The sequence below is a fragment of the Atheta coriaria genome, unplaced genomic scaffold, assembly GCF_025399875.1.
Source record: "Atheta coriaria isolate IRGN ID8LTWV9N9 unplaced genomic scaffold, Caltech_Dcor_3.1 hic_scaffold_10_pilon, whole genome shotgun sequence".
Taxonomy (NCBI): Eukaryota; Metazoa; Arthropoda; class Insecta; order Coleoptera; family Staphylinidae; genus Dalotia; species Dalotia coriaria.
In genome coordinates this window covers 2,766,979-2,827,926 of record NW_027045452.1, presented here as the reverse complement: position 1 = coordinate 2,827,926, position 60,948 = coordinate 2,766,979, and the positions used below count along the sequence as shown (strand labels likewise).

The 60,948-nt window shown below is 39.6% G+C and overlaps 1 protein-coding gene and 2 long non-coding RNA genes across 3 annotated transcripts; 2 read left to right on the top strand and 1 right to left on the bottom strand.

Moving 5' to 3' along the window:
- The first annotated feature begins 257 nt into the window (after nt 1-257).
- Nucleotides 258-39,081, top strand: LOC135800768 (uncharacterized). Its single transcript, XM_065314086.1, has 6 exons — nt 258-677; nt 26,270-26,478; nt 26,540-26,685; nt 30,162-30,195; nt 34,811-35,084; nt 37,365-39,081. Exons 1-6 carry the CDS (start codon nt 551-553, stop codon nt 37,439-37,441), a joined length of 867 nt encoding a protein of 288 aa, XP_065170158.1. The 5' UTR covers nt 258-550; the 3' UTR covers nt 37,442-39,081.
- Nucleotides 39,082-43,472: 4,391 nt separating this feature from the next.
- On the bottom strand, nt 43,473-44,113 carry LOC135801537 (uncharacterized). Its single transcript, XR_010550382.1, has 2 exons — nt 44,005-44,113; nt 43,473-43,946 (listed from the first exon to the last, which is right to left on the bottom strand). It is a non-coding gene; the product is annotated as an uncharacterized lncRNA (long non-coding RNA).
- Nucleotides 44,114-50,146: 6,033 nt separating this feature from the next.
- LOC135801536 (uncharacterized) lies at nt 50,147-50,734 on the top strand. The gene is made up of 2 exons (XR_010550381.1): nt 50,147-50,255; nt 50,306-50,734. It is a non-coding gene; the product is annotated as an uncharacterized lncRNA (long non-coding RNA).
- The last annotated feature ends 10,214 nt before the right edge of the window (nt 50,735-60,948 follow it).

The following is a 60,948-nucleotide window of genomic DNA, read 5'->3' as shown; positions in this document are numbered from 1 at the left end:
TGCATAAAAAGCGAAAAGCGATAAATTGCGGTATCGTTAATGTGGTGTAGAGAAAACACCTAACACGAACATCAGCGGTGGAGACGGCGGCGGGGACCACCGTGTATGCCGGCGGCGGCAGCGGGTGATTTCAGCGAGATTTCGCTCCGGCGTCGGCGGCTGCGGCGGCGAGTGGGAGTGGCGTCGACCGGCGCGCCGTGTGCGTGCCCGCCGCCGACGACGGCGACGCGCAGCCTCGCGCGTGGAAAGGGATAGAACTACAGCAGTTTCCGCGCGCACTTCTCGCCAGCAGGACGCGGTGACGCTCTCCGGGACGCGCGATCACGCGCCGCGCAAAGTTTCAAAGTCTTCTTCGTGAAGTAATTCTCTTATTGGATTAAAAGAATCACAAACGCAACCACCAACCAGTGAAGATGTAATTACGTACTCGTGATAAAATACAATTGCAGGAATTGCAAGGTGCGCGAGTTGTGTTTTAAATGTGAACACCAACACAGTGGCGGATTTGCTAAACGATTTTTGAATCGAATCAAAACCTAAGACAACTTGTATGGTTGCCGGACGAAGGATGCCGCTGACCCGGATGTTAAACACGGCGTGCTGGAGCAGGAGCGACGGTGGCGGCAGATGCGGTGGTTTTCCGCTGTCGTTGACGCTTCTCCTGACCGTCGTCACTGGTTAGTCTATATTTCAATGTCGGTATATTCCCGCATCTACAAGTGTTTGACGTAAAACATCATTAGTAGGCGAAATGTTCAAATAAAAAAAGGGGGTGTGTTTTACCACTGAGCATTCCGCTCAATTAAGCATCAACCCGGCACCGAAGAAAGTCATAAAAACCGAAACCGAGGGCGACAAAAAATATTTAGTTAATTTCGTTTAATCGTCCGAACTTTGTCGGACACGAACACTTTTAATTTACAACATCCTTATTATACCAATGAACACGATTTAAACCGGCACGAGGCATGAAATAATAGTAAAACTTTAGATAAATTACGTTCTCCCAAAGATTATAAATTGTTTCAGTGTTAATTTCATATTGTGTCGATCATGAAGCTACACTCACTACAAACTGAGTTGCTGCCTTTATTGAATTAGGAAATTAATTGGGAACTTGTTAGGGGTCTCGCGCCTTCGCAAACGCCGCAACATTTAAATCTCTCCCTCGAATCCTAAACCTGAAGCCTGCGGAGCATTATATCCATCTCAATATCATAGCTAACGAGGAGAGCATAAGGCGAGAAACGCGCGCTAACCGCACGGGGGCGGCAAGATGAGCAAGGCAAGTGTAAGTGAGGGTGTCGGGATCATTTAGGCTAACACAAATGTGCCTTGATTTTTTTGAATCTTTAATCTAATAAAAAATCAAATTTATTGATGAATTTCGAATTAATGCGGGCCTGCTTTGAGAAGATACTTGTTACAAACTAATCTGCAATATTACACCGCAGAATCAAAGACTCGCGGAGCATAACTTATGCGGCTTACTTGTGAAGTTTCCATAATGCTCAGACAAGGGATTTAGTGCTTGGTAAACCATCAATCAATCCTTAATCACAAAAACATGCTCTAAACGTAATAATTTTGTATTTTATTGTGGCATCAAGCAATCAAAACTTTTTAAATTACAAAAAATACACACAAAATACTTGTTTGTCGAGTTTTGTATTCTACGACATATTTCTTGTATTGTCATATATAATATTTGTTATTGTCGACCTGCTGGTGTAGCCATTACGTACGCAAACGCATCCGAGGTCGAGATTAAACCGCGCGCTGTGCCTGCTGTCGAATTTGCATTTTTATTGCGAAAAGCTTGCCGGAAAAAGTCTTGCGAGGACCGACCTGAATTTCGCTCGCCGAAAAAATTAAAAGCCATCGCTCTGTCCCGGCGTCTCGCGCGCAACCTCTCATTTCGTTCGTCGGCAATTTCTCTCCCCGACAAACGAACGTACAGAGAGACACACAGAGAGATTGTGCGGAATACATGAATACGAAATTGACTTAAAATTCAAATTTTTGGGCCGCGTCGCGCCCGAAAAGTCGCCGGCATTATTATTACATTTATAATTCTCTAATTTCAACCACAAATACGCGCATACTGGGTTTACAAATGTACAAATCTGCACAATGTGGAAATACATAATTGTTATCATTACGTACTCATTTAACCACGTAGAAATTTACTTTTCTAAGCATTAAATACTCATTCGCAGTTTATAAATAGCAGTTTATCGACTAAATAATGCCTAAACCCAAAAACAATCGCAAATGTACACAAAAACATTTAATGATGTTGATGTCCTGATATGTACGCAAAGGGGAGCTCGATAATAACCATATTTACACACATCAGTGTATTTTTATATACATTTCTTTCATTCTCAAGAAGTTAATGTATGGTGTGCGTGCGTTGTCTTCGCCGCCCCCAAAATACTACTTCGTGCATTGCCCAATCTTCCCCACATTATTCGAACATTATTTCACGTGAAGTCGCAGACAGTCGCCGCCACCGTCACATGCGACAAGATATCCGCCGGTACGGCAATAAACCGGAAACTAACGGAAATATAATTTCCTAATCACTATGTTTTCGACGTCGGGGAAATTTCTTTCGGTTCACGTCAAGGGTGTGTGCGCGCGCTTTTTTTAATGCTCTTTTAGTTCAGTTCTTTATTACACCCGGAGACTTATGGGCACGAGCACGACAAGTCACAGTACGAAGCTTGGTAGGAGAATTTAATTACTTAATAGTGCAATAAAACTGACTCGTGTTTTCCTTCAAAATGCTTCATGCATATGCAACTCATGCATATAATTTACGTCTTAATACGCCTTAATACTCTAGAGTTGTTTTCGTTTCGAAGCTGGTACCTAAAAACCTCCTCATCGATGAGATGAGAGCCAAACAAAGTAAAAGTGGGCGTGGTTACTCACACTACTTATTCTGTTGATTTCATTCATTACAGCATTATAAGCTAATGAATAAATACATTATATATAATATAATCTGTTTTTAATTTTGAACAATTATGAAAAACGATTTTCTTGTACTCTAAGTTGATAGCGATCATAATGACACGGAATTCTTGTGAGTGCAATACATAACATGCAACACACGCCGCAATAAATCTTTCTATCGCGTCGCGGGTGCGCACTCACCGCACAATTGAAACAGGCAGCGAGGGCGGCAATGAAAGGGAACTCTTATTAATGAATGGAGCTCTAATGTAATGTTATAACAGGGTCATCACCACACGTCGCATGTTCAACACGTCGCATGTTGTGCGCGCAAAACCAAACACTAAACACTAGGGACGACGGACTTTCGCTTTATACATCGTGCAATTTACTCGTCGTTTACTAATTTGTGTTTAAGCGTTGTGCTGCTGTGCATACTAGGGGTTGACTCATGCTGGTATGCATACAGGGAGTGTATGTGCCTTTTGCTTGACTTTAATCTTGAACTTATCAAGTTATGCATTGTTTTTGTGGACACTTTGTGTGAACGCATTAAACGGATGAACTTGTTAATGCCCATCAAGTTGGTCATGCGACGCATGTCTAATAGATTTTATTTTTGGACATGCTACTCATAAGTATTTCTTATTCCTGGGTTATTAATTGTGTGATGGGTTGCTCACGAAGCATTATTATATTAGAGAACTTTGTAATGTTGATTAATTATTTTCAGGCTGCATTTTTCAAATTTAACTTTATTCCGAAAAACAACTTACATCAATTAGTAAAAGTTATAAATTGTGAAAACAATCGCGGTTTAAATTGTTTGTGATATTTTAATTGCATTAGTTCACTGATTTTTTACTGCTGAACTTGTATATTACTTTAATTCAACAAATTTAATTAGAAAAGTTTTAATCTTATCAGAAATAGTTAAAACTATTAACCAACATGTGTTAAAAAGATTTATTTGATATTTCTCTCTCTATTTTTATTATAAAACTCTGAAAAATACGGGAAATTATTAAATTCTCTTATGTAATGTAATTTTGACGTAAAAGTAATATAAAACAATAAAAACCGTGATGATCTCACCGTAAACTTAAAAACAGAATGATAGAACAGAAAATTATTAACTCAATTTGTTTCTGCGACTTTATTATGACGCATTTGACCTTTTCAACTCAAGATAATCAAATATTATTTGCAACTACATAAATTTGTTTATATTTTGCTTATTTTTATTATTTTCGTTTTTTGTGTATAATAATATCTAAATTATTCTTAGTGGTGATTTAACTAATAAATAAAAATATTCAACTTTTGATTTTTCCGTTTTCCGTTTTTACAAATTTATTCTGATCAAATTCAAACCTGTATCTGGAGATCTAGGTTAGACTTTTACGTCTGTGTGATAACATGTTTCCCATTGAGGCTGACGACGAAAAGAATGTGTAACAAAGCGTGCGGCAAGTAAAAGATGTGCGCGTGGAGCGCGGAAAGCACAAAAGTACTAAACAGCAAGAAGAAACTTATAAATGACGCCCGTCTCAACTATAATCTGCTATCGGACGACAATGGCGGCGCGCACGCTGTGATGACGACACCCTTTGAGCATTCGAATCTTATTTTCCGAGCGCGTCGCGAAGGAATGTAGAAAAAGCGTGGCAAACTTTAGACTTTTAGAGAATCGACGTAGACGACATGAAAGCTTACGAACTGCGAACGCGTGCGTCGTGTACAACTTTTCATATGTTGATCTTGAGCTTTTGGAATTTCAGCGCGGAGCCTGAAAATTTGTAAAACTTACAAGCCTGTTTGCGAAAGGTCTCTCTTGTTAAGAGTTTCGGGGTTAGAAATTCATACATCATTCTTTGACATACCACACATAGATACAATGAAAAAAAACAATCTTCAAAAGGGGTTGATAATACATTATTAACCTCAGTTTTTTATTCAGTACTTTTGTCTATGTTCATTTTCCTTCAGGCAAGTCAACTGTGGTGGTTGTTGGGTGGACTACCGTCTCTAGAGTCTACGAGTAGTCGAGAACTCTTTTCACGCACTCGACTCTTGTACAGGGTCCAGTCATAATTAAAACGTTAATTATGGTTTATTATATGTTCTCATGCGGTTCCAGCTGCTGTTGCGTTGGCAACCTAGTGTGTACCCTATGATGCTTGTGTCTGTATGACGATTGAATGAGATACGACAAAAAATGAATACTTGAAAATTTAATTATAGAAATGATATTAATTAGCAAGCAACGATTCGTATTTTCCTCGAAATGTATATATTTTTTCTCAATGCACGTAAACAAATTAATTTTACTCCTTGAATTTCTCCCAGGTAGCATTTAAAGAATGTACAAATTGCTTTTTGTGCAATTTCAGTTTTGTTTTATTTTTGTCGGTAAACCTGGTGTCTGGTGCTGGTCCCAGTAGAGATTTCCATACAAATGCATTCGCCAGCCATCCAAAGGCTTCCGCTCTACATCTTTTTGTAGTCTTAATATTCAGCGTTTCGTTTCAATTCCATACACTTTAGTGGTGCTCCTCCAGCATGCGCTTTTCGGTTCGGTCACATTCCCACCCGGAATCCGCACTTTTGCTGTGGTGGTATTTTGGAAAACTCTGAGATCCCTGCCGCTCGCTACCAACCGATGCTCGGGATACAAGGGGTTGGAATTCGCCGGGAATGCTCGCTTGCCGTGTGCCAGCTTGCATCGTGTGCGCACTCCGAAACTTTTCCTCCGACTGGCGATGGCGTATGGAAATGTCGAGGCGCGCGCGGGCCCCGTCGTCGCGCCTGGGGGTATTTTAATGGGAAGCATATTTTTCGTTCTCGTGCTGGGAATACCTCGTCTCCTGTTGAGCTCTCTACCGGCCGCGTGGGTTTGCCGATCGAGGATGTTATGCGGAGCGCGCACCGCTTTCGAGATGTCCTGCGGCGGCGTCGCAGCGACGAAAGCATCGACGACAAAGTTTCCACGCGCGGAGGCAGATAGCAAGACGAGGTTTGCCAAGCGGCAAGGACGAAAATATGCACGATGTATTATCTCACCATTGGGATTGCTACTGCAACTCATTTCTTCAGGGATGTGACTGAAGCAACTACATCAATGTTCATTTAAAACAAAACTTGGATTTTTTAAGCCTTTAGCTATTTATTTTGATTCCGGAGCCTTGATAAATCTAATAATGCGCAAATTTATCTCAAGTAAATAATTTCAAGTTGCCAAACTGCCAATCAATGCGTGTGTACTATAACTCGAACGATACAGACGTTTTTCTCGGCAAAACTTGGGCGCCAAAGTTTTCTCATCAAAACTATTTATTCGCGCGACACGAGGCGGCGATGGTGCAACGCTTCCCGATTCCTACGCGATTTGAATCTTTTCCGGGTTTCTTTGGCCATAGAAATGGCAATCTCGTTATCGAAGTTGTTGATTCAAGAAAATTGAATTTAAAAATTAGTTTTCAATTATCCGTCAAGCTTAGACTATGTATGTAACAGACAAAAGACTCATATGTCACATTTTTTATATAAAAAAATAAAAATTCACGTTATGCTTATTTTTTGCATTGTTTTCTCTGAGTAAATTGGTGTGATGTACACTTCCCAAAAAATTATACAAGTGTATGAATCGAATAGGCAGAGCAAAGGAATGCAGCCGGAAGTGATTCGCAGAAACGCAATTATGAATTAGTTTTTTGTATGGATACTTGGCGCTTTGCAAGCAGAAAGCGTAACTGGAGCGTGCTGTGCTGCATTTGCACTAATAATACTCCAAGAGTGTGCAGCAGTGCGAGAGCGTAAAGAAATTTAGGAGAGTTTAGCGCAAGCGCCGGGCACAAAACGAGAAAAAGGTGCAAGCAGAAGATGAAAACGGAACTATAAAGTAGAACGATAAAGGGAATTACATCAAGTATTTCAACAGCCTTGCAGGTTCAGAGATAGAAACTGTGCTGTAGCTATATTATTCCAACCAATAGACTTATAAATATAATGTATTAAACACTTGCAAATTTTAGTTACTCCTCTATGGTTCAATTAATAAAAGTTTTTCTTGCGTTTGTTTTCGTGTCATAGACATACCATAATAGATATTCGCAACTGTTTGCATTGCGGAAGGTAAAGGTTGGTGCATTGAAATTTATGTTTTGTCGAGTCCCACAGGACACCTCCGGGCTTCTCGTCTGTCTCAATGCAAAATGGAACGTTTGCCCGCGTCGGCGACGCCTCGGCGAAGTCTCCAGTTACGTAACTTATCGAATTATCCCGCACACTAAACCAGCGCTAGTGGATGTTCGCGTTGAGTGAAATAGGGGTACGTGGTCTGACGCCTGCAAACTGGATACACACAGCAATATGAGCGTATTAGGAGTTGTTGGACCATTTGGTTGTTGCTGAGGTCTGAACAGCACACTGGGTGAGTGAGAGAAATGAAGTTGTAGAGGCGGTGGGAGGATGCGACACGGTGACACGCGTCGTCGGTTATCAAGATAACCATATTTGCTGGGATATGCTAATTAGTATTAGGGGCAATTAAGTTAATCAACAGCCGAGCGGCGCAAGTGCCACCAGGCGTAATATACTGACTGTTTTGTTTATTAATTTATTTTAGAAATATTTATTTCAAATCTTAAACAGCAAGATATTAATATTGATCAATAACACAGATATTTTCAAACTTAAAACACAGAGTTTCTAGAATGTTGTTAATATTTCGGTAACACCTTATAAGTTAGTAGATAACTAGCAAGATAGGAGTAAATTCAGCACGAGGAAACGTGTTAGATCAATAAACACGTTTCGGTGTGAAATGGTCATGTCTATCACCATCTCCGCCTCCTATTAAACACTATCCGGTCCACAAATGTTCCGTGATCTCTAAACAAAGTCAATTTTTTTATAACTGCTTAATATAGTTTAATTTATAAGTTTAAGTTTAGTGGTAGAGTAGATTTTGATGACACCAAAATAAAATACCATCCTGAAAAAACCCTGAGTGGGTATCTCTTTGAATTCGTGGAGAAAAGGCGGCTCTCGGTTCGATTGCCACTATTGCCGCTCGCCGACCGATTGATAAATGTTTCATTTCCTCTCCAACAACATTCACCACCTCGAATTCTGCACCCACACCAAGCACACCATTCTGTATTGGTATATACTCTGTGTGTGCTTAGTGTTGTTTGGAAATGAAACGAAACGCACACCTTTCTTCCCATTCGATGAGAGCGGCGCGTGAATGTTATCGCATCCTTTTGTTGTCCACGTTACGGTTTACGAGCAATAGGAAACGTGCGCCGGTGCCTGTCGCTGTGCAAAAACACTATCGTTCTTTCCGCGCCGACCAGAAGCGTGCCAAAAGGTGTGAACCGTGCTGAAAGTGGATGCGCGCATTCGAGCGCGCCCGACGATGAGGTGCGACGAATGCGACAAACAATAAACGGACAATAAGCTGTTACATCCGTTTATTTTCATTTCCTATGCAGTTTTACGCCGATAGGAATACAATTTGACGCTTCCTTCAAGTACTTAAACATTTACTTTGCATTTAAATTCGCTTGGACAAGTGGTATATCTATAAAATACAATAAAAAATTGTATGGTTGGAAGCTGACCGGTCGTAAATTTAGAAAATAATTACTCAACCAGCGTGGAATTGCACATGTACCATTTGTAATGATTCCTCGGTGATATAGAGTGGGCAGAATGTAATTGGAATTCGTGGAACGCCACGGAAATACACGCGAGTGTAGGCGGCAACAATAAAATAGCCTTTAATTTTTTTCTCCATTCGGACATTTCTGCGGTTCTCTGGTCATTAAATCCACCACAACCCTGACCATTCACTGAAACATTGTAATTGCATATTTTTACTTTTGATCTTGTCAGAGACTAAGCTTAAAGCCATAATTAAAAATGGTAGCGATTAGCTGGTTACACCAGTGACATGAGCAATGTGAAACAGAGTAGCAAATGCGAGAACTGATAAAGCAACGATATTGGTAGAATCCGCACAGTGTGGCAACAAAAGCGCTATGAGGTCTACAAAGCTGCGGTCACAATTCGTGTTCACCCACAGAGAGACAAGAACCTTCCCGGTCTTATCTCGATGGCCCGCCGCGCCATTTCCATCATTGCGGGCCAACGACGCCTCAAAGTCCTCCTTCCACGTATGACCGTGCTTCGGTCTCATTGTTGTCTTTCATTGCGATGTTCGGTTGACCATTGTTCGTCCACATCGACAAGTTAACGAGTCCATCCCCAAAGCCCGCACCGATAGGCACGGGGCATAAGAGGCAGAGCAATCATGTTTTGTCTTCAACCCTTCTGTCCTAATTATGAGAGTTATGTCTTTTACTAGGTTATTATTGTTATTACCCTTTGCCCTTATGGGATTGCGGCACTTGATTTGCTCAAACATTGTGTGATAGCCAAATAGAAACAAAGCGCCTCAAAGGAATTGCGAGATATTTGAGTGATGTTATGTTATGATTGCCCTACAATTTATCAAGACCATAGAATTGGAATATATTGTAAATTTCAAATATTAGTAAAGAAAAACGCTTTTTGTTTACTCTTCAGTGCTTTGCATAACTCTCGTGTGGAAAGTGTAGGAATCTATAATGTGTATATTTTTGTTCAATTTATATTCACGATTGGTTGGACATTCTTCCGACTGGATCTTTTGCACGCGCGTGCCGGGGGACGATTTATAGCTTGCTGTCATTGCTCAAGTTTCCGCAACGATGCATCCTCGCCTGTTTTTCTCGCCCTCTGCTCGCACACTACGACGCCTCTTCATCTTTTCAATGCGCCCAGGCGTTTATTTTGTTTGTCGTTCCTGCCACTCCGCCGGTTGACACTTCTTGCCCTTATTTTCGCACCGTCGGATATTTAAACGTCGCGCAGGACTGACTACCGCGGGATGGAAATCTTAAATCAATTCCGCACCTGTTCCGCGCAAAATTGATGCCTTCACATTGGCTTCGATGCTGCCGCCAGGCAAAATATGTCTGCGTTTTTCGCCAAGGCTGCGGTGATGTATTCTAAGGCACGTAGATCTATATGTGTGTGTGTGGGCGTCGCGACGCGCCTTAGTTATGCATAGGCAGGCGCTCCGCCGCCTCTCGGGTTCGGGCACGGGCGTCACCTTTCACACTCGAATGCTCCATCACCTCACATCGTGCGACAGCTACTTTTCCGCCAGCGTGCACACCAAAAACGCGAGTCTCTTAGCTTCTAGAGAATACAGGATATTCTGTCATTCGTAGTGTTCCTCCATCAAGAAAAGAATAATAATTAAATATTTCTAAATCATGTTTAAGGACTTGGTTTGGTTCAGTTGATCGGAAACCGAAGCATTCCAAGGGAAACCACAGTCCACAGTCCCTAAACAAGCAAATAAGGACAAAATAACTAAATAAAGCTCACCCTGGTCTGCTGGGGCTGTGAGCGGATAAGTTAAGATCCTTTTTACATTTTTTTCCAACTTTCCTGGCGGAGTTTTTACCCTTATTCTGCAGAAGGTCACGCAAACCTTATTGGTTTTTGCCCCTTTATTTCTGTGGGTGGATATTGGAAGATATTGTAAAACGAAAAATATTGTCTCTGAAACATAGGAAAAAGTAAAGCAATAACTGTTTGCGTTGCTGCTGACTCGCGTTGATGTTGATGTTGTCCCCCAAATATCCATTTCTTCTGTAAGAGTAGAAACAGAAACGAAATTCCTAATTACACTTAGTACCGTGGCAAAGGCGACTCGAGCCAAGGCCATAATAAATTATTAACTTTCCGATAAGGTTTTTACTTCGCTTGCGTCTTTTTGGCATCCGCGTGCAGCAACATGGCGCGCCGTTCCGAAACAATGGTGGCGCAGGGCGGGGAAGTCGAAATTTTAGGTCGTTTAACATTATTGGCCAGTAAATTCCGGCGTTTCCAAGTAGGAGTTTTACGCCAGCAAGTTTTCTTTCTCTGGACGGAAACCTTCCATTGTGCTTAATTGCGAACTTTTACAAACCCTTAACTTTTAATCTTTTTTCCTTTGACATGATTTCATAGGAAATATCTTTCGCAAAATGAAACGCTGCACCCCACATAAATCTGATTATAAATCCGGGTCAGATTAGGTGTAGCTAAAAAGTCGAGTAGCAAGCAATAGGGTGACTTGAGAGAAGGGCAAGTATCGTGTTTGCGCAGTGCGTAGGTGGGCGAGGGGGCGAGCAACAAGTAAGCTGTAAAAAATGATCTTGCCACGCGATGAACTTAATACTTAATGTCAAAACAACTTTTTTCAAGTCCTCACGCTCCCGGCACCCAGCTCCCTACAAGACGAAAAAAGTTAATTTTCATGGGCATGGCCAGGCAAAATGTAAACACATCAACATACATACACGTTTCAGTAATCTTGCTGAAAGTAAAAAGGCTATGCCAAAGTGGAAAAGTTTGATTGCCAAATTCTGATATTCGTGATAGTTATCGTGATCATGATAATGAAATTCAACAAACTACATTACAACAAAGTTTTCTCATCCAAAACACTACGCAATAATCATTATTCACACAAAACTAAAATCCACAAAATGTTTTATTTTAAAATGAAAAAAATATATAAAAAAGAGATCAATATAAATGTATAAGCTAAGGGCTGAAATTTTCGCTCGTGTTGAGAAATTACATTTTGAAAGTTTTGCAGATATCCTTCCTCTTCTTTTTTACTTCAATTTCGGTAGTCAAGAGCGGATTTAGGCTGAGAGCCGAGAGCATCCTTTAATCCATCATAAAATACACGAAAAAGATAACTACTAAATGGAGGCGCCGAGCAAAGCGCTATATTTTTTTGATCACACATCGGAAAGACGTATGGCCGCGAGAGCGTGGCCCCGTTTCCATTTGTGAAAGGGGAGAATATGCGATACGCTCGAATCCTCGCGTTTTATTGCGCCTTAAAAGAGGTTCCATCGACTTCCCGACATTGAATGGCAGATTCGTATACACCACACACGATATGAACTTGTTACCAGGTGTTATGTTACTTCAATCTACTGAATTAATTTAAAAATATGTTTTAATGAAGTTTTATTGACATTCTGATAATATGAGGTGTAATAAAGTATGCAGAATTGTATGATAGAAGTCAGTAACCAATATATTCGATACTCGTGCCATAAAATCGCGTTCCTGGGAAAAAAGGGGGAATTCTACGTGCCATCAATGTTTGATTCACCAACTACTAGTCTCCTTGCCTTGTCCTTGGCATGGGAAATGTGGAACATAAAAAATATATCAAAAAATATATCATCGACTTTCTCCTCTCCGTCACTACTCCGCCGGAATGAAATGAAAAGAAATCGTATGTCGATGTGTATGCGCAAGTGTACAAGGGGCGTGAATGTGTGGCGAGATTGAATTTTAAAAATTTTTATTCTCGCGCTCATGTACGTGACTCCATTTCGACAACGATTTTTTGTTGAATTATATGCATGAATGTGTTCCACATGCAAAGCCACGCACACGCCAAGATAGACATAAGGAGAGGAGGCTGGTGAAAAAAGTGCCAACGTACGTCGGAGGATGTGTGGAAGATTCAGACCGCATTTCCCTATTTCTTAAATTTAGGCTATTCGCATTGAAGTAAATTCGATTTTATTGGATTTTTATTCGAGCCGGTTCGCTCTCGCACGGCTGCTGCAGAGAAAATTTAGTAGCACTGAAAAATTGATTTAAAGTGATTCGAAAATGAAAATGAATGAAAAAGACATTTCTGCAGCGTAGTAAAATGTCGCTCTGGAAAAATGTTTTATAAAATTAAATCGGACGTTCAAAGTTTGAGTGGAGTTAAGTTGAACGTGTAGCAATCTTCACTTGAACGACATTTTATTGAGCAGGCAGTGCTGAAAGTACCGGGAGCGTCCGAATTGAATCAGTTAAGATTTTTTACCGCCGCCGTGAGTTCGATTCGTTGCTTGTGATTTTTTGCAACGTATACGCCGAGTGAGCGTCCAGCGAACGATGGGCATAAAAGCTAGTAAAAAGGGCTTTAACTTGCTTTAAGTATTCGAAGCGACCAAAGGCGCGGTCGCCAACCGAAAAGTGTATTATAGCGGGTTTTGCAAAAGACGAAGGAGCAAAGCTTCGGCCGCAATTCCGTGCGCATCCGCTCGGACCATTGGGGGACGTTTGCGTCCCTTCGCCGGACGATTTCGTCTTAAAAGTAGCGGCGATCAGATCTCTTTCGCTGATTGCTCCTTTCAACTGATTGAGATTTACCCCCACGTTAGAATCTTGGGTACTGGGCACCCGGATTTAGATGAGACGAATTCAACGCATGGTTTGCATCGAAAAGGGGTTATATCCTTGAGATATAAAACCCGACCAAAAAGCGAATTCATCGAATTTCACATTATAACAAAAAATAAATAATATCCGAGACATGGCATGACATATTACCAGTTTAGACATGATTTGATGACTAATTTATTCCTCTTTTTGCGAAAATCGATGCGCGATGATAAAAAGCCAACATGACGTCGAATTACACATCCACGAACGGGAAAAAGCATTAACAATAAGGAATAAAAGCAATGGTGGATCGGTGGAAAGGCGGTGGCAGCTACAAGAATAAGAAGCAGTCTCCGAAAAAGAAGCAACAAGACGAACGGCGCAGCGAAATTGGATCGTGCGCGCGCGTGAGGCTAAAAACAAAGACTTTGATTAATGGCAGCGGGACGGTTTTGCGTTATAAAGTGCAGCCGGAAATCCAGACGCGCGTTGACTGCGAGCAACGGTCTCTCACTGCTTACCTCCACCACGTTTCGAACAAGCCAAATGTTGAACCCAGAACCAACCGACACGGACGAAAATCCACGAATGCGAAAAGAACATCCCTTTTGGTACTCGCCAGCGTAGGTTTCTAAGTGATTGATTATAAAACAATGGCAAGAGGCGAAAAAGTCAACCTTGCCAAGACACACAACAAAACCAAAGCCCTGCTGCTTCTAATACACCAGTATATCAAACGTATTGAATGCATGCGTGTCTTTTGCTACCACGTACCATAAACTTCATCGAACTGAATGGATTGGAAATCGTTTACAATCTCAACAATACGTATTTACATTTGTTTGGCATGAATGCTTTAGAAATAAGAGTCTATTATAAAGAATTATGATCCAATTCACGATTTGTGATTTACGATGTTTCGATGCGTCGTTCGGATGGAAAATCGCTAGCTCCGGGGAGATATTACACGAACAATATGATTGCTATAAATGGAGGACATTATAAATCAATAGATCTCGCTGTCCACACACGAATGCCCGCCCACGGCAGCTTTCGAAATACGGTCATTATTATTATATCAAGCAAAACATTTGTACGTTTATTATAAAAAGAAGTTGAATCCTCAAATAATTGATTTGGTAAAATTGAACGCAAAAATTTAAACATTTGGAAGACGTAGAATTATATTCAGAGTTTTCTTCATCCCCCGGTACCTTTTGTACGCAAGCATCATCATAACCATTTATGATTCCGTCGATGCGCTACCACTTCTTTTCTTTTCCGAGCTCGCCTCGCTTTCTTTATTTCCCGAATTCTGTAGTCCAAGATAGATCCCTTAGGCCGATCTATTTTCATGCACCATTTGATGTCGGAAGGCATCGGATGAGCGGCAGCAAGTAAGCAGATCGATTGAAACCCCCTCTGGACCACCCAACCACCCTCACAACGATTTAGCCGCAGTGTATGTAGATGAACACATACAGACACTGAACCACCGACCAGCTCAATGTGTCGCGCGTGGGAAGGCGCGGAAGACGGAAGAGGATTCGCATTTCGGGACGCTGATGGACGGGTGGCGGGCGTCCGGAAATTGGCCCAACAGCACCAACCGTATGCGCGGATAGCAAAGAGTGTGCGCCTGTCAGCGCAGATATTCGTCAATTCAACGTTTCTGGGTACCTACTCAAAATATGTCAAAAATATTTCCGTTACTTTTTCCTCTTCGATTTAATTTCGATTAGCTGCTGATCTCTAGATGAATTAAATAACTTTCGTGTAACTTGCAAGTCATCAAAGCAAAACCAATGCTTGATTGAATCGAACCTGGTTTCAATTTATTAATTAGAAAGCATGTGATGCTTTTGATGTCCGCACAAATGACCATATCAGCATATAAACGCAACGATTGCGATAGCCAACCGAATTGCTTTAGTGCACGAGCGTTCGACCAGAGCTGGGAATCCGGAAATTCAACTCGTGGACCCGTTTTCTCCGGCTGGCGGTGTTGAATTGGGAGCCCGGTCGTTTGAGCGTTCGGAGCACACGCTAGAGGTCTTCTCGGACGTGTTTACATGCGAGCAAGGCGCACCAAAACCTCTGCTGTGTTTGCACAACTGCCCCGAAGCCGGGAGATACAAATGCATTGAAGCACATTCCGAATAGATGGATAGATATGTGTATAAACGCTTCGAGAAATCTCAAAGCTTTATGGCCAATGGCTAATCTCATGAATCGCCGACCGAATTCAAACTATCAAGTTTAATCCGTCCGCACGCAGGACGCGTTCACTTTAAACGAAATAACTGTATTGCCTGGCGCTGCCACCATTCGCACACGAAGCAAAATTGAAGTTTTTTTGCGTCCATTTCCATAATAATAAATATTTTTAAATTAAAACACATTTATCTGATAAATATTTGTACATAAAATATTTATGTAGCTATGATATTTTTTATTGCTACATTTATCCAAGGTTTTTTTTGTTGAAACACTCAGTAAAATAATTGTATCTTCGCTCCGTTTCCCATTTCCCAATTTCCGACCATCCACTTCTGATAGTTTTAGTTTTAATGTGTCGTTCCGAAGCGTTATACGGCGCGTCGAGCCCTCGCCTTGTACACGTTTCTATTGAACGACGCGACGTCGCGGCGGCAATGAGATAACTGAGCGCTGAAGTGTGCGAGCAAAGGGCGAGCGCGATATGCGAGACAAAGCTGGATGGCAATGGTGATTGCGTTCATGTTCGAAATTGTGCCGCGCGGATAACACGCTCGGCAAAGTTGAACAAATAGAAAATGTGCGTTTTCCTGCGGGAGTCAAACCGTATTGTTTTTATTGACCTTGCAGGCTTAATAAGTTATTGCAGAATTTTCAAAAACATTAATATGTTGTTTATATTTATATTGATTGTGGAAATGCTATTATCAACCGCGCTTATATGCAAAACAAACAGCAAATATTGACTAACCTCAAATTCAAACTAATCTTTATATAAACACAACAATTCCACACAGAACTGTTAAGACTATATTTTGGTAGATGTTAAAAGGGTCTACTCGTACAACATGGAATTGTAATCGACTAAACAAGCATTCATCTGCTTCACACATGTTGGATATATTCCTCAAATGGGTCATCACATCATCGATGAGCACAATAATCCGTTTTCTGGTTTACAAACTCACACATATCACAATGTTTGTATACAACTTGAAATTGTATATGTTTAATATTAAATTTTAGCCAAATATTTATTACTGGCTTAATGTGTGTTTAATTTTATTTTGTGGCTTTTGTTGACAAGTGTATAATCGTTGATTGTTCTCTGCTCGCAGTCGAAGTCATTTAATTCGAGCGCGCAAAGTTTGGCACGTAATAATTCGCAAATTTCCAAACTATTCGCTCCAAATGTAACTTGTGTAACTATTTTGCATAGCAGTGCTACATGGTGGGGTTCTTTCGTTTTCTTTCGAGTCGTCTCTCATAGTTTCCTCCATCTGCCATTACCGGTTGCAGGGGAAACTCGAAAATGCGAGAAAATGAGAAAAGCGAAGCGAATGAAACTAACTTCTAAGTTACACAGCGTACAATTTCCATAATTATAGCCAAAAATTAAATCATCTACGGTGGTGATTACAAGGCAGCTGCGCCTAAATAAATGTCATTCGTAATGAAGTTAGTTTTGTTCATACTCTAAACGTTTGAATTTTTTAAATAAAAACAAAATAATTCAGATCTAAATTTAGATGATATTTTCCATTAATGATTAATGTGGCGTTGATTAATAAACACGCGCTGAAATGCATTAAATGCGTAATATCTTCCGTTATGTTCTAAATGTTTAACTGCACCGCTAAAACTTTTCGTAAACATTTCTCACCGCACATCCGCAATCAGAGACCCGCTGAGTTAACGATTCAGATTTGAATCGCAATCGGAGTGCGACGTCCGCTTCTTTCATCGGACGACACGCAGCGTAAACATTCGCGTTTTATTTGGAAGGCAGAAGTGCGTTTGGGTTAAAATTACTTTTCGTACAAGATGAGCAAAGTCCGAAAATTAAACAAAACTCTACGGAAATTAAAAGTTTTTTTGTGTAAATATATATTCAGTGCTTTAATTGAATTTGTATGCATATTTTAATGATTTTCTACAAACACAGTGTATGTTGAGTTCATTAAAGTTTGGTCATTTCATTGAAATCTATCTTGGTGACTAAAGCGCATGTTATTTCAGTGTATACATCTCGCCAGTGAACGTTGATGAGTGTTTAACGCGATAACACGGTCCAGTGTGTGAAATTTGACTCGCTCGTTTTCCACCACAATGAGAAACGCTGACATCTTCAAAACGACTTAGCGTCATGATCTTCTAAATAAGCAAAGGTTAAGAGGTTAATTTGGGGAAAATTCGATTGGATAAATTTTTCTTTCTACTTTTAGTACTTCATTGACCGTATTTGACAGCGCTATGAAATATTTTATAATGTGCGCGATGTAAAATATTTTTTCGCTTGATTTACATTTGGCTTTTTGTGTTTTCGTTTTTTTTTTTTCTAACGTCATCGTTGGTTTTGCGTGGCTTGTTGCCTTGGGAAGACGTATAATAAATCCACGAACGCGTTCGCCGCGCATATAATGCAAGAATTGGCGCTTGACGTCGACATTGTCGGCGGGCGGAAAGCAAAAAACAGAACGGAACACCAGATTTCCGAATGTAATATAAACCAATATTCGGCAGGCGGGCGTGCCATCGTCGCCGAGGCGAAGTTGTATTTTATTCGGCGGCGCTGAGGCATTCGTTATGAAAACGCCGCCATCGCCACCAAGTAGGAACGGGAAGAATGATATACGCAAATAAAACCCTCACCACCGGAACCGTTGTTTTGCGTGAACCGTTGCGTATCCGCGCCGGAGTTTTTCATTCACATATTTTATTCGGGCATTCCTTCCTTTTGCCCCCATGCCACGCATTCCGCGGGTGCACAATTTGATTTTACATTTTGATATTTTCGTAAAGCAAGGTCGCTACCGGAAGCTGTTCGACAAATAATAAATATACCATGTACGTACCATCCTGATATGGAACAATGAATAAGAACTGTTGCACGACTTTGATCTCGCAAAAAATACGCTCGATGAAATAAATTGCTAAGGAAAAAAGCATTACGAATAAAAATAACAAAAAATGAACACCGCCCAAAGGATAAAATCGACGCATCGTGTGTGTGTTTGCCCAACAACATAAATGAAAAACAAAAATATGATTGTACATTCAACGATGCGAAACGAAAACGAGATTTCGCTCGAAAAACTTACTCGTGCATCGAATTCTTGACATTATTTTTTGCTTTGCCGCCGCGAATTATGAAATGAAAAATATTTCATCTGCATAACCCAATAACACATATCATGCGATGTAGTCAAGCGGAAATAAAAACATTAATTTGAAAATAAACAAAAACTGTAAACAGAAAACGACAATCTGATACATGAGCGAAAATAAATTAACCAAATAAATCATATACACACCCACACATAAAGAATAATTCGGTTATCAATTTGAATATTTTTAAATAGTATAAAATAAAAATCCCCAGGTTTATTAAAGGTAAATACCTGAAATATCTAAATTAAACCAATTCAATGCTTGTAGCTGGGTGCGGAACACTTCGACAAAAAACACGTGAGACGATTGCAAACGAAATTGAAAAGAAACAAACGTAAACGAAAAATAACATGGCAACGAGGCGGACGGCAACGGCAATAAATTTCGCTGCGTGTGCGTTATTATTTTTTTAATTTCACAACGTTTTTTTTTGTACGCCGTCGGGTTTTCGAAATATTTATTTCGACGTTAATGCGTGTCATATTTTGCGCCGTCCTGGAGTGTATAATGCAATTTTTCATATTTTCAGTCGCGCTACTCGCCCGAAAACCGCAATAATAAATCTAATTGCAATAACATTGAAAATATTGCTTATGGAGATATATGAGTACTGAATTGCCGCCGGCCAGTCTCAAAAGTCCAAAATACGGAAACTTTTACGTTCTATGAATAGTCGAGTTTTTTTTTTAACCAAAATATTCAACTAATTTTATATTTATTTAATTCTACTAATAATTGCGCTCAAAGGTAAACAATTTGTTTTATTTAGTAAATTTTATATGTACCTACTTAGCTATATTTTGTCATTACAAAAAAGTAATTACTCAAACTCATTACATGCATTGTTGATTTTTAGGTTGTTTCGTAAATACCATTTTGGATTATCGTATTTGCGGTGTTTAGACTTCTGATTTACGCTGAGTACATCTGCAAATAGCCCCCAACGGTTTATAAAAGCGTAAAATGCGTGTGAATACTCTCGTGTAAACAGCCCGTCCTGTTAATGAATACATTCACTTCAAACATGGTTAAAAAGTAATTAAACTTTATGACCAATCACTTTGCCTACTGACAAAAAACGTATTCCCTAAAAGTGCGCTCTCAGTTGAGGTTATATTTGTTTGACGTATGAAACGTTGACCCGTTTTGGTCACTGCTGCCGCTGGGTGCCACTTTGGCGACAACAGATGTTGCCTAATCCGTTGCTCTCGGTCACGGGGACCGACTGGAACTTTTGGCACACGTTTTCCTCTGGGCACCGGATGTCGCACGCCGAATGTGGCGTTTTGCTACGAAATGACATCGTGGCAACGAACGCGGCGGTATTTCGAGAGATGGTTGTCCTTTCCGGCCTCGCATGCGGTGACCAAATAAAAGCCGACGTTTAATGAAGACTTCCGCCTCCTGGTTTTCCTGGCCTTTCAGTTATGTCAGAAGCAACTTCAAGTTTTTGCGTTTTTTGCTTGGCGCGCGGCCATCAAAAGTCACAAGGGTGGAGTGAATTCAGGGAAACATGTTTATCCAAAAATATTCAAACAAAAATTAAACATTTATGCTACTATTCAATGATGCGGATGTTTTAGTGCTGTTTTATTATATTCCACGCACGTTTCATTAAATTTTATGAATGGCCCACAGATGTACCAACCAAAAAATAGATCATTTAACTGTTTGATTCATAGCTATTACAGCAGCTGTTGACTGCGCCATCTGTCATTCAATATGAACAACATAAACAGCCGAAAACAAAGAAGACATTATTCGGATTCTTAAAAGTCTCGAGAAACGTTTATTCTTGGTGTAAGCGAGCATAAAAAACGCATCGTTGACACCACTCATAAATTCACACTTATTTGAGCATGCGATGCACATGAATCATCTTTAGAATTCTGGAGCTTACAAAAGCAAGAATAAGTTCCAAGTTTCTTGTGTAAAAATATAAGTTGCATTTCACCACTATCTATCGCCTCGATCTTTGACGTAAATAGACAACTTTCAACTTTTCAAATCCTCAAGTTTCTACGTGTGACAACATCGTTCGGCGTTACCACTTCGGGCAGCGCGAGCGACGAGTACTATTAATAAGTTTTCCAATATTAGTTCATAATTTAGGGATTTCGCTATGGATTTTAAAATTAGTTGCGATATTGCTGCAAGCAGGAAATGGACTTATATTTAGCTACACCGTATGTCATCTTTATGTCAAATTACTTATGAAATTCATATTTATGATCATGAAACATGTGGTTAAGAAAACACTTAAAGTCACGAAATTTTTTATTTATTTTTTAAAATAATTTTTGTGCTTTTTTAATCCACACTTATTTTTCTTTTTCTTTTTTCATGTTACACGTGCAACTACCATGACGATGGCATTGACAATTCATGTTTGAACTAGCTTTAATACGCGGCTTCGCTCGCGAATATCTAAAATAATGAAGTTGCTTCCGTACGCGTCTGTAGTCACAGAAGAAGTAACAATGAAGTAGAATGGCGGAAAGTTTAAAATGGCTGAAAGTATAGTCTATGGAAGTATAGTGTACAGTCTCCATAGTGTAGTCAATTGGATTTGATGTTGACGTAGCTGTCGGTAATACAGTGTGATGGTACTACAGTACTTAGGTTTGAGCTTCATTGCTGGAATGCTAGATGGCGTTAAAGTAGTCAAATAGCCAGATGCAGAGGTATTATTGGCTAAACAATTTCTTTATTTTATTTAAAATAATATTTTTGTTAAATAAAAAGTAGCCTATAACCATTCTGGGGACCACTAGGAATATGTGTACAAATTTTCATGATGATCGGTTAAGTAGTTTTTGCGTGAAAGTGTAACAAACATCAGGACTTTCGCATTTATAATATTAGTAGGGGTAAAGTCTAAAAATTAATTATTTTTTAAATAAAATGGGTGCGCGTTATTTTATTTTTTCAACGTTGTTACTATTACTATTATATTGTGCTACGACAGTCACATCGGTCAATATCAGTGATACTATTAAATATAGTGACATTCTAAACAATTTGAGTAACTTTCCTCAAAGATTCCCGGTTGGATATGAAGCTGCTAATATTTCACCACGTTGCAATCAGTCATTGGCACATTATAAAAATGGCTTGGATAATCAAGATGAATGGGCCGTGAAGAGTAAGTAAATTTTTATTTTTTTTTAATATTAATATTATTATTAGATTATTTATCAATTTATTGTCTACAGTGTTGGATGCCATGTCTAAACTGCAATCCGGTATTATGTCTGGAAACCTGTATAATTTAGGAGCTTACGATGAATGTCAATCGATACGCGACATTGTGATCAACTCACAAAATTCCGGAACGCAACAGGAACAGAAAAAAGATTCTATTACGCTTAACATCGTTCGGCGTTACCACTTCGGGCAGCGCGAGCGACGAGTACTATTAATAAGTTTTCCAATATTAGTTCATAATTTAGGGATTTCGCTATGGATTTTAAAATTAGTTGCGATATTGCTGCAAGCAGGAAATGGACTTATATTTAGCTACACCGTATGTCATCTTTATGTCAAATTACTTATGAAATTCATATTTATGATCATGAAACATGTGGTTAAGAAAACACTTTAAGTCACGAAATTTTTAATTTATTTTTTTAAACATTTTTTCGTGCTTTTTAATCCACACTTATTTTTCTTTTTCTTTTTCCATGTTACACGTGCAACTACCATGAAAATGTGCTCGTTTATTTCGGTAGGGTTTTTCTGGCAATGACGATTCATGTTTTTATGTATGACTGCATGAAAAAGGGCGCAAAATCAACGTGTCTCGAATCAATCGTTGCTTCGTTCCACTCAAACACTCACAACACTTGAAATCCGCTGATAACATGCTCACTCGTAAGCCGAGATCTTGCTGAATTAATTTTTGAAATTCTTTTCAAGTAGCACCAAATTAAATATTACCTAACAATTTTATATTAAAAACCCAAGGTAAAAAGAGGAATGCGAGTAATGACATACGCATCGCTCCGATCTTGCTCCGGCTGGATGAAAATGATGAAAGGCAAAAATAAATCTGTCTATATCCTTCTCATCTCCAATCTCGCACTCTAGCTCTAGTCTTCCAGCTGGAGAAGTATTATGAAGGTGGGCGCTTTGAAGGGGCGTCGAGGGTGGCGCGGGCGCATTGCAAACGAACGAAATTAAAAAGCTTCCTGCCGTTTCCTGCCCGTTTTCCGGTCGCTGGATGTCGATCTTCCTGAAGTACTCGCAAGAAGAATCCATAGAAAAATTGCGCAAACAGAAAGGAAATTCGATAATTATTATTTTTTTGCATTAGCAGCGCGTTTGCATCATGATCATTGTATAAGCGTAAATATTTTGTGCAAGTTGAACGTTTTTGTCTCGAAGCACTCAAAATTATTAGCTTCTAATCGCGTTAACTGCGGCAACGCTGCTGAGGTCGCTCGCGCGACGCCATCTTGATAAGATTAAATTCGCACAAAACACACCGAATGCACGGGGCGTTCGCCGAGCATTACATTAGCAGAAGAAAGGGTCGAAGCGTGCGACTGCGAATTAATCGTCGATTTATCGTTATTACTTCGTTAGTTAGTTTCCACTTGTATGTGGTATTAGAAGATTCGATTTTCATCAAACGAATAAACCAGTTATCATTTGTTAAAATACTACTAGATTTTCATAATGTGAGATGCGCGAGACAAAATGAAATTTACGAGCTACCCTCGTAGCTCTAGCCGCAACCAAGTGTACTGTGTACCAGCAGCGCCAGCTATTGTCCACGCCCGTACTTCGATTCGTGACCAGGCGCGCGCACCCACGCTTATGTTTTGGTAATATTAAGCCGTTATAAGTGCTCGTAAATTTTCATTATTACTGCCTGCGGCGAGGGCCGGACACAAAAATAGAAATATGAACGCAATTAAAAATTCATATACGTGCGTTTGTGCTCCAGTTGCGCGCGCGTGCATCGCGTCATGAGTTTGATAGGCAAATTTTGCAAATTCCACAGCGCGGATTGTCCACGCCGCTTGACGATGGCATTCATAATTTGTGATGCATAATTATTGGCTGTTGCCCGACGGTAATTAATTATGAACGCACGTTGGGCCACTTATTACTTTTTGTCGCATAATTAATTTGATTCGCGTCACATTCAATAATTGCGTTTATAATTACCTACGCCCAAAAAATATCTACCAAAAGTACAAATCATTTGAAAACTGAAATTTGCGTGGAAAAACTTTTAATTTATGCTCGATGGTTTTATTAAAATCATTGTCGAGTTTTCGCCAGCAACTTTGAGTTATTCATTATTCGAAGCACGAATCTCGTAGATGTCACAGCACACAAATGTTAAAAAAATATTCACCGATGGATAATTATGCCTCGATAGGTACAGTGTGTTGCCGGGAATAATTTTTCAAAATGACGTAGTGTATATAAAAAGCTTTATGACTCAACTAGCTTTAACCCGCGTCTTCGCTCGCGAATATCTAATATAATGAAGTTGCTTCCGTACGCGTCTGTAGTCACAGAAGAAGTAACAATGAAGTAGAATGGCGGGAAGTTTAAAATGGCTGAAAGTATAGTCTATGGAAGTATAGTGTACAGTCTCCATAGTGTAGTCAATTGGATTTGATGTTGACGTAGCTGTCGGTAATACAGTGTGATAATACAGTGTGATGGTACTATAGTACTTAGGTTTGAGCTTCATTGCTGGAATGCTAGATGGCGTTAAAGTAGTCAAATAGCCAGATGCAGAGGTATTATTGGCTAAACACTTTCTTTATTTTATTTCAAAAATAATTTTTTTTATTAAATATAAAGTAGCCTATAACCATTCCGGGACCACTAAGAGTATGTGTACAAATTTTCATGATGATCGGTTAAGTAGTTTTTGCGTGAAAGTGTAACAAACATCAGGACTTTCGCATTTATAATATTAGTAGAGATTTCATTTTGTTAATATTGGACGCCGATATAGCTGCCGGCAGATAAAAAATCATCCAACGAGTGAAACAGGTCAGAGAAATGTGTTCAGCCGCTGAATATTAATACCGCGCAGGTTAAGTGGAATTAAAAAATATTTTTGTCCGCGTAGAGTTGAGTTGGGTTAGTTGGGGTATGCTAGAGCGATTTTTTTTGTGTTCATTCGTGGCCAACTTTTGTGTTCGTCTGGCACTCATCGAGCTCTCGGCGGGCGCGATTAAAAATTTCCCGAGTTTTTCTTTCACTGCACCGAGTGCAAGCTCATAAAACATGAATAACGTTCGCGTCTCTCGCGTAATGCACGCGCCACGAATTATAAAGTACTCGGCGAGAATTGAAATAAATTAAAATTGCACATTTACAATGGATAAAAAGGATGTGCGGCAAAAACACAACTTGTCTTCTTCTTTTACAACCCACCCACGCTCTGATTAATACGATCATGAAATAATCTCAAAATTAAAGCAAGGTTTTTTTTGCTGGAGCTTGAAATATTGAAATTCTTACGGGTTTACGACAGTGCTGCGACCACCCTTTACGCGCACACGTAATGCCAACACGACTGCTCCCTGGATGGCTGTACGAAAATTAAAATCTCTACGTTGTGCAGAAAAAAATAACGCGCAAGCAAGGCAGGCGACTCTGGCATATCCTTAATTACACTTTTCCCAAAGTTGAAGTTAAAGTTAAACTTTTCTTGTCGTCCTCGCCGCCGACGTAATAACAGCACAATCTGTAGAAAAATATCTGCGAGGAAGAAAAAATACATTTGTGGTTTTTTGGCGAACGATAGAAAGTCGATACAAGTCGCCAAAAAAAAGCGGTAACCGGATGAAAATTACAAAAGTCTACGGGTAATTGCCTTCTACCTATAGAGCACGCCCCCACATCATGCAATACGCGCTCTGGATTTTCGCATTATTTTTTTCCAATGTGCGCAAAACTTGAGATTCGAGCAACGTACGCGCCTAAACGATGAAACAGTTTTGGAATTTTTGCGTGCATGTCGTACAAGCTTCCACAGCACGCAGAAAAACTTTGGGGTAGGGGTGGGAAACGTGTTAAAGTCTTCATGCGTGAGATCGCGTAATATGCTTACCACGGCGTGATGAAGACTGCGTTGACGTTGAAAATTTTTGTTTGAGTCATTTTCGAATTGTCGCCTGATAAAAAAATATATTTCTGAATGCGTTGTAAATACTAAGAAAGGAAAGTTTCTGATTAGAAAATTATTTCAACCATACGACAATTCTAATGCATCTACTTTCACATTCTCTTTGGACTCGGACCGATTTCAGCACCGCTCCGAGGCTGGAGTGAACGTCTTGGAGTCAGCGGTTGGGGCAAAGTTATTCACTTCCCCTAATACATATTGTAGTGGAAGGAATTGGCAAGAAAGGGTTTCGGCCCGCTCGGGGCGTCACAAGCGGCACTTCAATCTCGGTCGCTTGCGCACGCCTTCAAAGCTCCTTCACTCGACGCCCTTATAATTAAATCAATTAGAGACGACTATTATACCCGCCCTTGGATTTTGCGCATGCAATTACGCGCTTACAATTTCAGCAATATTTTTGTTGGCAATTCTCACTTCGACTAATTAAACATTTTAAATTTAAATTGCATTTTTCATTATTTGCAGGTTTGGCATCCGCATTGAAAAACGTCGCCGTTGTGGTTCCTCAAGCAGCAAGTATTGGTGACACAGTTACGCTCCAGTGTCGTTATGACCTTGAGAGTGAACCATTGTATACTCTGAAGTGGTACAAGGGTGCGCATGAATTCTACAGATACATCCCGAAGGAACTGCCAAGCACGCAGATTTTTCCTTATCAGAATTTAGACGTTGACGTAAGTAAAAATTCATTTACCTCGCTGACTGCATTAAGACTAATTTGATATGTTGCTTCAGTTGGCTAAATCCAATCAAAATGCGGTGGTCCTGCGCAACCTGCAGCCGGAACACTCGGGTCGATACAAGTGTGAGGTTTCTACTGACGCCCCAAACTTCTACACACACATCCAGTCTGGTTACATGCACGTCCTGAGTGAGTACTAGTTAAATTTAATTTTTACCAAAAAGCGAAATATGTTGGTGAGTTGTGAGGTATGGAAAAAAATTATTAAGAGAAGTCTGTTTGACGTTATGCGCCGGTGGTGTAAGGAGGCAGCACCTCGTTTTCATTTTACGATGAAAATTTTTGAATTATTTTGTACGAGTGCTGTGGGGCGCCCAGGAGGGTTGCGAAAGTTGCGGTGACAAATGCGTAGCACCTGGCGACTCGTTAAGAGCCCTCTCCGGCTTCCCGGCGGCGGCCCAGGGACGCGAACGTACCAAGATCTATGTGATTTAATCAGGACCGCGTCGGTGCCTTCTTGCTCCTTTCCTCATCTCATCTCAACGCGCGAATGCAAAAAGGAATTTTCTTCAAAACCCACTTCTTAGTGAAGTCGCCAAAGACGCCCGAAGAAAAAAGGATGGAGAAAGGCACAAAAATAGAAGCTCGCCAGAAAAAAAGGGAAGTTTATAACGAATAATAAAAAAAATCTTGCTTTGATCAATGTCCCCGGTGGACCCAGCGAGCCCAATGCAGCAGCTCCGATTCGATGCTCCCCAAGCGACCTGGGTTTGGGTTTGAATTCAGGATCGGTTGGAATCGACTGAAATTGCGGATTGCAGAGGGTTATTAACTCGACTCGGCCCACCGGGTGCCCGGAAAGCATTCAGTATTCGCTGATTTCATTAAGGCACTCTAAACGGCTTGGGTTTTTCGGCTGATCGATTGCGCAGTGATTTATAACTTTTAATAAACGGCGTTTCCAATGCTCGGGAACCTTTGGGGTATTAGAGAGCACCAGCATCAACTAGACTCAATTATAAGTCAAAGCCAGCAAAAAACATTAACTGCATTATCAGCTTCAAATTGACAACACACTGTATTACTACTAGTTATATCAGTAATCACGAATCCAATTTAAAAATGATAATGAGAATTTAATTTGATTTGCTCCGAAACGCGTCCGACAAACGCGAAATATTTGTCAAATTTAATGTAATTTTGTTGTCAAATTGAATTCTATTGAAATGCGCATCTGTTTGAAAACTAATTTAATTTATAGAAATGTTTTATTGAATTTCCTCGCTTGTTTCAATTTGCAAATGAACTGTGTGTGCTCAATTATTCGACTAATCAAACTAAAAGGGAATAACTAATCCACCATATATTTCATCCAGCCACCTGTAATAAACAGGACAAAAAACTGTGGCATTTAGTGCGGAAAAAACTTTGAAGACGTTAAAGTTCCGCACACTAGAGTATTAGGAGGAGCACTTGAAAGTAGTATCCAAGTATCTTGGCAATCTCTCCGCGCTTGCTCGAGGCTAGGTCGCACACTCCGCTATTAGTCCCTACAAGTGTTTCTCGTTTCTGCGTTTGCACGCCCCATGTGTCCCACTCGCACATCTTCATTCTCCTCGTGGGTTCTTACTTTGTACGCTGTAAGTGAACAAATTGTTGGAACATCCCGCGGATGAACTCGGATACTCACCGAAATACAGCCGCACGGCAACAATCAAACGAATGTCGGCTGCCGACGTGGTTCAGGACTTGAGGAATTAAGTGGCAAGCTTGAAGATACTTGTATGTCCCAACGTGATCATACTGTTTGTTTGGAAATTATCTATTATTAACTATCTGTATATTCTTCTTTTTTGTGTTTGTTATTTTTTTATTTGTGACATGTGATAGTAGAGGAAAAATAGGAAGAGTCAAGTAATTTAAGAATCAGCTCATTCCTTCCATGCTCCGATGCGCAGTAGGTTGGTGTGCGAATGTCTGCTCGAGACGAGATAACCTCTCAACATGAGAGGCAAGGAAGCCGCCTGTGTCTAGTCCCAGAGCGTTGGAGATTCCACGTCTCCATCAAGGCGAAATACCTAAAACTCCTAAAATACCACGCATTATCTTCACTTCTCTCGAAATGTAGTCGTCCTTCCTAAAATTTGCTATTTACCCCGATAGTGAAAGACCAAAATACACAAAGTAGGCGAATCGTGTGTTTGCTTAACTAGCACATTCGGGTTTACTCGGCCAGCACTCCTGATACGCTTTTGGTTGCACTTTCAGTTCGCACACTGTTTGCTCTCTGCTGACACGATGTACTGCACCGTTGGAACTTGCAATGATGCAAGAAAGTAACGGAAATAGTGGTGCAGGAAGCAACCGGAGAGCAACTACTAATGAACCCTTAATACATAACGATCAACCACAATTTGTGTACGACACCATTGGAGCAAAATTTTTGCATGCGAAGAGAATCCATTAGATTCTAGATTGCAGGCGAACGATTGAGATAAAGCACATGCAAGTGGTCTGGGTCGTTTGGTCCGTACCGGTAACATGCTTCCATGTGCTTTATGCGCGTTAACTTTGAAGAGGTCGCAATCATTTTCGCTGTGCTGTGAAATTGAAAGAGAAGCCGTCCGCTGCAACATTGCAGCCGTACTTTGGATATCGTTTGATGCTTGACCAAGCTTTTGATCATCTATTGCACGTATCGAGTTTACTGCGTTTGTCGGTTTGCTGTAAGTTTGCAAACCGCGTTCTGTTTGTAAATCAAATGAGAGTATTCAGCACTTTTTGACTAAATCAAAGATTAAAAGTGATTATGTGATTACATGATGAGATTAACTTCAGCATGTTTATTTAGCATACACATTACAATGATAATGGTGTGGTTGTGACATCTGGAAGTGTCATTTGCATAAATCTTATTTCCGCTTGGTGCTTTTGTTTGCATGCTTTCTTGCGTGAGTTTGGACCCTTTACCAACCTGCATGATTTATTTACTTATGGACCCTTTGGTTGCCCCGGTAGTGGACTCTTAAGATTGAATATCACTATTTATAAATTATCATAAATTCATAGTCAACACGTACTTATTCTGCATAGCAGAGTCATGAATATCGAGTGATCTTTTCGCATTTTATTTTTACGTAAAGTTTTCCCATTTTCTCATGAACTACGTCCTTTGTTCGTTCATTATTTTCTGTTTGTGTAAAAATTCAGCAGCGCCACCTCATTCTTCATTCCTGCACAGAGGGCGAAATTTATTAGACAACACAATGAAGCATGAATATATTCAGCGCTGCGTCCGGACCCGATGAATTATGAAAATTTATAATACCAGGGGCACATCTTTTCCTTTATTTCAAGTAAATTTATAAATCATCTCTTTCCGTGTGGCTTGCTGAAGCCGACGGTGGTGGTGTTATTACCTTCGAGAAGTCGGGACGTGGTGCAAAAAAAGTAACACAAAAAATCACTTAGCCATGACGTAAATGCTCTAAAATAAAGTCACTAATCCTGGTTATCCTTCTTGGCGGGCAGGGAGCGCGCATCCAGAGAGTATCCATCAACAAGGCGCGCTTGATTAGCTCTCTTTTTCTTCGCGTTTTTGTCATCTCACAACCATCACTTTAGTTTCATATATATTGAAAGAAATAAATTGGTTTACGGTTTTTTAATATACAGTATGTTTAGAGTGTTGCTGGTGTGCAAGCCAACTGTATGTTATGTACACATGTTGTAAAGTGCCATCCGCAACACCGCCGACGTTATGAGCTGCACAAAAAGCGCTAAAAATCGACCGGGGCAGTTGGGTGCAGCAATGTAGAAACTCTAAGTTGTAGTGGCGGCGCGCGACATGAAATACGACGCCGAAAGGAAATTAACTCGTTTGGGTGCGAGGCGCGCGGGCTTTAACAAAAAAAAGAGAACCCAAGGCGTTGCCGTCCTGGTCCACTGGTAACTCGTTCGCCTGCGTTGAAGAAGAATAACGGGGAAAATCTTTTCTTATCCGCACGACGACGATTTTTATCTCCGCGAACATTTATAAGGATTTCGACTTTTTTCCGCCGCGTTTCGAAAGCTTTTATTTCGCTCACTTAAAAATATATAGGTATCGCTCTCTGTGCAAACACGACACGACATTTATTATTCCCTCTGATAAAATGTATTAAAATTAAATGCTGTTTACTTTTTATTTGGTTGATCGATAAAGCAATTAAAGCGCAGCGTGCTTGTTAGCCGTTTAGCTGGTTTAGCATATTTAATTAGAAGTTGTACTTCATTGCTGGAATGCTAGATGGCGTTAAAGTAGTCAAATAGCCAGATGCAGAGGTATTATTGGCTAAACAATTTCTTTATTTTATTTAAAAATAATTTTTTTTATTAAATAAAAAGTAGCCTTTAACCATTCGGGGACCACTAAGAATATGTGTACAAATTTTCATGATGATCAGTTAAGTAGTTTTTGCGTGAAAGTGTAACAAACATCAGGACTTTCGCATTTATCATATTAGTAGGAATTAGTTTTTTTTAAATATAAACGAATTTATCTTGCACTAGATTGCGTTTATTATTCATTTCATCCCGGCTCTCCGACGATTACAACTATAATATAAATAAAATCCGGGTGGGTGCTTTCCCTAGTCCTAGGGCCAACGGAAGATTGGAGGAATTCTTAAACCCGATCGTAAAAGTTACCCTCTCCACCACGCCCTCAAATCTGCTGTGCTCCAGATTGACTGGTATCTCCTGCTATCACACGTATGATGGCATAAATGCATCAGACTAAGGCATCTTACCAAACTCCAACTCAAAGCTTACTATCGGGATGGAATCCGAGGTCGGTGAGCCTTGTCCTGATAGACCTGACGGCGATACGGATCCAGCCAACGGTTTTAACTACTTTCTACTCGATGGCACGTGGATTCCACAAACACAGACGGGTTGTACTAACATCTAAAATTTAAACGGCTTCGCTTTCGAACGCTAGAACCAACGCGCTTATTTACTTAATGGACGCACGGTTTTAAAGCGATTCGTTTTGCCTTCCTCCACGAATGAAAATTAGATGGAGATGTTTGGGATGTTGGGGGATGTAAACATAAATATGTTGGGAATTAATGGCATCTTGAGATACGCGCCGCCAACGTTGTTTTTACTCGAGTGGATTGATCCACAATCTAAAAATCAACAATCTTCTACCCCCGAAAAGCGTAAGCAAAGCTTCATTATCCAACTTTTTGGGTTTATAAAGCCTTTTTTGTGTAATTAATCAAGAAAAAGTTGACTGGCCGCCTTCCGAAAACCCGCCGAACACAACAAGCGACTTTGTTTTGCGCTCATTTCTTCCTCCCTCTTCCGTCTTCCGCCTTCCGGTCCTTTTTTATAGTCTCATGAAGGAAACGAGAGACTTCCGTGGGCGGCCTCGTGATTATTAACGTTGATTAACATTATACTGTTTACGTTCTTAATTATTAATGAACGCACTAAAAAATGATTAAGTAAGCGGGCCTCCAGGCATCATGCAAACAAGACCAAAGCGAGATAAAGGACGCTGAGTCCTTCAGCGGCCCTCCTTGGTGCGTTGTTTACATTTACCGTCTTTAGGAAATGCTGCAGATGCGAATAATTTTATCGACGCTTGATTTTGATAAAAATTAATTTAATCCCGAACAAAAGTCTTCTTTTTATTTCTAGGGGTTAACTTGAATATTATTGATAGGTTCTAATAAATTTAAGTATTTCTTTGACAAGTTGTGCAATGACAAAGTGTCGTCTCGAGTTTATGTGCGTTGTCATTCGGTTTTGTGCAAACTTTTCCTGACCTCGAATGAAGAGAATCGGAAAATTGAGAGATGAAAAAAGTCCAGTCGAGTTAAGTTTTACGCAGAAAAAGAAATCTAGACGACAAACTTTTACCGAATAGAATTTAATGTTGATGCAGATTCATGTCTAACTGAAACTAAATATTTGTATTAAATAAGTTTTAATTCATTTTCGAATTGTTATGCAAAAGCTCTCAGAATTTATTTCGAACATAAATTCGTGTTTGCTTCAATAATAAATTATTTACGCAAATTCCCGCATCCCACAACAATCTAACTTGTAACATGTACCACAACCCCCTCTAGAATAAAACGCTCAGCGATGTGCAATAAATCATTATTTAAATACACCTCGTCAGGCGTGTGCAGAAAATTCCGCCGGCTGCCGATCAACTTTGGCTATTTAGCAATGTAAATAAATTCAAGTGTGTGCATTACACGACGGCGTAGATTATGAAATTTTCGATAAATCGGCACCGAGCGTAATTCGATGTTTATACTGCGGGCTGGATCGTTAAATTTCTCTCGCATGTGAAATTGGAAATTCGCTCTCAACAGAAGCTGGCGCTCATTATATTCGCTATGCACGGCGCAAAATTCGCGCTGATGCACATTTAATAGGCGATTTTCAAACAATAAATTTGTTTTTGCAACCGGCGATTTCTCGACCGGTCGACTTTTTACTGCCGCCGATGGAAATGTTTGTTCAAAAATTCGGCAATTTTTTCAATTTTTGTGTTTTTTGATTCGTGGTTCGAAGATATACGTGACTTCATTATAATTGACACGTGTGTCGACCTCAAGACGTGGTTTATTTTATTTTATATTATATTTGTGTTTGCCATGAATTTTAAATATTTAATTTTCAAATGTATCAAAAACAAAATTCTAAGCACTGAACTCGAATTTCTGAAAGTGGAGCTTATCGATATTTTGGCATGAAAGTATTGACATTTTGTGTGTATAGAATTCACGACTCTCGATCAATTTTCACAATGTTTATTACCGTCATCCATCATCGATGAAAAACCAGTACGTAATTGAATAACGTAATCAATTTACGGCGATGCGATTGCGAATTCAAATTGGATTAAATACGTGTATAACTGTTCATTTCTTTTAGTAAAAAACGGAATTCAAAAAGGAGTCGGTAAATAGTGAAATTGATTCAAAAAATCTCAAATAGATTCGTTTTGGTTTGAATGGTTTTAATTTACGTATAAATCGGTATTTAACTATTTACACTGACGACCGATAAATGTTTAATATGCGCGTGTAAGTTGAAAATTTCCAAAAAATAACAATGCGTATAAATCTCGTTTATTTTGTTCTGAAATGTCTAGCGAGACACGACACGCATTCATACATGCAAATAAAAGTGTTCGTTGTTATGCTGCATACATAAAAGCAGAGCCGTACTTAAATATTATATAGCATAAAATTACCAACATATATTAGAAGTTAGTGTATTTTAAGAATAAAATAAAATTTTTGTTATTTTTCAAAAAATAATAAATGCGTCTCTGGATGCGTTCAACACACTTTTGTCCTGTAGTGTCGAATGAAAATATTTGCAAAACAAATTTTGCATATGAAAACAAAACGCATCACGTACGCTCATGACCATTTCCCACACGAATGGCAAGTGCTCACAACAAAAGCAATTCGGCGTTAACTACCGACAATATTAATATTTTTAGTTTTCATTTTCTGCCGGCAAACAAAATAAAACTAACAATTTTTAATAAAGAAAACAAAACCATCGAGTTTGCCCATTGTTATTTTTAGATTTAAATTTTCAAAGCGAATTTTCACACTACGGATATAAATTTTTTCTTCTCGGCGCTCATTCATCACAGTATCGTGCGGTGGCGTGGTGGCGATATAGAGAGGAAGCCATATTCACACCATTTTGCATGTGAAGGATCTCCTTCGCTTGTTTTTCAAGCGGCTGTGCGTGGGTGTCGTTAGGATGTGATCGTCATCCTCGCTCGTCGCTGCGTAAATAAATCATTCACCTAACATTATCGTGTTGACATTATACATAATTATGCGACGTCGAGTATATTGTGTTGCGTCGGGCGTGCGCGCCGGGCGGCTTTATTATCAGCGCTTGTCAGGATCGCTCCCGGGAAGCTGTGGGAAGAAGAAGTGAGCCGGCAGACGGTGCCGGTCTAACAGCTTTTCTCTCGCGCCTCGACCGAGTGCGACCGTCTGCTGTCGTCGTCATAGACGTAGGAGTTTTCGTTCTGTTCGCTACACGTTATCAGACCACATGGCTACATACGCTGCCGAGTTTCTACTTTATTCTCGCGAGCGCCACGACCCCGCGTCACTCGCGTGTGACAACAACATCCAGCTATTTATCATGGGCCGTTGCTAAGCCGAAACAGGACGCCATTAACAAAAAGTAGGAGGGTCGGATCCCACATCCAAAAGGAGCTTATATCATCATGCATAGAATTCTACACCCACGCAAATTTTGAATTTAAATCTCAATAAAAAAAAATGTTTCTATTTCAGGTCAACCACAGTTTTCTAACACAACTACCTGGAACAAACACCTCGGCTTATACAGACCCGCGCAAGAAACCTACAATGACGGTTATTGGGCTGGAGCACGAGATTGACAATTCTTTGTTTTTGGGCGGAAAAGCCAACATTCGATGTACTGCGGATCTCTTCAATGTTTACAAAGCTCAAGGAGATTACATCTTTGAACAGGAACGACCCAAGCCACGACCGTCATCGGTATTGCAGAATAATAATGAATCATCTTCAGGTAAAGTATTTGTAAAGTTTTGTTGTAAACATAACACATATGTAATATTTACTGGTTTAATTCGAATTAAGATTCTCGGGAAATGTCATATAACAACTCCGGCGAGCGAGTATTTAATATCACGAGCACGTGGCTTTGCTTTAATATTATTATGGAAACTTGGGGCAACAAGCTCACATTCCACCCGTCCGCCAGAGATTCTTTATAACTTGTGCACGAGGCACGTCCTCGCATGCACGCCACACCATGTTCGAATTCGCCAAAGGATGCGGCATAATGCAGTTCGTGAGAGATGCGCTTAATACGAAATATGCGCGCTGAACGAACTGCGATGCATATAAAGTTTTAACTTTTACAAGCAATCTCAGGACGAAAATATCCGTTTCTTGAATTCTACTTCAATACCCACATTTAATTAAAATCTAGTTTAACTCACAAAACTCCACGGTTTTAATAGACATGTTTCCTTTTTACAATTGCCGCAGTTGGAATTTTCATTAAACCTTCAGTATATTATCACATTATATTCTAAAGCACTAGCAACACACATATCGAGCGTAGAAAAAAACGCAACGAAATTGGGATGATTTCCCGAAGGAGGTAAACCAATACCTTTGTATCCCTGCCACCGGTGGTTCCCACCAGTTGTTCACTTTTCTTGCCGTTTCCGTTGTCACTGAAAGCCTGTTTCTTCGTCTCCTTATTCCCTGCGCAAGGAAAAACTGTTTGCACACTTTGGTGGGCGTGACGTTGGAAAAAAGACGACCGTGGAAACAAGCCATCTCACCGAGCTCAACTGCAGAGCCTACAGAAAGACGAGAATCAGTCAGAGAATGGCAAGAACACTGAGTGTAAAAAAATAGAATTGGGAAAGGCTCGAAGAGTCACCCACGGCGGCGCCGATGACGACTTTTCACGGCGAATAAAAGCAAATATAATGGACGCCCCGGCGCGGCGACCGCTCGTAAAAATAATAAAAAAATTGAATTCTCGCGCCAACTAGGTGCTAGACGCCTGGATCTGGGTTAGCTAACGTTGGGGAAATACGTGAATTCGATGTTTTTCTCTCGATACAATGTCCGCTATTGTTAAACATTGCTTATAAAAGATTTTGCCATTTGGTGCGATTCAATTTTCTCTTGTTGCACTTTAATTTTTTTCTATTTGACCCAATGGAATCATTGGAAAATGTTTAGTATTTTTACCGGAAGTAAAGAAAATTAAATTTCAGCTGCAAGTTGGTAATGACCAGAACATAACAAATGTGGTTTATTGCTTATTCTCATATTTTCTTATCTATTCATCTTTCGTTTCCCAGTCAGGACCTCGCTATCTGAATGACTTGGCGTTGTGTAACGACCCAGCCGTCCTTATCCACAACATGCATCTATCTATCTAATTCAATTTCCTAGCGCGATATCAATACTTCGTTACGGAAGCTGTGTATACGTCCGACAAGTTCTCGAAACGTTGCGATGTCACCAAGGAGGCGTTTTGGCTCGTGACCTGCGCGAAGATGCGATCTGAAAAGAGGCGGCTGGGGGCTCGCTACGATGATGACGCCACGATGTCATCATCCCACCAGTGCCACCGATGATGGCACAACGAGTTGAACGACTTTGTTACGACACCTAATTTTCGCGCACGCCGAGTAAACATAATAGAATAAAGAAAATAAACACGAAATAGCATTGCACAAATTGCAGAATGTATTTATATATCAAAGATCCAATCAGAATATTAGATATTCTAGTCTTGCTGTAAACCGCGTAAAAATGTGTGTTTGACGCAGTTATTTGTGTTTGCGACTTTTAAATATAAAGATAAAGCAGAAAAGTTGAATAAGTTAGGGAAATCTTTGTCGGATTTGAGCCCTGGTCCTGCTGCATGTGACTTCCCCACGTTGGGAAACGAGCCTCGAAAACTGAAAGCGTTCCCGCGAGATAATGATTATAAACTGCGGCGCTTTATGGCCTCCTTAACACCACACCAGTTCCACGCTGACTGCGGACAAAGACCTGGGGTGGAGCTGAGGACAGAACACGCCGAAAGTATATGTCCGATTGCATTATGTATCTCCGCCTTTATTACATTTTTCCTCTGTTTCCCCGCTCGCATTTATTCTGAACCCTCGGAAATTCTGACATTCCACAAATGCAGTTTTTTTGAAATTATGATAGAAATAAACACTAATAGGTTATGACATTGCAATTTAAACACTAACGCCATCTACAGTTGTATAGTTTTAAAAAAATGTAAATATTTTCCGTATTGTTGCAGTGTTTGGTAGCCGGCCAGCCTGCGGCGGCATGTTTTTACTCTTCAATGTACTCCTCGTCTGCGTAATCACGCGGTAACAATGCAACGGCGCGTGGACGAAGAACCGTCGAGATGGCAGCAATCTGCGCGCGCTGTCCGACGAAGATTAAGCATATTTTTGTTGCCAAAATAATGAAAACCCGAAGGATGCGAGATTAAAACAAGACAGCCAAGCAAATAGAAATCCCTACTCTGCATTACAATCAATTCTTCGTACTACTTCTTTCACTTTGTACATAAAATAGAAAAGAAACCAACCGGAGCGAAGAAGAAAACGCAGAAAATACGAGCAAATCCTTAAAAATATTGTGTGTTACAGATTACTAAATTAATTAATTAACCGAAGAACAATGAATTGTAATAGAAAATAATTAAAATTGTGACTTGTGAAATGGACTGCAGATGAAGTTTACGATAATGAGAGAAAACGGACAGTGTTGAAATGTTGAAAAATGTTTAAGCGAATGAATGAAATGAGCTTCAGGCGCATGGGCGCAAAGTTTCTACTGATATTAATTGTATTAAAACACTAAAGACATGGAAATGAACATGGAAATGACATAATATAATAGTTACGATAAATTTAAGTGATGAATGATGGCGCTGTCGGCATGTCAGGAGCGAGATTAATAAAAAAGAAATGTAAATAGCTATTCATTATATAAATTCATTATAATGATTAAAAACACGAGATATATAAAAATAAAGAAATACGAAAAACGAAAACATAATTGTAGTGCATTTTATTGACGTAACCATTAAAACTTGTATTCTTAAACATAACATCTACGGTGCAGTGAATAAATAATACATTTGGAAGTGACAGTGACGTAAATAGGGTAAATTGTGATATTGACATCAATGGACATACCGTTTTTATTTAATAAACGCTAAAAGTAAATTTTCCTAACCTGCACGATGATCAACACACGCGAATGGAATGAAAATAAAACTGGGATGCCGGAGGATGAGGTCGTGAAGTGGAGCAGCGAAATAAAATGCGACATGAGCACGTCCACAGTTTGCGGTTATATAACCACGTAACGAGATGAGTATAGAAAAATATTTGTGCGTCGTATAACTCTGAGTAGTGAAATAATAATACAAGGAGGCGACACGCTTTCATCACCCAAAGAAAAGTTTCCATATTGATATTGGCGTTTATTTTCTTGTATCACATTCAATCGAGCGTATTAAACGTCGCTGTTGATATATAATTTTCATTTGTGTTTATCGAGTAAACATAATTAGTTTATTACACAAAATGAATGGTATTGATAATGGTATTTTTGTAACAAAGAAATTTTGCTGGCAAAGATCTCCATGAATAAGATACAGGTGTAAAAACAATCAATAATGTTGTTTACTTTATGATGAAATGTAGTGAAAACCAAAAAAAACTAGAAAAGTGTAATTTTTTGTTGAAAAGGATATAAATCAAAGATTGTACGTACGAAATTTCGTCAAAGGACTGTGACTGCAGTAAGATGAGTACATTATAATAAATATTAATATAATATATATATGAAATATGATAAACCGTATTTGTTACCCGATACAGACGTAAATAAATGAGAAGAAACCAAAACAGATACACACACAAGCAGAAAATGTAAACCGTAAATCCAAAAGCTGTATAAAAATATAACTTTATTGTTAAAATAAATTGTTTTTCGTATCTGGTTGTTATATTTATTCACTATAATCACTTTTGATGGTATATTGGTAAGTTTTTATGTTTGATTCTTTCACTGGTTAGGAGACATGCTCCATCATCGATCTGTTTACTAGTTCGAGCTTCCCTCACTCGGTATCAAAAAGATGAAAGTAAAACGACGGACCAGTTGAAGTGGTGCTGAGTTGGCACTGGTTGTGCACACATTAATATCGGGAGTGTTAAAGTGTTAATGTCACAGTTAATGGATTATGCATTTCACCAGCCTCCAGCATCCGACATCCAAAAGGAGGCATGCAGGAGACGCCGGTATATTATGATCTTGTATGCTGTGTGGTTGCATCGTAAACAATGTTGCTGTTTCTCATCTACTCGATTCCACTTGGATTAAAACAATGTTTGCATATTGTTTCAATTTTTAATTTTTATTTCAAAAGATTTCTAATCGTTTCCTGCGTATTGCACAGCAGTGTCATCAATCTTCAATTGATTGTAATTGATCGAATGCATTGAGCCCGCACTAAGTGATTCGGCGATGATTTATTATGTCGCTTTATTATTACGTTCGTTTGTATTGCTTGTGGTGGAGCAGAAACCTTTTTAGTTTGTGCGTGTTTTTTGTGTGACAGTCGAGTAGATGATATGTAAAACTTAGTTAAATTCAGCTCTATTTTGCGTCATCGTAAATTATCCTCCTCGGTTGGTTGTAAAACGAGCAAAAATCTTTTTCGGTTTACCCTCTTTTTGGCTCGCCGCGGGCTCTCCGCGTGAAAATGAAATAAAAACAAGCGGAGATACTTTTGAGTTAAGAGCCTTCAAGTTTTCATGGTTTACTGCACGCTCGACGTTATACCAACGGTCGCCGTCTGGATGTCTGGTTGTCTTGGGGAGATGAGGCACAGTAGGTTTCGAGGGAGTAGAAATACGCGAGAGGCCTTAATGTACACAATGAGAAATTATCTAGGTACTCGCGCTAAGTGGCGAAATGGGATTCAGCAACACCCTATTTAGATTTATGCAGACTCTCGCTCGCCGCCACCGCCGCCGCTTGCAAATGAAAATGTATTGCCTTAAGGGAGGACGTCTTGTTTTTAACCGGGGCCGAACATCCAATCTTCTTTCTCTATCTCGCCGAACACCCACAACCAAAACAGTAACCTTCGTGTATTATATCTGTGCTGACCAAAATTCAACGTAAATAAGCAATTATTACCTCGTTTGTTTTGCCAAAGTCATTTTACGTTATAACTGAAAATGTCAACTTCACTACTATACCTGTATTGGCAGAATCCGGTACTTGATTATTTTTAGAAAGAACCTCGGATTCCCAGTTCGCATAAATATCGAAGCTAACTTTTTGACCTAGTTATGTGTTGCACCAGTGGCGATATGGACCTTACACTACCATTTCGGTTAGGCGAATATCTCGCGCTGGTCCTCTCACTAATGGAACAGAATTGGCGTGTGTGGAATATGGAAATTGGAATATCGACGTTTGTTCGATGCCCATTAGAAAGTTTCCAACGACGTGATGCGCTGCACCGAACACACACCACCCAATTTATACCCGAGCGAAAAAACACACAACTTTTTTTGTAAGCTTCTCCAAATTTCGCAAATTTTTTTGCCTGTACAAATTTAACTCAAATCATAAATTGACTCTTTTTGTGCCGCCAGTCTCGCACACATCACTTTTTATTATTCGAAGGGACTTTTTCATCCTCCGTCTATTTTTTCATCTCTCCATCATCAGGGTTTTAATTAATGAACATAAAAATTAGATGAAGTATGAATTTTCAACCGCTACACTTCTCTTCGACTCCGCGGCGCCATCTTTGTCTAATTTTGAAGCATTTTTTGCTCGCGCTTCAAATTAATACCGAGGATTTGCGGCATAATGATTAATAACCCGCTCCAGCAACTAATAATCATTTTTTACTCATTAAAATAAAATAATTCCGAAAATAAATTTATGGTTACTAAATTAGTAACCTGCGTACAGCCCACTAAACCCCAATGACACTTAATATTAATAATTGTAGCCCGTTTAAATGTTGCACCAATAATAATTATTACGACTCCAGGTCCTGGACCCTTCTACCCACTGGGCCGCAGGGCGAAATTAATTAGATTTCAGCTCGCACCGCACAACTCGCCAAGACAAGACTCGCTGGATCGGATAAACCTTTTGTCCTCGTCCACGTCCCGATCCTTTTCCACGTCCTTGATTTCCTTCGTGTGCGCACCACTTGTTGTTCCTGCGTTTCGCTTTATTATTCCAGCGCCAATCGAATTTACGTCGACTTAATTAAAACCCTCGTGATTTGTTACCATTGCGCATTCCCGACGTCGAGCCGAGTGTTTCGAGGCAGACGCGAGGACATTTCATACTGTAATGGATCTATTACATCAGATAAACTAAGAGAGGACAAAAATATCGCGGGGGCGTGCGAGATAGAAAGGAAAAATCTGAAAGTTATGGCAAACACTAATCCGTACAAGGACCCAGACTGACTTTTATTTCCATTTCTCGGGAAGATCACGCGCGCTAACTCTTAAGATGGGCGAATATATCTTTCAAGGCGCAAAGCGTTTAGATTCTTCTTAGGAAGTCTGAGGCAGCGCCGCCAGTGCTCGCTTAAATTTTCATGTGTTAACCATCATAACTCATGAAACTTTCAGCAAATGTACGGAAACATACTTATGAAATCTTTGTATTATCTCTTTATTTATAACGCCGAAAGTTTAAGAGCTTTAAAAACACTTTAGCAACTTTTTCCGTTTGCTTCCTCTCGCAAGATCTTTTTCCTCTTCGTTCCGCCTGGAAATTGTTGCACACGTCTTAGTTTTCCGCACTATCGGAACTCAGTGTGCACGGAGTCTGCAAGGAATGAGGTGGAATTTATTAAAATCTTTGCCTACTGTATTTTCTACGACTGTTTAACATTTCAAAAGTATAAACTAGTGGAGTATATTTCTGTTAGTGTCATTTTATTAAATCTCCGAAATGTTTCCTGAAAATTTACTTTTTTGATTTATTTAATTTTGTATTGATGGATGTGTTCGTTGGGAAATTCAGAAATGCATTTGAACTTTTGATGGATAGACCGTGACCGTTTCTCCGATTGCTAGAATTTTTTCAGTTCCTCTTTTGTCCATTCGTCAGTATACGCAGGGCGTTGGACAGCAGGACCATGACATTTCATTTACCGAAACAACAACAAAGAAATATCGCAGATATGAAAATGTCAATTCGAAAAAAACGCGACACAAATAGAACGGAACGAATCACATCGGATGAATGCAAAGAAAAGAAACAAAACGCGGGGGAGTTACCGAGGTTGAAGATTCCTGTTCTTGGATGTGGTAGTTGGATGTGGGTTTATACGTGGCGAGGAATCTTTCCACAAATGGATATGTGACAGCGACAAATAAGCGCACGGGCGATCGAGCGCAATTCTTCGACTAGCATCAACTGGATGCACACAATGGGGAGGCTGAACGGTTGCAGCATACCTCGACAGTATAACGGTTTTGTGTTTATGAAAAGTCATCCACTATCGTCTCCAGTCAATTTCTCTTTGCTTTATTTTATCGATTGTTTTATTCCTGTTTATTGTTTGAAAAAATTTCGCGATTTTTCTTGCTTCTCTGAAATTCTTTGATTATTAGTCGTAGATTGTAAATTAAACCAGATGCGTCATAGACAGAGTATTGTACGAATATTCGATGATTGGATTTTACCCAAGAACCAAGAAGGATGTGGTTGTGGTGGCATAGAGCAAACGGTACACCGCGTTTAACTACGGCCTTTGTTTCCTGCCGCGCTCCCCACCAGCACGACCATTGTATACGTACAATCAAGCATCGAACAGTTGTGTTTGCCGCCTTCGTCGCCACCGCCGCCGCCCTCGAGAGACCCGGGCACAACGCGACGCGCTGCAAATGGATGTTAAACAGTGAAATGTCGGTAATATAATTCAATTTCGCCTGTCAATATAAATGTCCCTCACGAACGGGGGCGGCCATCTCTCATCTGGCGTACCCAACGGCACCAGTCAAACGTGACGATGCCCAGGAACCGCTACAACTCCAAAATCTAATCATTCGAACAAAACCCAAATTGCGAATGTAATTAAAATCAAGATTACCGCCTGCAATCTTTTATTTGAAGATTGTTGTCTGCTGCACTTGATTCTTGATCAAAATTGGTGCGAGCGGCTTAAGTACAGGAATTTAACATAACACAGATTTGCTTTTCCTTTCACGACAAAGACGTCAAAGAAACCTGCCCGAAAAACCTGCTCTGTGTGAACCTTCGCCTACTTAGGAAACAACTTTCCACCTGTTAAACCCACGTAAACCAAAGGTGAACAAAACACATCAAAGGCAGCTTATTTTCCCTCAACAGTATTTTTTCTCTTTTGCATAATGAAAAATTCAAAACAGATTTAATATATATCTTAACACTCCAAGGCTGCCTTGAAGTGAGTCATCGGGCCCTGCGTTTGACGATTGACGCACGTAATTTGCGAACTGTTGCCCACGACTTTAATTTCGTCACGCAGCTGATTAAAGAACTCAAGCATTCTTCCAGCGCCCATTTCGATCAATTCAATGATTGGTTTCTGGCAACTGCGGAGATCCCGGAAGTTGAACTCGGTGCGGACACAATCGTGGACGTACATTCCATTGGTGTGCATGTCGCTTCCATAGTCTCCAATGTTGTAGACAATTTCGTGGATTTTCTCTGTGCTCGGAATGGCGGCAACGCAATTCTGAATACCTTGAACCGACTGGTAACGACGCAACAAATAATCGAAATTTACGTAGAGACAATCAGTTCTACAACGTGTATTATCGGAGCACTAGAATAAAAGCATTATAAAGGTTAAATATAAAAATTTAAAAAAACTAAAAAATTACATGTGCAAATGTTACACCAATAAAAAATAAAACAAAGAAAATCTTCATGATTAAAATGAGTTTTTTTGTAAGCAAAACAGCAATTTGTAAGTAATGTTAAATTTTACTAGCGCACGATTATATTTATACTAAACATAGCTCTATTATCATAAAACTATCTAACGGTTAAATATTTTAGCATAAATTAAGTTATTTTCAGAATATGATAAGATTTATGTGAATTTTTCAAAATGCATATTTATATTTAATTTTTCAACTCAAAAAATTACAATCAATTTATTTTGTTAATTCATTATCATTTAATTTAACGTGATGGAATACTCAGTGTTTGATCATACTCGTTCACTGTATAGAATTGTGAACAATATAATTGCAAACTATTTTTAATTCCCAAAAGAGTGGAAATTAAATCTCCAAATTTAAATTGCTTCAAAAATGCACGCGCATAGATATTGCGATATGAATATGCAAACGTTTTAAATATTAAATTTAAAATATTTTCTGTGCCGTGCGCAAACATTAACAAGCACATAACAAGCACTCGATAACGAATTGGAATTAAATTCCTACGGACAATAGAGTTTTACGTTGGTATTACGAATTAAAAATAGAGATTGTTTATTTTTGTTAAGGGGTTACATTCTGTTCTATTAATCTAATAATATTATAAAATTTTAAACATTCTGCACACATGAATTTTAATGTCATTTGTAGTTGTTTCAGATGTTAGAAAAACTAGTAAATTTATTAAAAAATTATTATCAGTACTTTTGACATAAAATAACGGCATATCCCCTTAATTAAAATCAATAACAAACATTTTCCAGGAATGTATTGATGAGTATTTCAAATATTACTGCAGTAAAAACATATGTTTGTTAGCAACTGTAATTAACACGGGTTTAATATCAATGATTCGGCATAAATCAATAGATTTCAATTTTCCACCCACTCGTATACTTTAAAAATGTAATTCAATTTGTTTGGCCAAATAAAAACTGTACACTTTTAATTAAAAATGTTTTATTTATATGCTTTGTAGTCAAATGATTATTTCCTACCGCCGGCGGTGCTATCTTTACACATCAGTCAAAATGGTCAGGACGAGACGCAGGGACGCAATGAGTTGCGATCCGTTTCGTTGCGTTCAGTTCCGTTCGGCGCGTTCATCCGGCTGCCGCATGACAAAGATCAGATTAGTTTGGTAAACCGGCGTCTGTGTAATTTTATTGAAGTGGATTACGATTTACACCGTATGTTTCAAATAAAACAAAGATTTCATAATAAAAATTATTTTTATTAAGTTTTAAGTTTATTTAAATTTAAATGTATTTTAATGCATTTTAAAGATAATTTAATATGAATTATGTAGCATTTCAGGAAGTATAACTTTTTGTGTATCCTGTTTATGGTCAACAATGCAACTGGCTCTCTCTGGCGGTCGAGATAAACTAAACAACCCGACGCCCAACGCAATAAAACACAGCAATAGAGGACCAACAGGCGAGCAAATACGCGGCGGGCCGGAAGAACCGAAGCGATCGTGGATCAACGAGGAGACAAGGACGAGATGGACGTTTGGGTCAAGCTGCACACAACGCTAAACAAACAAGAAAAAAAAAACCAGCGCCACAATGTAATCAATAAATTACTCGGCTTTTTAAATTTATTCATTAGAATATTTTAACGTTTACGATTTATAAAATATTTTAAATGTGAGAATTTTTATGAGATTTTTTTCCTAACCTCAACTTGTGACCCAAACCTGCCATGTTCGTATGTTCGCAGCTTGGTGCGGATATAGGGCACCATGATGGCATGCGGCGCTTTGGATTAAAACCACGCCAAGCCACATAGCGGCCGAAAAGTTATAGATAGCAAAGTTTCGCCTCCGGGTCGTGGGAGCGCTTTTATTATTCCTCAAAGCGATAAAAAATAAAGTTTTTATAGTGAAGTGGCTGTCCTTCGCGCGACGTGCCGTCATGACCATCATCAGAAGATGCTCGCGAACGTAAGTGGCTTGTAAGAGGATTAGACTAACTTTCATTAGAAAATCTACAGGTTTTTTAGTTTAATTCCACTAACAAACAAAACCCAAACATGTGTGATTTAGATGTTGTACATAACTATTTGGCAAATAGTTAACATGTTAACTAAAATTAACGAGAATGCAGGAATCTGCATTACTACACTTGTCTTCAACTCGCAATTCCTCGCTGAGAAAGGCGCGAAATGAACGCGCCTCGTCCGAATGTAATTTTCGTATGATTTATTGCGTTACTTATCTGCTTGATTAATTGAGCTCCGTGTATTATACGTCGCGCATTTATGAAATCCGTGGCAGCGGGCGGCGGCACAAAGACACGAAGGACGCACATCCGCATTTCGAGTGAATGCGCTGCAGATGGGAAACGAGTAGGGACGGATATCTTTTTGATGCCGCACAGCGCCACTGTTGCTTCTTTTCGAAAAATTTCGCATCTCTCATTCATTCGCGGCGCGTATTTGCTCTTCGCTCTTGTACAAGCGTGAAAAAAGCCGAAACGAAAAAGTTAATTAATTTTTGAAATTCATGTTATTTATGCTTGAACATTTTCCATACTCGTCAAAAACAACGGTTTTATTAAAAACCCACGACTCGGGCATAAACTGAATTATTACGTATAATAAAATATAAGTTAATAAAAAATGCTTCACTTTGAAAAGAGAAAATAATCGATAGTTTTAGACATAGCAATAAAAGAAACAAATCCAGTGAATTAGGAGCACGCTGTTAATTTCCCGGTACGTACGTGCAAAACTAACTAAACCATCCCATAAAACGATCATTCGCTCGTACCTTTTCTTTATTACCAATCTCCTTTAACGGCGCCCAAGCCCGTGAGCGTTGAGAGTGTCTTAACGCTCTCGTTTCCCATTACTATTCGTTGCTCTCCGCTTTCGTCCCTCTTTTTGGCAGTTCGGGAAGGTGCACGAATCGCGGGAGTTAAAACTTTGCGAATAGGATTCGAAGAAGAGGGAAAAAGTATTGGAAAAAGCTCCATAACCCACCAGCACTCCCTGCCAGCCTGGAGAGGTACGAAATTGAATCGCGTTTTATTCAATTATCGAACGTCTTGAAGGAATTAATTTACATTACGGGATACTTCTGCTACAGTTCCCATGCCGCATTTCTCCCCACCGCCTTCATTTCACTTCCTTCCACCTTTTGGTGGTCGTAACATTCCACTAATTCTGATTGCACTGAAAACTCCGAACTTGCAAACTTTCAACGGCCCGAAAGCACATCCAGCGAGAGACAAAAACTGTTTCTTCAATTACTTACGGCAAGACCTTACCAAAAACCTTCAACCACACCCGAAGTTTGCGCACAATTTCTTCTTTTCCGGCGAGAAACGAGATTTTTTTGTTTACTCTCTTGGTGCGAACCTCATGCATGTAATGTTTATCCAGCCCAGCCCGCAATTATTCGGCAAGCACTCCCACATCGGCTGTAAAAACGAGAATATCACTAAATTAGAACCGCACTGGCGAAACAAAGCAAAGAGTAACAAAAGTGGAAAGTATGAAACTCAAAGATCCAAGGTCGAACTACGCAGTCGTTGTGAGTTAACGTAAACCTCCATTGAATGTTATATTTTTTGGGGATGGAATAAGCTCCGACACTTGCCCGTGGAGCACCGCTTGCAATTACAGTTAACAATTCAGGCTACGCACGCAAAAAAGGATATAAATCCTTTCCCCGAGTGTCAAAGAAACAGATAACCAAGACTAAATTAGAACAACACGTAAAAAAAGTGTTCATGCACATTTTGTTTGTGAGCGCAAGTCGCATAACTCAAAACTTTCGACCGTTGATGAAAAAAGCGAAATAATCTGCAAACTAATTTCACAACTGTAATTACGCGCACAGCGCAAGTTCAGTGCAATGCTTTCTTGAGTCCCTCCCACACTTGTAACTTTTCAGTTTTGCTAGCACGATTAGCTATGCCATACTTCAAGTTATGCAACATACCCACACAAAGCGGGTGATCATTAAATATAAATTGGTCTTACTTTGGATGAGAGGATTTAATTGTCTAACATTTAGAAGTGCTTGGGCGATAATTCGGCGTGACACTCACAGTCCATTGAGAGTTGAAATTATTACCGACCTTCCCAGCTAACTAAAATGTATACATATTGTTACAGGAATATATCAATGCATATATCATTTTCATAAACTAAAAAAAAATTAATTCCTAGATTAATTACAATTATTTTTAGAAATATTAATTATTGAGTAGTTAATTTAATAATTTTGGATTTAATTTTAATTTAAATATTCTGAGTTGACCTGTCTTCTGGCAAAAGTAGTTGTAATGAACATCTCTGCCACTAGTAATTACCGATAATTTTGCCTTCGCTCCTTGTGAGTTTTGGCTCAACTTGAAGTCGTACCGCCACAGGGCTAACGCCTCCACACTGCTGGCAACATTCCGGAACAACATAAAGAAACTCTGATGTCGACATAACGCTAATGTAATTCACTTGAAATCGTCGAACGGTTTTCATCGGGAGAATATTCTGCTAACCCAGTAACTTATAATTTCAAGAATTGATTTGATATCTTTTCCCTGCTTAAATCTTTTCATTTCTTTACTAAAATTATAATTTTTCTGAACTTTTTGTTTTATTTTTGAAAATAAAGAATTCAACGTTTTCTTTCTTTTTAAATAAAACACTTATTGGTACGCGTCCGACCCTTATCAAAGAATGAACATTCACGCCCTCTACGAAACCAGCTCCAGTGTCTTTCGCCGAGCGAAAGCGTGGGTAAGAAATGCCTGGAATTGATGTCGTTTCAACAACATTACGGTCGCTTCACTGTTTCTATGCTGCTTCACTGTGTTCCCGAGCTTGTGCCGAGAATACAAATAAAGATTATATTTATTCTCTGCCTTTTAAAACGCATTAATCTCAGTCCATTATCGCAGTTCGCGCAACTGCTGCCGGTGCAAACTTAAGCGGCACTCTTCGTCACACCAATGCTAAGTCGAGTGTCGCAAGTTTATACGCATCAAGCCGCTGTCAACCTTGTTTTAATATTGCGTCTTCCGCGATTGTAGCGTTCCACAAAGTTTAACATAAAGTGCAACTTATTTTTTTGGTTTCTAAAAGAAATTAAAATGTTATTTTTGTGGAATTATAACTAAATCACAGTTTGTTGTTGAATGTTGAAACTGCGCTGCATTCTGATGCGGTCGAATGTATGGTTTTCGTTCTGGGGTCGTTTGCAGTCCAAACTAAAACATTAACTTTATTGATGTGCAAAGTTTTGAGACGCTCGCACAACTCGGTAATTTATTTTCGGTGCCGGCCGGGGTCGTGTTTCACTAGGGTAGTGTACAAATACCGAAATAAACGATAAAATACGTTCAGCAATGGTTGCAGAGCGCGCCTGCTTCTTCCACGATTCTTCGCTCGCCAAGCCAACATTGATTTAGATTTGTGTTGATTTGCCTTCCACTTCGTGCCACTCGCTTCGATTTTCACTTCTTCAAAGGGTCACCAAAAGGACAGAAAAAAGGTAGAATCCACCAAAAAACAAACACATTGAAAACGTCGCTGTTCGAAACGTTCGAATTGCTCGAAACATTGGAAACGACCCGAAAGTTGAAAACACGATCGCAATGTATCAATTAGTCGCACGTTTTCCTTTTCCGTACAGCGCTGTCCTCATCCCTACATTTTCATTTATCGTCAAACTTTCCGCATTAATCACGTGCGAAGTGCACTTTTTTTCTTCTCCTACTTTGTCTATCCGATTTATTCAGCTTCTTTCTTAATGATTGGCTGACACACCAGCAAGCTAATTAGTGTATCTACAACAAAAAATAAATAAAAATAAAAGAAATATATTATAATATATTAAATATATAACTTTGTTTAAAACTCATTAACTAAGAATGTATACAATGGTATTTTCTAAATGCAAATGAGGTTTTTGTACATTTTTTGTTTCATTGCTGTTGTTATCTCAAAAATTCGAGAAAAATTGAGAATTTGCTAATGACATTTAATTACCGCATGCCTACAAAATAGCATTCATCAAATTTCAAAGATAAAATTCCAAATTATTTATTTTTAGTATAAAAGATGCGAAAAAACTAAAATAAACCTATCTGAATCCGCAGTTCCGGTTGACAACAACTCTTTAACGACTCAGCAAAATGAAGTTACTTCTGGTATTTTTCTTGGGCGCACTTGTGGTAAGCAAACAAAAATAAATTGTTTTTTAGTTTCTTATATAATTACACAGTTTCAGTATGTCTCTGCGGAAATAATTGGCGATTGCTTTACGAGTAGAGTGCATGAACTATTAGTGGGCCACGATCCTTATGCGAGAAAACATAACCTGTATACGCGAATTCAAATGTGTGTCGATGTGATTAAGGACCAGCTGACTGCGGCTCAAATTACCAGAATTACCAAAAATATGAGCATTCTTCGTAGAGTTGATGAGGGAAATTGTTGGTATGGTCAAAAATGCAACCGTTGGCTCAATGATGAAAAGAACGTATTCAAGATAATTAAATCTTCCAAAAAAATACTAAAATCGGCAAAAGAATTGACTCCTGGTTGCCAGGGAATTGTAGCTGATATTGAAGATCTGGAATCAACTTGCGATATCATGTTAAAAGAACAACCAGCTGAATGATAAGTGTATAATAGAAAATACCATCATGTACCAATTTTGTTTAAATTAAATTAAGTATATCCCAATACAAAAAAATTTATTAAAAAAAAAAATTTCACACGCATGAAGTATTTGTTTTCTCGAATGTTGATTGTAGTTTTAGGAAGCTATAGCAGTTCCTAGAAAGAAAGAGGCAGCTAAGAAGACACAGCAAAGATCACCCCAGTTGTGCAAGGAGCGCAAGCAAGAGGAAGAAAATTTATGGCATTCGCATCGAACGTTAAAAGTGTTTTAAGAGGTGGCAAATGGAAGTTTGCGCCCGCTTACGTAATTTATGTTTGTGTACAATTTGCCATGGAGTGTTCACAAAAAAGTCAAAATTTTTACTGATTCAAAACAACACAAAATAAAAACTAAAATATTATTTGAGAAAATTAAACAAATTTTTTATATAGAATTTTAAAATTCACTTAATTTAAATATAATTTAAATAAATCATGTCTTTAAAATGATTTGTAACACTTGTGTTATAATATTTGGCTGAAGAAACGCGCTTCACGCAATCTTAACCAAAACGTTCACATAAACACCTAAATGCTTGTTGGGAAAGTGCAAAAAGCAAAACGACACAAATTTTTACATGAAAATTTTTCGACTTTTTGATATAGCACAGATTCTGTTGATTTTTGAAAATGTTTCCTTTATCCATATGGCGCATCCACATATGACGTAAATATAACTTCCAACTAAGGCGCGGATGGATGTGTTATTAGAGGATGATGGCCACCAATAAATAAAAAGCTCTTCCGTCTCATTCATGTTGTGCACTCACACACACACACTTTCCTCCACGCTATGAAAGTATGGCAATAAAAATCTAGAAATTGTCTCCGCGGCATAAGACAAATGGCGTTCATAAATAACGGACGCCTCTTTATTACCCGCATTAAAATAATTTCCCGAGTGTTGAGCGCAAGTAAAATGTCCGGACGAAACTAGAACAACGAAATAATATTTCTCAGGTGAAAACATTCCAAAAATACAAACATAAAGTCAAAATTTTAGATTATTTACGAGATTCTAAGATTAGATGTAGTTAGAAAGTGTCAATTTGCAGGTTGTATGTTGTATGCATGACAAAGTGCATTCTGTTCGGGTCTATCTCTGACCACATTTGTTCCGGCTAGTAAAAAACCGCTGTAATTTTTTACGATTTGCTACGTTCTGAGATTTAACCAGACGAATTCACCCCCAGCTAAGGAAGGATATAACTTTTGGGGGATTCTCGTGCGTTCTAAACGGACGATCCATCAAGTCGACGTGGTTGATTAGGCTAGGACCCAAGGTCTTGCGAATGATACGCTGTCCTTTATTAGCGACCACTATCACCTCTATTTTCATTCCTGCTTCCGTACAATGACCTCTGGAGAAATTCTTTTGAAAAAATTTTCGAAAATTTTGTGATATAACCAAAATTGCGATTCTGAAATGTTGTAAATCATTTATCATCTCGGCCGCAGGGAAAAACGTTTTGACGAATACATTGAAAACGATGAAAACCAACGGGAAATGTTACATCACCCGTACACTTTTAAATAAATGATATTTTCGATGGCATTGTCCTGCCGAGTTCATTGTTAATAGCGAATTTATTATATCGGGTCGCTAACGCTCGCACCGCAATCCGACTTCAATGCAAAGCGCGCGACGTTTATCTTGCACCAGTGCAAAACGACATAAAAGAACTCGCCCGCCATGAACGAGATGAAAAGCGACCGGAAAATACATTAAAACGTATTATCAACCCATCTATTTAGTTTCTACCATTGTATTTCTTCAATAAAAAATTTTTCAATTTCATATTTGAGGTTGTGTTGCTACAGCAACCGAAAATAAACATATATATATTGTTTTCGCTTGTCTTGCAACATGCAAAATGCAAAACTAAAACCTCTTCGCTGTGTTTTTGGTTTGTACAGATTTAGATCGACGTACATTACGAACGAATTGCGTTGTTGACGCCACCAGAGTGACATTCGTGCAGACGTGTGCATCGCGTGTCCGCCCCCGTTTCGCAAATTCAATAAAAACACAAAAGCTTTTCGCGCTCGCATTCGAACTATTTCTGGGAAAGCAAGCGTGGCTGCTTGACTATCAAACAATTTCGCTATCGGCGACAATCGCGTGCTGCTGTGTTACATTTAGGGTTTTAAACGATTTCGAAACACCGAAGCGACGTTGAGACATTTTCAGGAACATTGCAATTCACTTCAATTCAACCCAAAAATATTTCATTTTAAAATCCAAAATTTTGTTGACTTTACTTGTTTAATTTGAAACGCGTTGGTTTTAATTGAACGAGGATGTTTTAATGTTTAGAAAAACGGGTAGCTATTAAGGATTACGTTGCACTCGTAGTAATGCTTGGTTATCTTGGACTCTTTGCAAATTTCTTCGGGGCGTCGAAATTGCTGGAGCAATAACCACGTGGCGCCTTAACTGCCAACCGCGGTGCTTCAAAGCGCTTCCGTGCTTCCTGTAGAACACATTTATTATTTTTATAGAACCACAAACGCACTGAAAGAAAATCACTAAAGGTAAATAAAATTAAATTCGTACATTTTAAACATTTTGTAAATAATTACAAGGCTTTTATCTCTTTGTGTGCTGAACATGAATGTTTTGATGATTCTAGGGTAAAAGTAATGAAAACCACTGGTTAACCTTCCCACACATTTTCACATCATTCCGACACCTTCATGGGAGTTTTCTGCAACAACACATTTGTTCACTTACGTTCTTCGGGTACGATTGGTCAAATTTTTGTTCTTACCCTTGAAGCTCTTCCTTTGTGAGTTTCCGCTTTGTGTGGTGAAACTGGTGGGTCCTTCATTTGGCCTGGGATCCCTTCGTTTTCTTCTAATTCTTGTAACAGTTGTAATGAGGGTGGGGTTAATCGTTCCGCATATGCAACTTAATTTTATTGCTCAGTCGTAAAATTTCGGGGTAAGGGTAAACTACTACAGGCGTATTACGTCCTTATTGGTCGTTAAAATGGCCTTAAAACTAGATTGCTATAGGTAAGAGAAATTTGTTTATAAAAATCTACAGTTGCAATAATTGTAAGAGAATATTTTAACGGTATTCGATATTCAATATTGGTTAGTATCGAGAATCTGAAAACTAAGTAAGAAAGAACCGGATGCTCGAGCATAATGTAACCGACGTGACTGTGGGTTAGTGAAGTGGCAGCGCCGCCGAAAAGGAAAGGCTTTTAAGCCGTAACTGTTCATCATGAACCTCGCCGTCGTCGATCCATTGTGCCATTTCGTTGCGCCTCCGTGGGGACGGCGCCGATGCCGGCCACGGGACGAAGGAGACGAGGACGTGCGCCTTTGTCATTGATCGGCTGTAACCTCAACGCATTGCATTTTTTCTTATATTTTCCATTAGAACAAAAAACGACGATTCTTACATTGTTAAAGTTAAAATTAAATAAAATTAAAAAATTCTGTAATTAAACTTGTTAATATTTTATTTTGTAAATTGTAAATAAATATTTATTTCTATGCAGGAAGAAGAAAAAAACGAAATAAGAGTAAAGAAGAATGTAAAAAACTAGAATTGAAGCGATCTTGAACACGGTACATTAATGCATAGCAAGGATTTGTTCTACGTTTTTAAACTTTTCCTCCGCCCGTTCCATTTTTTTTGTCGTTCTTATCTTTTGTCCTTGCTTTTGTCCGACGCACCGGGCGCTTTTTGTAAGCTTGTTCCTTTTATCGCAAACTTCTTTTCGAATCCCTTCCGGGATTCACTTTAAAATTATATTTTCTTATGGTTTACAACGCACCACAACAAAGAAATTCAATTAAAACATCTACTACTGAATAATAAATAAAATTAGTTAATATATTTATTTATTTATGTTATTAATATAATGTAGGCCAGCAAACAAGAAGCAGCAAACTTGCAATTGCCGGAAACGCTTTAGGGTAACGTGATTGACGTAATTAATTAGTAAAGTATGTCGGGCATTCGTTAAGACGCCGGCAGCGCGCACGAACGTACGTTCCAGGTTGAAATAAGCCGCACGTCCCTGGAATGGCACCCAGCAGGCCCTCCAGGTGTGCGCCCGACCGGGCGTTGCTTAATTGTTCGGGAAACTTTCGGGGCCAAAGCTGCCAGCAAGAAACACTCACGAAATCATGCCAACTTGAGTTCACTAACGCTCACACACAACAATTAATTATTATCAAAAATGAATATAAATGTATCAGAAAACTACTGTTTGTATCTTTTTGTTGCGAGGGCGAGATTGGAAGAGTTGAATGGTCTGTAAAAGTTGTAGGTGGAGATGAAGCACCTCTGAGCAGACACTGACAGATCTATTGATAAGATTGATCGCACCTTCCACCGCAACCAGATATGCTCCTGAGAGTCAGATAGTCTGCTGCCATTCATTCTGTTTGGGGGTGCTTCTTCTACGTGTTGTTTTACGTGGGGAGAGTAATTCTCGTCTAGCCGGGCGATAACCGAGGCCGCAATTTAATGGACGCATGAAAAATTACTTGCCACGCGGACGACTTCGAATAATAAATAAAGCAATACCAAGAACACATACAGGGTGTTGTACTAAACAGTAAATATATGTAGATGTTGCAGATTTTTGTTGAAAACAAGAAATTTGAAGGTTTTTCAGGGTATATCTTGTCATTCAGGATCAACAATCGCCCATCAGCCTTCAATTCAAGCGTGGGGTGACGTTGAGACTGACGGCAAACACTTCGGTGCGTGTGAGGCAAACAGATTCGCAGACCGGCGAGAACAAACAGCGTTCGACGCCGTTGACGGACGCAATTTTTCATAAAACCCAACTCCATGCTTCTGTTGTCGGATAATCTCTCATTGACCAAAAACCACCAAACGAGCAATTTACTTCCGATACCCAAAATCAAATGAAACCGGGTCGAAAATGAAAATGATTTAGTAATACAATCAAACTTCGATTACGACGACCCTCCCTATTCATTGTTGGCCAATTCGACAAACAAATAAATGCCCCCAGGGATCAGCTCCAAAACGTACCCTAAAGAGATTGCGCTAATTGTGAGGTGATTTTTGCTCATTTTGCGCTCGCTTTTTGTGCGAGCAATTTTCATAACGGCCATTTCCCAACTTCCTGCTCGCACATATGTTCAATGATAAAAAAATGCAAAAAAACACAAACCGGGCGGGAAAGTAGAACTAATCGTACTCTCGTTTTGCACATATGGCCCAGCCGGTGGGTCAAACGAGCTTCATTGATTTTGTTTTCTGCGAGGATTAATTCGTGAGCAAAGAACGCTTTCGCGTTTTGGCGACAGGCTGTTGCCTGCGCCAAACCGCGGATACAAATGTTGCACCATCAGATATCGGACTGTTTGTTTTCGGCCGCGCGAACCGTGTTTCTTTTTTGGCGTCAAGCAGTGGTTTGCTAGTTTCCTCGCGCCACTTGCACGCCATATTTCTTTTTGCAGTTCGTGGAGACCGGAGCGGAACTGAAAGCATTGCCGCATCGCCAAAAACCCTTCTAATGCCAACAATTAAGCCTGAATTACAGTTAACGATATCTGCACGTAAAAACGAGAAGTGGGCCAACTTCCAGCCAAAAAATCAAAATGATAAATTTATATACAGGACGTATCAAGAATATTTATATATAAATGCTATTTATGAGTATTTTAGAAGGTAAATTAAATTTTAATGAAGTTTTTGAATGTTTGGGCAACGTGATGCACTCGAACTTGTAGATGGGGTGTGTGTATGGGACCACTCGCATTCGGATTGCGTGCGCTCGCCTGACCAGACAGCCCACTATCAATCAAACCCCCTGCCCTCGCCCCGACGGTCGACGCGCGAAACTCCGAGAGCGAACCGCCGATATCTGCCACCATTTATCATTCGCCTTTTGTCTTTGCAAATCCAATCTATCCCGAAATACAGCCGACAACCGACAAACATTCCTTCGCGGCACGCCCGCTCCCTCGCACAACAATAACACGCTTTCTTGTCGAGTTTATTTGTCAATTTTTTTACGCACGCGCTCATTGTTTTCGCACCCTTCAAAGAGATTACACACTTCTGCTAACAAATTATGAGAAATTGCTCCACACTATATGTTATTAAATATCTACTTTAGAAGTTAAGAAAATATTTATGCCTCATTGATTTTAAACCATTCGCGGCGTAGCATAAATTCGATGTGCGATTACTAATCGCCATTTTCCTGCCGGCATTTATTGCACCCGAACGACGTGCTTCCAATAACGATTCCGGCCCCGGCTACACCCGTCCGTCGGCCGTCAAGCTGGGCAGGATTATCTTCCGAAATGACTGAAACAATACAGAGCAGCCATGCCGAAAGTTTAATGGGCTGTCGCGCCGCCACCGCCACCCCAGCTCAAATCTGCTTAAATGGTATGTGCGGTGAATTAATCTGCTATATCTCTTGATACAATTACCGGCCATGCGCCGACGACGAAATGTTGTTCATCAGTTGCCGCGCCATCAGGCATGCTGCTTAACGTGCGACACAAAGCACACACATCGACCGCAATTATAATTGATTTTAGCTGCTTGCTACTACGAGTATATCCATTAAAGCGTAGCCGTAGTTAATTCACTGAGTTAAATATAGGTACTCTGCATCCAACAAGGTAATTTGGATATTTTTAGATTGATTAAGTTTTGGTTAAGTATACAATTAATATTTGAAGACACTGTGGGCTTGTGTTCTGATTACGCCCGAGCATTATCCGTTCAGCGCGTAACTTCGACATCATCCAATTAAAAGTTAGGTTAACTTTTGCACGTACACGGATCATAAGAGCATGCGAGTTTGTGGTCCGGCTAAAAACCGATGGTCGTAAAATACACCAAATCGAAACCTACCCCAAAAACCTCACCCACACCCACACACACGTTATCCTCTCAAACCCTTGCCGCCAACCTTCTACCGTCCAGTCGAGCATGATTTACACGAGTATTTTCAGCTTTCATGTGCTTTCGGTTAAAACTTTTCCATTCAATAATAGAAGAGTCTAAAGTCTAACTCAACGCACGTTATCCACATGGCGTGGTTCATTTATGGCGAGAGAACTTGTTTGTGTTACAAAAGGTAAACTCTGGTGCGCGCAAATTACGCTTCACTTGCATTCCAAAATTGGTAAAAGTATACACAGAAAAAAATTCTCCCTGGAGTGCCAATATGTGTATAGAGGGCGGGTAGGAAATATCATTTCAGTGGTGAGCGTATCGCGAGGACGCACTTGACCGTTACCGGGATCACTGATGCGGCAACTCAACCACCGACTGCGGTTGTGGACCGCATGCAGGAAGCAAGCCGCAAGTGCGCTGCTGCCGGTCGACGAATACAATAGCACACCGCCGCGGATGAGGGTGTATGTTTACAGGTGGTCTCAATTATTAAACGCAGCGTGGACCTTAACACACAACAACCACCACTGACATCGTACGTTATGCAAATCAACGAGAACGGATGATAACCCAGTTTGTCTCTTTCAATATCCCTATCCCCACTTCAGTTTAGATTTGTTTTCTACTTTGTGGCCTAATCAATCTACCATTTTGAATTTTTCACCTCCCCAGGGAGACGGGGAAATCTGTTAAGTCTGTGTGCATACTTTCCTCTCTCTGACGCCGTTTCCTGCTGGAGAATATTCCCGAATTAGACACAATTCGTTACGCCACAATTCAATTCATAACGCGTACGAGGGTGACGCGCGTTGGGAAGTTCTCGAAGTCGTCTCGAGTTGTGTATCTAATTGTAATTAAATTACACACCCATTATACCACATGATTTATTACCCAAGTTTTACCCCCAGCAACGTGCCTGCCTCCCTGTGCACGGCCGGAGAATGCATATTCTTCTTGGTGTATTCGTACCCCCTTCTACTTCACTGCCACATGAAACTTCAATTTGTAACTGTATACAGGCTGAATAATAAATATATTTAAAAATCAACAAAAACATAGAAATTGGTTAAATTTGTAGGTTTAAAGATTAGGTTATGGTAAGTAGTAGTTTTGAGGTTAGTTCTGGTTTAAGTTAGATTTAGGCATGAAGATTGCAAAATCTTGTTCGCCACCCTCGTAATTCTAATTCATTCGGATTCCGTATTATTCCATTTCGGTTTCTATTCCAAACGCACTATTACGCCACGTTTCGTTAACACGTTTGCTGTGTGTTTCCGCCTCTGTTTCTAATCCACTACTGTCAACCAGATTGGTCTAACTACCTTCCACAAACTATTCAACAATTCAACGATTTATAAATGCCAACGTAACAAAGTTTCCTCTAAAGTTAAAACTTTTAAAATACTCGCTTTTAAATGTTTGTAAATTAGAGGAAAAATTAGCTGCGGTTAAAATGTAGATGGTTGCCGCCCCCGACGAGGCACCAACATTGGTTACGTCGCTGTCGTCGTCCGCGTTGGTGAGATAGTCATTGTCGTGCTTGCTATTACACACCACTATCGTCTTCGTTGTGTATGTCGTGCTTGTCGCCGCCACAGCCGCCGCCTTCGTGCAGATCGTCTGGGTTTTGTTGCAGTAACGACATCGCAACGTTGCCTCGCCACTATATTGCACACGCTGGTGCGCATTGTTGTGTATGAAATTAACTAAAATTATCATTAAACTTCGCGCTGCTGTCGCCGCATTTTGCCATCTTACGAAATTCGAGATATATGAAGTTGCAGAAATTACAAGTTACAAAATAGGTACAAATCTACTTTGTGATTTTAAGGCATTTCAACCAAAATTAAATTTTTAATGATCCTATGGGTCAAATTCTATAGAGGTTAGATTTAAAAGCTTGTGTTGTGGTTTTTGGTCCAGCGGTCATAAAATCGATTAGTTTCGCTACTTCTGGTGTTTCTTTTTTCACTTGTATTCTTTTAGTATGAACTTGCGTATTTCGGAGGGTGGATTGGTGGCCCCGCACTGCAAAACATTAATCGGCAACATGTCCCATAGGTCATTTAAGGAATTATGAGCCCCATTAGAGCAATTTGCTCTTAACGCGAAATCGAACCAACGACCTGTAACGGCGTAACAGCTCGAGCGGAGCAAGTCCGCGTTGCTGGGATTCGTTCGGCGTTTAACCGACCGGAAGCGATGCCCGGTGGCTTTTGTCGATGCCCACGCCGCTTGTTTATTATCCCTCTCGACGACCCGCACACTTTCGATATCTGCTTACTATTCCGCCATCCTCCACCACTGTCAGCGTTGCGTTTAACCAAGATAAAGATAAACACAAACACGGTCAAGAATCACTTGACCACTGATTGTATTGATTAAATATCCTCGAGATTGATTAGAAACAAATCCGATAAATAGTTCTAAACATGTTATTCTGATCTTTGAAACGTGTGTGCTTTGCGTTATTTACTGTTATGGATTCTCAGCTGGACCAGCACTGGTAACAACGAAACTTTGAGTCGACTTCCCAGCGCTAAACTTTCCAAACACTTATTATACTCCTACCCGTATGCCCGCACATTCAAAACGAAAGCTTTCTTGACTCTTCAGCCTGAAACTTTCGTATACACTGGCGTTTACAGTCACATTTCTTTCCCAAGTTGTATGGGTGTATAGGTGATCGGTGAAAAACGATTTGAAACATCCTGTATAAATGTTTAAATGTTTATACCACGCCGGTCAGAAATGTGTGTCGGGATGAAACTTAAACTCCACTAAATGTACATCTTATCTCGCTGGACGACGGTCAGCAATTTATTTCCGTTCGGAAAACGTCCGAGGCCCTAAACTATCAAAAGTACCGCAGAACTTGCGCGAACTTTCGAGAAAGTTGGTACCGCACCGCCGCTGTTTAACTCCCCGCCACCCACGCCAAACACATTGGAATTTGCTGTGGTTTAAAACGATACAAACACAAATAGATAACTTTATTGAAAAATATCATTGATTGACATATAATAATGATTTTACCTGAGTGACTTCTAGAAATGGTGTGTGTGTGAGTGATTTGAGGCGTTCGTAGAAAAATTTAATTTTATCTCTCATGCATGCGAATTCAATTTTGGTGATTTACGATGTGTGCCCATTGAGGTAGAAGTTATAGGGCAATCTAGGCAATTGCGCACGACTGCCGTATAAAGATACATTTTTTACGGGCGGCCGTGTTTTCTCTCGCCTCTTGCCAACATCGCGTTTTAACTGAAGCCGACGTGTTCGTCGTT

Bases quoted from the DNA above. Each gene is read 5' to 3' on its own strand.
- LOC135800768 (XM_065314086.1), top strand. From the start codon at position 551: ATGGTTGCCGGACGAAGGATGCCGCTGACCCGGATGTTAAACACGGCG. The intron at 26,686-30,161 runs GTTAAATTTAAT...TTTAATATACAG, and splicing joins CACGTCCTGAGTGAGTACTA to TATGTTTAGAGTGTTGCTGG. The intron at 30,196-34,810 runs GTATGTTATGTA...CAATAAAAAAAA, and splicing joins TGCTGGTGTGCAAGCCAACT to ATGTTTCTATTTCAGGTCAA.